Source organism: Pipistrellus kuhlii, unplaced genomic scaffold (genome assembly GCF_014108245.1).
Source record: "Pipistrellus kuhlii isolate mPipKuh1 unplaced genomic scaffold, mPipKuh1.p scaffold_m20_p_15, whole genome shotgun sequence".
NCBI classification, from domain to species: Eukaryota; Metazoa; Chordata; class Mammalia; order Chiroptera; family Vespertilionidae; genus Pipistrellus; species Pipistrellus kuhlii.
The window spans coordinates 38930017-39001189 of record NW_023425460.1 but is presented as its reverse complement, the minus strand read 5'-3'; the positions used below and the strand labels follow the sequence as shown (position 1 = coordinate 39001189).

The following is a 71173-nucleotide window of genomic DNA, read 5'->3' as shown; positions in this document are numbered from 1 at the left end:
TGAAGCAGCACTTGGCTTGGCTTAGATTCAGCACCTCAACCCCCCAAGAGGAAGCTTCCCCCAGCGGAGAGCCCAGGACAGCAGAATGGGTGTGGAGTCGTGGCCATTCAAATGCTGTGGGCTGTTCCCTGGGTGCTGTCTCCTTTTACCAACCAGATGAAGAGCTCAGAGCCAGGAAGAGACTAGCCTCTCTTTATTTCTAATTGTTTCCTCCAGAACCAAATGCTCAAGTTCAGAACACTCTGGGTCATTTTAAAGGTCTAGCTGACTTGCATTCCTAAGCAGTCCTCTGTGCACATGAGTGACAGCCCCGAGATTTGAGAGAGCAACAGAAGGTTTGGCAATCCATGTGAATTCCCCATCATGCAACAGCCTGTAGCAACACTGGTTGTGACTCAAACCCTTGCCTCGCCACAGAATCTCAGCTGTGTAGCCCAGGCCAGGCTGTTCAAGCTCAGAGGCACATGATTTGTTTATGAAATGCGATACCAACCACCTCCCAATGAGGTATTGCCTGTCCTGCACTTAGCAGAGACCCCGGCATCTGACAGAGTGTCCACTAAGGTCTCTCTTCTCCTTCTTTCTTCCAAATGGGAACGCTGCCATCAATAGCTGATGAATGAATGCCCTTTCTAACCATATTGACACAGAAATTTCTGAATGGAAGATGAATGAGACCCACATCCTGGCTTCCTCTATAATCCTCAGAGGTTTGAAATCTGTTTTGATTGTGTTTAGTGAAATTAACAACTTTCTCTTCCAAGTCTCTCTCCTGCCAGCATTCAGCTCGATCCAATGTCTCCACCCGGTTTTGATTGATTTCGTTTCTTGTGCCTCCCACATAAGTCAGCTAAGATCACTACTCAATGAAGTGTAACTTCATGTTGAAAGTGCCTTAGGCTGAGAATGGACTCATGTCCCACTTTCCTCCCCTCAACCACTCCCATCCCTGCTCTCCCACAGACACCTAAACTATAGAGCAGGCAGAGTTACCGCAGCTTACCTGTAAGGATCCGTTCACTTCCTGAGTACAGGGAATGCGCCCCTCACCGCTGGCTGTAGGGGACTCAGCGCCGCCGGCAGGCACCTCTGCCTTTGCCACAGCTCTGGAGACTGGCCACACCTGAAGCCAATGCGTTCTGTCCTGAGAGTGGCCAACACGCTCCTCTGGAAACTTTGAACCTGTTGCAACACAAGTTCAAAGGTAGACGTTACCTGTTCAAACACTCGTAGTAACCTCAGACAGTGAGAAGTGTAGAATTTGGCAAAAGGTTAAAACAGCAGATTGTTATGCAATGGGCTTAAGAGGAAGGAGAGAGAGAGAGAAAAAAAAAAAGCCCTCAGCTAAGAAAGCTAAGGTTTAACAAACAAAATCCTTTGCAGAGCCCATACCTCTGTAGAAGAAAAGAGGGTTGGTAGGGCTTTGCATCTGCTTTTGGAGAAGAATCCTTGAGATTGCGATGGGAAAAGGAAGATCTAGAGAAAAATAGGAATTAAAGCATTCCCTGAATCGGGAGTGAGAGAAGAATGACAAGCCACTCTAATTGTTACACAAGCTCTAACTTTAAGTTTGGAATAAGCAGAGGCCAGTGACCCCTCCAGAATTAGAACATCGCTAAAAAAACAAATAAGGCAAATGACTCTAGAGTCTAGACTGAGGCACAAGCCTAGCTAAGTTGAATTTAAAATGCAGAATCCTGGCCCTGGCCTGGTAGCTCTGTGTGTCCCAATAGGCCAAGGTTGTGGGTTTGAACTCCTGTCAGGGCATACACAAGAAGCAACCAATGTGTGCATAATTAAGTGGAACAACAAATCGATGTCTCTCTCTTTCTCTCTCTCTCTCTCCCTCCCTCCCCGCCATCCTCTCCCCCAAATCAATCAGTCAACACAAAATTAGAATGTAGACTCCACGCTCCAACTACCCACAGCTTAGCAAGGCTCTGGAAGGCGCAGGATTGCTATTGCACCACTGTTCAGCCTATATAGTAAGTGTCCACTCTCTCTTTCCATTTGGAAGTCCCTAGCCCTCATTCTTGATTCCAAAATCTTGAAGACTACAGGGCACCATTACTGAATAAAAATGGTGAGTGGCGGTAAGAGAGGCCCTAGAGATTGTGTTTAATATTCATTTTACAGGTGAGGAAAATGGAGGCCTTTTCAGAGTGTCTACTTTCAGAGAAATCACTCCGAACCAGTTATCAAGGTAAGACCTGTGCTAGGGACACAGACACCCACCGCGCTGCCTCTGCCTCGATAATGCTGTGTCATGGCTAAGTGTTCATTTAACCACCAGTAGACCTTAGGCACTCAAAGGCTTTCTGTGGACCGGGCCTTCAGAAATTCGTGGAAATGCAGCATTAGATTTCTTCTAACCACTTGGTCAGGTGGCCAATATAAAAATTAGAAGCCAATACCACTTCCTGCTGGTAGCCACTCCTGTGGGGAGGGGTGGTTCCCACACTAACAAAGAGGTCTTATTAGGCCAGATTCTCCAGGTCTGACGTGCATTAACTCTTCAAGATCACTTCTCGTCACAGAGCCCTAGTACCTGAGGTGGAAAAAATGGCTTCTAAGAAGTGGCTAAAGAACTGGAGCATGAATCCCACTTGATTGGACAAATGCCAAGTTGTGTTGGACCACCTTCTGATGCAGCGGTTTCTAGAGCAAGGTGCTTCAAGGCAGTGGTTCCTAAATTTGAGCAAGCCTCACAATCCCCTGGAGAGCTTGTTGCAGCCCAGATGACTGAGCCAGTGCCAGAGTTTCTGGTTCAGTCTGCCTTGGTGCTGGCCTGAGAATCTGAATTCCTAACAATTCTGGGTGATGTGAATGCTGCTGCTTTGGGGACTGCACTAGCAGCTTACTAACAGCATCACTGCTCCAAGCAGCCTCCTGACCTTCAGTGGGCTCAACTACTGAAAGGTTAAAGGGGACTGTGTTTGGGGTAGTCGTGGCTATGCTGACCCTACAGTTGGGAGGACAACTTGACACAGTGTGTAGAAGAGAGGTGTTACTCAAGATCGCTGGCAGGCCAAGTCCAAGAATAAAGCTTTGGCAACAGTGGGAGGAATTGCTACTCACTGTCCCACTTCTCCTTTACGTAAATGTAAATCAAAGCCGCATGGCATCACAGCCAGACAACCTGTGTGGGTAAGAGTGTGGGAGTGTAGGGGGCATTACCTGACCCAACAGCCTTAAGTTTATTCTTGAAGATGCCTGAGACCCCAAAAGGTGAAGCTAGGGTAAGCCATTGATTCAGTAAGGGAGGGATGTCCTGAACCCAGGTCTGAGCACCCTAGCATGACACATCATCTCTTGATAAACCATTGTTTTCCATAGCATCGCTCTTAAACAATAAAAGTGTTAGTTATTAAAAAAAAATAAGTGTTAGATAGGCTTTTTAGAAACACCCTTCTGTCCTACTGTTCTCCCCCCAGCCACAAGCAGTAAGAATTTAATAAAAGAGCCGAGACCGGTTTGGCTCAATGGATAGAGCATCGGCTTGGGGACTGAAGGGCCCGGGTTCGATTCCGGTCAAGGGCATGTACCTTGGTTGTGGGCATATCCCCAGTAGGGGGTGTGCAAGAGGCAGCTGATCGATGACTCTTATCGATGTTTCTAACTCTCTATCTCTCTCCCTTCCTCTCTGTACAAAATCAATAAAATATATTTTTTAAAAAAGAATTTAATAAAAGAGAAAATTATTTTGAGATCAGGCATTCTGTGGCCCCTAAAAAGTGCCAACCTTTATTTCTCCAGGTCATTCACAGGTAAGGTGCTCGAGGTGTGGAAAAGTCTGACCCAATAGCCGCAGCTCTGATAGACTTACACACGCTGCTCTGGTTGGTTTGTATACATTCCTTCTCCTCTCCTAGGGACAGCGGAACCATGCATTTCATAGGCAACAGTTCTAGAACATCAGAGGCCAACGTCCCAGGGTTTTCTAACAGAGCCTGGAGACAGTTGAGATACTTTTGATGATGGGGCCTGACAATTCTTCAAAAGCAAAACCAGAGTTTCTCCATTTTTGAAAGCAGGAAAAGACAGACCTTGGAAGTGAGCCAACTTTACATAATACCACTGTGTGTTTATATAGCTCCTCCCAGTTTATCAAGCACTTCCAGAAGATCTCTTAACAGATCTGTGAGGTGTCAGCAAGGGCAAAAACCTTCAGTGGCTGTTGGGAGCCAGGCCCCTTGACAAGGACTTCAGGTGGCTCTTCCAGGAAACCTGCCATGGAGTTAGAGTTGCACAGATGAGAAAATGGAATCTCAGAAAATGTTCCTCACTCTCCCAAGACCCTACAGCTAGGTCATGGGACCATCATGGGGGTAATGGAGCCAAATATTATTATTATTTTTTTTAAAACAATTTCAGGCTATTTTGTAAAGCCAGGCAATTTGTGGCTTGTCTATGAAAAAAAGTCCTTCTTTAAAGAATATGGTTGGTTGCAATGCAGATTTTAGAGCAGGGTGTGTGTGTGTGTGTGTGTGTGTGTGTGTGTGTGTCTTGGGGAGAGGGGGAAGAGAGGGCAGGGGAATGAATCAATCAAGACATCAAATATTATTTCAAGGACTTATGGGGAGTGTTTGCAGATTCCAGACAGCATGAAGCTAATGAAGTCCTTCTAAGGAAAAGTGGAATTTCTCCTTTTAATCCCCAGAATCCAGAGATTCCTCTTAAACCTCAGCCCTCTGCTTTGGAATATTTCCTCAGATTTAGATGAGGGAATAGTTATTCAACAGTGCTCATTGTAAGCATCCCAGGTGACGCAAAAAAGAAGTATGGTGAGGAGAAAAAAGGCAGAAAGCACAGGGTGTCTGGAGGAGCTGGGGCACCTGGGGCACAGGGAACACTTATTTATAAGGACCTTCAGCTGCTTTGACAGCTAAGCCAAGTCTTTAGAGTCAGGCAACACGTCCCAGGAAGAAAGATAAGCAGAGTCTGAGAGTGATGGGCTGAGTCAGTTCATGTGAACTTAGTAACGATAGATCAGAAGGAAAGGAAGTGAGATGTCCCTCCCTACACTTAGCTGTAGAGCAGGGCAGAGGTTGTGATGGCACCAAGAGAGCAAAAGGAAAGCCGTGGTGGACCGACCTTTAGCTTCCCACATGGCAGAGCTGACGTTTTACTCTTCTTCTGAGACGTGAAAGGAAGGGGCGAAGTTCTTTAAACTCTTAACCAGGGTGCCACAATTGACCATTCTAATTATCGGAATTCCATACCCACCCTTTCCTTAGTTATCTGATGTGTCAAAGGGCTAATGGCACTCAAAGTACATCGTACAGGGTAGAAATCTTGGGTTCTCATGCCAGCTTCTTTCCGAAGGTCTTGAAGATGATCATGATCATGGACATTATGGCAATAGTGCGCCAAGAGCTCTGTCCACAATCATTTACCCTCACGGCGACCCCGTGGAAAATTGTTATTATCATTTTGCAGAAGAGGAAAGGTTGAGAGAGGCCATGTTGTGGCTTACAGTTGGCTCAGTCTCAGAGTCAGATTTTGAGTCCAGGCAGTCTTGAGTCCAGAGCCCAAGCACGCATGTATGATTGAGTATGACCCATTCCACAGACCCCTTGCAATCTTGTGTGTTTATGTATGTGTTTCTCTCTGGGACTTTCATTGGTCACTCAAAGGAAATTTAGAACCATCGCTTCTAGAGGAAGCAGCACCCAATGCCAGCTACATAGACCTGATTCCAAGGCTGGAACAAGAGCTATCTTTTCCCTTCTCAGAAGGGCGTCCCATCTGCTTGGACATCCTTCCTGCCACTGAGCTCATTTCCCACACAGAACCTTTCTTCACTCAACTAGAGGGGGCAATGCACCATACATTCAGCTGTGTGTGTGTGTGTGTGTGTGTGTGTGTGTGTATACCACCTCTCATCAACCCCCCAGCTTTTTCTGCTTAGTTGTCTGCTGTTCTGTGAGTGCCCATAGCCCTGGGCAGGGCTCTGCAGTCAGCCCTGCACCATGCAGCTTTACAGTGCACATAAGAGAAGCTGGACCTATAGCTTGGTGTCAGTAGCAGCTCATCTTGCTCAACTGGAGTCACTGACAGCAGCAGCTTGGGCATCCAAGCTCTTAAGGCCACTTGTTCATGCATTATGGAAAGGAAGTGTTACTTAGGCATGAGCACTTGCTTGACAAGAATGGTGTTTGCACAGGTTGCAAGAAAACTTCCCTCCCACCCCAAAAATGTGCCCTCCTCAACCCCAACAACATGCACACAGAGCAAATTGCCTTGCAAACTTAGCTTCCCACCTGACAAGCCATGGCTCACTGATGGGCTAAGAAATACTGACACCCCCCCACCCCCCCCCACGTCTCAGCCCTTGGAGTGGCCAGGTGTGCTCATAGATGGCCTCACCTTGGGGTCCCAGTGTGCCAGATAAATACTAATCTTCTCAGGGTCATGATGTCAGCAAGATTGGAACACAGTAACACAAACAACCTACTTCTTTATCAGCAAAATCATCTCAAGAGCATTTAAGAATCAGATGGAAAGTATAAAGGCCCCTGAGACAGGTGTCTGCTCTAAATTCCCAGAACCTTCCACAATCCCAAGGAAACGTCACTACCTCCCAGCAGGTTAGAAGGGGAGCTCAGAGTGAAGGTGCAGATCTGCACTATTTAGTACTGTAACCAGGAGCCAGGTGTGGCTGCTGAGAACTGGAAATGAGGCCAGTCTGCATTGAGATATGTTTAAATATAAAACACACATCAGCCGAAACCGGTTTGGCTCAGCAGTAGAGCGTCCGTCTGCGGACTGAAAGGTCCCGGGTTTGATTCCGGTCAAGGGTATGTACGTTGGTTGTGGGCACATCCCGGTTGGGGTGGGGAGGATGCAGGAGGCGGCTGGCCGATGTTTCTCTTTCATCGACGTTTCTGGCTCTCTATCTCTCTCCCTTCCTCTCTGTAAAAAATCAATAAAATATATTTTTAAAAAATAAATAAATAAAACACACATCACATTTTGGACACTTAGTATGAAGAAAATAACAAAATCCCAACTTAAAAATATTGATGTTGACCCTGGACAGGAATCTCAATTGGTTAGATATATCAAGGTTGTGGATTTGATCCCTGGTCAGGGCACATACAAACATCAATGAATGTATAAGTAAGTAAAACAATAAATCAGTGTTACTCTTTCTCTCCCTCTATTTCTCCCCCTCCCTTCCTCCCTCCCTCCTTTCCTGTCTCTAAATCTCTAAAATCAACCAATCATCAAGAAATAAGTAAATAATTTAAAATTTTTGATTCCATGTTGAAATAAGAATGTGAGATATAGTAGGTAAATCATCTTACCTGTTCCTTTTATTCTTTTAAATGTGTCTCCTGGAAATTACTGAAGAGAGTGTGGTGCACACTCTTTTTCTCTTGGATGACATTGATTGAAGCCAAAGGTTCTCTGCCTTAATGCCATTGAATATAAGCTAAAGGTGGTGTTACCGGTGGCAGCAAGCAAGCATGTTATAACTGCTCCAGGTGAACTTGAAGAGGGCCCTGTCTTTAACCTGTTCCTCTGGTCTCTGTAGTAGCAATGGTTTGTTCTGCCAGATTTACGTCATCCATCCAATGGAGTGTCTGATCTTGACTGAAGCAATAGTCCCTTGATAAAACTGCTACTCCTCTCTCACTGTTATTCAATGCCAAGCACCATGGCATGTGCTCTACCGCTATGACTTCATCTAAACCTCACTTGAGCTCGTCAGAGTAATGACAAATGAGGAAATTGAGATTCAGACAGTCTACAACTTGTCCGAGACAACTTAAAGTCTCATTTCAAACCTGCACTCTCAACCATCCTGCTACACAGCTTCCTACAGGGCGGTGCGGGAGAAACCTTCGACAGGAGCATTGCTACTTGGGGATGCATGTCAAGCCCTTCCCTCTAGCCAAGCATTTAAGGATATCGTCCTCTGTGTTGCAGCCTAGGTTGGGTTCCTCAGGCTCACAGCGTGGAGAGCAACTGGCTACGGTGCCTGGCTAGGGAGCTATTTGGAAAGTTTAGCATGCGCAGAGCGGAAACGACAGGAAATGGGAGGGGTTCTGGTCTCTCTGGACAAAAAGTTCAAGAGGGTGGAGATTCAAAAGGGACATCCTGCCTCCCTTTAGAAAAGTCACCCAGACACCAAGTGGCAGGCAGGTCCCTGATTGGCTCAGATGGAAGAGCATATGATTCTCATGGGTTAAAGGCATGTAATTAGCAGAGAAAGATGTATTAAGGCAAAGATACAGTCTTTATTCACTCAGTGTTTAAGATACTGTGACAACAAAGGCGCTTTTGGAAAACTTAAAGTTTTCTAAAAAGTGACTTTGGAACTAATTATATCACTTCTAATCATTTACTATTTTTGATTACTTAGTGGCAGGAGTAGGCAGCTGCCCACCTCTCCAGTACTTTCTGGAAGTTTTTGCTCTTCTGGCTAAGGCTTTTTGGGGGGGAGGCAGGATCAAAGACCAGAAAATAAATATTCAGATCCAAAATCTGGCATTTAGAGCAGCCCAACCTGCTAAACTTCGGATTATATTTGTAGTCAGAAGGAAATTGGAAAATATTGATTGGAAACCCTATATTGTCAAAAACAACTGTTCGGATGTCAAAGACACTTTCCTGGTGGAAACAGATGAGAGGAAGAACAAACATCACAGGCCAGAGGAAGAGTGTCCTGCAGTAGCCCCGGATAATAAGTACAGGTGGTTGGAGTACCTAAGAGATAAGTGGAGTCCTCAAGAGGGAGAACCGCTTCCTCTCACACAAGCCTCTTCAGTGCCCCATCCCAGCCTTCTTGTGTGTGTGTTCACCTAAAGGAGTGGCTTTTGTTTCCAAGGAATTTGCTTGTTACAGGTCCAGAAACTATGATCTCCTGTTTTATACAAGTTCAACCTTTGCTCCACTTTCTCCTGGCTTCTCAAACATTTACTCACTAGGAGCTTCATATTCAGTGAAGTTAACTCAGTATTTGCAAAAGCTGAGATCACCAACTGTGAAGTTTGCTGTTCACACCCTGACAGGTAATAGCCAACTTTGACTTCTGGAGTGGTGTGTACAAGGTGTGTTAAGTCTTCAGTAATCTTCCCTTTAGGAACCTGTCAGCGAGACCTGGAAAAAAAATTGCTGCCACCCCTGAGTGGAGTACTTGGTTAGTTATGAAGCCACCAGAGTCCTGAGATTTTAGGGCAGGAAGCTGGTAATGTCAGAGGTTTCAGCCCCTGCCATGTCCCCATTTCATAGGAAATGAAACAGAGGCTCAACTACAGTCTTAGTCCTTCAGGAGGCCTGAGGTTGATGCTTTTCTAGGAAGATGCAGGAGAGTGGGAGGGCAGGAGTGACAGCTGCCTCTCCCTTTGTCTTTCCCTCTAGGACATGGCAGCCTCATCGCCCCCTTCCAGTGGGTCACACACCTTTCCCATCTCTTATCTTCTGGAGAAGTTTGAACCCACTCAACCTAAACCGTCATTGTTCTCTAAACATGGTCAGACCTCTGACTTACAAATTGAAGGGATGGAAGTGGAAAGCAGGGTGGAGGCAGCTAGAAAAATGCTGGAGGTTTTATGCAAACCCCACCTCCCTGGACACAGCCAATCTTACCTGACCTTGGATGCTGAACAGCTGGGCCCGTATCTGGTCTATGGTCCAGGCTGGCCAGCATCAAGGAAACTGTGGCTTAGACAGAAGGAACCTTCCCTCTGTAATAGTCTCTTCAGGAAGCAGGGATGAGATAAAGTAGCTAAGAATCAAAGCACCATCCCGACCAACATAGGGGACAGCTCCTGCATGTCTGCTGGACATACTTTTGTCCTAAAGCATTGTTGGATGGAACAACATGGCCTCTCTCAACCACCATGCTCCTAGTAACTTACAGGCATAAGAATCTCTTAGGGCAGTGGTCGGCAAACTCATTAGTCAACAGAGCCCAATATCAACAGTACAACAATTGAAATTTTTTTTGAGAGCCAAATTTTTTTAAACTTAAACTTCTTCTAACGCCACTTCTTCAAAATAAAATGGCCCAGACCATGGTATTTTGTGGAAGAGCCACACTCAAGGGGCCAAAGAGCCGCATGAGGCTCAAAAGCTGCAGAATGCCAACCACAGTCCTAGGAGGAGGGAGGACTAGAAAAGAAAGTGGAGAATATCATGCTGTCTCCAGCAGCCACAGTCCCTGCAAATCCCACTGAATTGATTTTAATCTCAGGCATTTACACTCTAAGGACTTGGTACAAAGTGGGTGGGCCTGTTACTATGGTAATGGTTTCCAAGTGATGGTCATTACCTGGACCATAACATCACTGTTTCTCTCCATCTCTGAGGGTGATGGTAAAATGGAAGTGTACTGAACCCACGGATAATAAACAGAGCCTACAGAGGTAAGCTAAATGCCTCCCAGAGTGACCTTGCCAGCGTGAGCAGCTCCTGACCCGAGAATCCAGACTGCGTGAGTTTAACCCCCATGTTTTCTCTCCACACATGCTAGTCTGTATGATCAGGGTTTGTTTCTAATAAAACTTACTTTTCTTCCTTATTGCAGACATTGAGACAAAAAGTATGAAGACTAAGATAAGCAAAGAGGATAAAACATACTTATAGTTACCATCATAGAGCTTAGTGTATGTCATCTTTGCTATGCAACTTTGTGTGCTTTTAAAAATTACAATAAAAATGGAAAACTATACATGTCATTGTATAGTGTCCTTTCTCAATTAATATATAATGGCTTAAGTGTATAAATTCACTCATTTTAAAAAATATATTTTTATTGATTTCAGAGAGGAAGGGAAAGGGAGAGAGAGATCAATGATGAGAAAGAGTCATTGATCAACTGCCTCCTCCCCCCGCCCCCTCACTGGGAATCAAGCCCACAATCCAGGCATGTGCTTTTGACCAGAATCAAACCCAGGACCTTTGAGTCCAAAGGCTGACACTCTATCCACTGAGCCAAACCAGCTAGGGCTATATTCATTCATTTTTAGTGACTGCCTGGTCCTCATTCATATAGATTAATTATAAGTTATTTATTCAGGCCCCTGATGTTAGACATAAAAGTTGTGCCTACTTTTGGACTGTTAAAAAAAAAAAAAAAGCCAGAGTAGTAAAATTTTATCATACAATCTTACTTGTTCTGGATAAATCTCCAAAATTGGGATTTCTGAGCCAAAGACCCATACATTTTAAGGCTTTTGGGTGCATATTGAAAAAACCAGCTAGCGACTCCCACCATCAGTGTATGTCCGTTTCTTAAAGGCTCACCAATGCTGAGCACCAGCAGCATTTTGACCATGTTCACTCGTAAGCACTTAGGAATACAAAAAACAAACAAACAAACTTATACTTATCATGATTAATATTAATTTGCATATATAAAGGCCCCCAACTATGCTACATCTGAGGATCCAAAGAGGGACACACATAGTCACTTGACCTCAAAGATCCTCAGAGAAAGAAAACATGTAAACAGAGCATGAGTACACATTTTAAGATGTTTATATATAGGAAGGGAGAGGGGATACAGAATGTATAATAACATATTGTTCCCAGTATCCTAGTTTTGAGATCATGACTTATGCAATGACATACCCATTGGGAGTGCTCCTTTGCTGAATTCCTTCCAAATGTGAGGTGCTGTGCTAGGTAATTACATAATTGCATTGTTAAACTAATTCTGAAGTTGAGAAAACTAAGGCATGGGCTAAACTGACTTGCTTAAGGTAACATATATCTGGTAAGCATCTGAGCCAAAAGAAAATAAAAAAAAGGGCCATGGAATTCTGCCTCAGATTAGATCAAGGATATCTTTAGACTCGGGAGACTTTGCCAACAGATGCCAAACTGTCCTAGTAGAGGAGAGCAAGAATCTGAAGCCTTATGAAGAAGCAGTTATGGTGAATTTGGTTGGGAGAAAAGCAATTCCTGGAATCCAGAGGGTTATAAACGGCCCCTAAAATGAGCCTAAGGCTCAGTAATCCCACTATGGGGCTTGTTACTGAAGGAAGATGCATAGAGAATAGTTATCAGTTCTTCTTTTCCTCTTCTTACTTCAGATTATATCAGAGTTTCTCCAACTTTAATGTAGGTAGGTAGGGGTAATGAGTTTGTTAATTGCAGATTTTCAGAGTAAATCTAAGACTGGTTCAGAGGGTCTGGAGTAGGGCCCTGGAATCTGTATTTTTAACCATCAGGAGAGACTGTTGTAGGTGGTCCTTAGATTAAGCTTTGAGTGTTAGTGTTCATTTATTAGAAGCTTCTCCCTAGTGTCCTAGGCCAGGGTGAGTAAACCCTCTCATAGCCATTAGCTCACTTATTCTAGAAAAATTGTAAGATTAATGTAGTGAGTCATAATTATCAGTATTATAAAGTTAACATCATCAATCATTGTCACCATCATTATCACCATTTTCTACTATGGAGGAGTGGCTCTCTTTGCCCAGGCATTGTGCTGAATGCTTGACTTATATGATCTCATTTAACCTTTACCATATAGGGGAAGAACTCATTATAGTTTTACTCCCATTTTATCTATCAGGAGATGAAGGCATAGGGGAGGAAGTAACATGTCCTAGGCCACACAAGTAATATATGGTAGAGTTGGAATTTCAGTCTAGGCCACACTTGAGTGGTTCCCATAATTCTTAGTTAAGTAGCAGAGAGGCATCCTGGGGCTGAGGGTGAGTAGGGTTCTATGCTTTGCCCAGGACCATAACATTTGTCAGTGGTGTCACTGGGCCAATGACCAGGACCTCGTCAATGCCCTGCCCAAGCCTCTTTCTGCAAGACTGCTGCTTCTAGATGTGTTAGGACAGATTCTGAAAAGAAAAGGTTTCGGCTAATTAATGGCACTGAATAGAAACCAAGCTGTGGTCCTCAGGGAACTCTGCACTATCATTTAAGCTCCTGGCATGAGTGGTCAGGAGGCTGAGCCTCTCTGAGATTTGCAGTGATTCTGATGTTAGGCACTATCCATGGCTCTCTGGGCAAGTGCTGAGGCTCCACTTCAATCTGGGCTCTGTTTGGGGGTTGCGTGCCATGATTCCCACCCAATATTAGTTCTAGCACTCTTTGCCAGTGTGTTGGTGACTTGGCTTGAGGCTGCTAAACTCACTGTGGGTTTCCAGGCTCCCTGGAACATCTCCCATCCATTCAGTGTGCAAAGGCTGGGCGCAGGCCTCCAGATTGCCATGGACAAGGTCAACTCAGAGCCCATGGACCCTGGAAACTTCAGCTGGGAGTTCACTTACGCCAACTCAACCTGCAGTGTCAAGGAATTTCTTGCTGTTTTCACCAACCAGGTCCAGAGAGAACAGATTTCTGCCCTGTTTGCACCAGTATGCCCAGAAGCAGCAGAGGTATACAACCGTCTAGAAACTCTGGCTGAGTTTCCATTAGAAGGGGTGGTCTTTAAAGATGATGGGACAGATTTGAATAAGCTCTTGACAAAGAGGCATTATTAAAATAATAATATGTAAGTCTTGGGTACCATTTTTTTGAGATGTAATTAAACCATGTAATTAAAACAGGCAATATTCTCTTTCAAGAAAGTCTTTCAAATCAATAATTGTAAGTTGTTGATGTTCACTATCAAACTTGTTGACCATTTGTGCTTGATATTGTTGTACATAGACTTATTTTTTATTTTAATGCTGCCAGGCACATGGCTCAGAAAAATTAAGAAGAAAATTAATGCTTAATTTTTAATTGAAAAAGATCTTTGTCTAAGTTTTTCCTTGGTGTGTGTAGGAAATTATTCAGTGACAGTAAAAGTAAGTGAGAAAGAAGAGAATAGGGCCTATTCTAATAAGCTGGGCAAGCAACTGAGAGATACCAGTGACTTGTATCTGTTTAGCTAATGGGATTAATTTTTGTGGAAGTCCTTGGGAAGCTTATGCTTAGGTATTGATGCAAAGCCTAAATAAGAAGGAGCATCACAGTTCTTACTCTCAAAAATACTGTGGAACTATCATTCGTGGATGATGTAGAATTAAGTTCATGTTTTAATTAGAATTTTGTTTTCTTCTGAAATTCCCCGTTTGGCACACACTGTCCAAAGCCTACCTATCCATTTTTCAGTCAAGCTCAAATGCCATAGAACCTTTTTTCACCTCTCCATCCTCACCTCTACATCCCTAATTCCCAAATCAAAAGTAATTTCTTACTTTTCTAAACTCTTATAAACCTATTGTCTATAGTGAATGATCTATTGAAATCTAGTAGCTATTTTTGTATGTCTTAGATCTTGTAATAAACCATACACTTCTTTAAGAGCAAGGTCTGTAAAATGAATAAGAAATGAATAAGAAACAAATTAAGAAAGAAACACTAAAATAATGAATAGTAGCTATGACTATGGGCTCTGGGTCCATACTGTCTATATTGCAATCCTGCTCTACTATTTGTTAGCTTTGTAACTTATATCTCTGTGTTTCTATGTTTGTCATCTATAAAATAGGGTAATGATAACACCTACCTCATAGAAATGTTGTAAGAATTGAAATGATATGTGTAAGCTCTTAGCAAAGTGCTTGGCACATACACTGAGTGGCCAGATTATTATGATCTCTGAATGAATAATAATCTGGCCACTCAGTGTATATCTTATACAATAAAAGGCTAATATGAATATTGTTCCCTTGACTAGAAGTCTGACCAGCAGGCAGGCTGGCCAACCGACCATGTCCCCTCGTCCTGGCCAAACTGCCTGGACCTCACCCATGAACAAATTCATGCACAGGGCCTCTAGTTTATATATACTGGGTGGCCAGATTATTATACATTCAGATATCATAATAATCTGGCCATTTAGTGTATGTCATCATTATTCTTGTCCTCTGAGGTCTTGCATCCTCACATTGGCTACAAAGCATTATCATCAATATTCCAAAAGACAGGCTCCAGCATGACCCATAGAGTCACTGAATTAAAAATTTATGCAGATATCTCACAATGGAGTTTGAGTGCAGGATAAATTCAATTATGAAAAGTCATCCTTTTGGTTACTTTCAAGGTTATTGGTTTTCTGGCTTCTGAGTGGAATATCCCCGTGTTTGACTTTGTTGGTCAAATAGCAACATTGAAGAATGACTTCTTGTATAATACCTATGTGAAGCTTGTGCCACCCATGCATAAACTTGGTGATGTGCTCCAGAAAACTCTCCAATATCTGGGCTGGAAATACATCGGGATGCTTGGAGGACATTCTGGGACTTCCTCCTGGGATAGAGTGGATGAGCTGTGGAGGGTTGTAGAGAATGAACTCAAATCCCATTTCACCATCACTGCCAAGATCAGATACACCAACAATGATCCAGCCCTCTTGCAAGAGAATCTTAGGAACATATCAGCAACTGCCAGGGGTAAGTAGAAAATAATCTTCTATTGCTTATATTTGAAGAGACAAATAGGAAGAGCAGATATAAACCCTTTATTTTTTTTCTTTGGGTGTAAAAAAGCAGATAGAAACAGGGTACAAAGTTAATGATACATAAAAACAATTTTCCTTTTAGGTCAATATCACCATCACCAACTATTTTTAATCTAAAGCAAAATCCTGTATGCTACAGTGTTATGATTCAGCTAGAGGCCTGATGCATGAAAATCCATGCAAGAGTAGGCCTTTCTTTCCTGGCTGCTGGCACCCAGGACCCAGGCTTCCCTCCTCCGACTGCCTGCAGGCACTTGGAGCATAGGATCTGGAGAAAGACAGCCTAGGTCTCTAATACTTTCTAGCTGTGTGATCCTGGGAAAATACCTTTACCTCTTTAGACCTCAGATACCTTATCTGGAAAATGAAGATAGTCATCAACTGCCTACCTCATAGAAAAGTGAGGATTGCATAAAGCCATGCCTGTAAATTCCTTAGCACTGGGTCTGGACATAGTAACTGGGTAACATATTATATCAATTACTCTTTTTTTTGTGTGTGTGTGTGTGTTTATAAGGCTCTTTTCTTTTTTAAAAAATGTGTTTTTAAAACACATTTGCAGAGAGGAAGATGGAAGGAGAGAGAGATAGAAACATCAATGATGAGCGAGTATCATCAATAAGCTGCCTCCCGCATGCCCCTTACTGGGAATTGAGCCCACAACGGGGCATGTCTCCTGACTGGGAATCAAACTGTGGGTCAATGCTCAACCACTGTGCCACAATGACCAGGCCTAAGACTCTATTTTCTTTCTTTTTTCTTTCTTTTTTTTCTTTTATATATTTTATTGATTTTTTACAGAGAGGAAGGGAGAGAGATAGAGAACTAGAAACATTGATGAGAGAGAAACATCGACCAGCTGCCTCTTGCACACCCCCCACTGGGGATGTGCCCGCAACCAAGGTACATGCCCTTGACCGGAATTGAACCCAGGACCTTTCAGTCCGCAGGCCAACGCTCTACCACTGAACCAAACAGGTTTCGGCCTAAGACTCTATTTTCTAGCTGCATTAGGATGTGACTCCTGTCTGTTCTTTAATAAACTAAGCCTTTCTAGCTTTGGCATTTTGGGACTTGCTGATCTTGGCCTGCAGTGCCACCCACATCCCCAATACCCATCCCTTTCCCCATGATTCACTGGTATACTGTTTACCTGACTGTCAGCTCTCTGGGGTAGGGGCCTTCTGCCTTGCTCATTGCTGTATCCTGCCCTTAGTTAACACAGTGCTTGGCACATGGTTGGAGCTCAAATAAATACATTATAATTTACCTCCATTTATTACATTTGTCTATCCTCAAAATGCATGCTGATTTGTTTGAATGGAAGAAAAGTACCATAGCCTCCTCTTCCCCCCACCTCCCACCCCTGCCATTCCACCTAGATAGTCTGGGTTCAGATTTTAGGTACTCCTTCAATTCCTCCTGTGTGGCTGGTGATTAACAAGCCAGATCTATTGTTCAGAGCTAATGAAACAGAGAAATGGGAGCTCAGAAGTGGTCTTAACCTTTTTGACTTGCATTTTGGGAGAGAGCTTCAGCTAAGACTTCAATTCATAGGGTAAATCTGCCAGTGGGTGCGCTGCTGGTGCTATACTCAGGATAGTTCCAACATTCCTCTTTCCAGAAGCATGCTCAGGAAAAGAAAAAGTTCATGTCTCATTGGGAGCAGTTTCAAGCTAGACTTTAAAAAGCATACGATTATGTGCAATTGGCTGACTCTGTGTTTTTCCCCTCTTGCAGTTATTATCTTAATCTGCAGCTCAGAGGATGTGAAAATCACTCTGCTAACTGCAGAGAACCTGGGACTCCACACAGGAGAATTTGTCTTTGTCGTTTTGCAGCAGTTGGAGGTGGGTGCCAATGAACCCCCACATGGTTCCTGCAAGAGGTAACGAGTATGGAGCACTGGCTATGTTTCCCAGGATTAGGATGTGGAAGTTCAATTTCAACCATGACTTGACACATTTCTGTGCTCAGAGTATATCCTTCAGAATGACTACACTGATTTCATTATATTGCAGGACAGTTTTTGGAAGGAGGTATTAACAAATCAGAATGGGACACATTTCCCCACCATCTACGAGTCTGTGCTTGTCATCACCCCCAGCTCCTCTGGAGAAGGTCCTGGAGAGGAAGGCTTCCGACACGAAGTCTACCAAAGGCTGAGGGGGCCACCTTTCCACAGCTCCATCTCTGCAGAGGAGCAGGTCTGAGATAGGGTCTCACTGCACAGGTCCCTGCCTTCCCTTTTCTGAGGATATTTGGTTTTGGCTTTAATATTCTCCCTCTTACTTCTCCTCTTCTTTACCCCTTCCCCCAACACACACATACTTCCTCATCCTCCACAGCTGAACATAATCAGTGGTCTGCTGCTGTCTGATGAAGTCTGCAGAGGAGGACAGAGATTATTGGGTTACTGAATGGCTTTTGGAGTCAGAGATCTGGGCTCCATCCTAATACTACTATTTTTTTTAATATATTGATTTTTTTTACAGACAGGAAGAGAGAGGAATAGAAAATTTAAAACATCTATGAGAGAGAAACATCAATCAGCTGCCTCCTGCACAACCCCTTCTGGAGATGTGCCTCCAACCAAGGTACATGCCCTTGACCGGAATCAAACCTGGGACCTTTCAGTCCGCAGGCTCACGCTCTATCCACTGAGCCAAACCAGTTCTGGCTTAATGCTACTATTTACTATCTGTGAGACCTTGGGGTGAATTCCTTAACTGCCCTACACCTCAGTATCTTCATGTCTGATAATGACATCTGCCTCTAGCCTGTGGTTTTGAGTACCTTATAACATAGTACATAGAAGCAGTAGAATAGAAACCAGTGGTACTCAGACCGTGACAATGTCCTTTCCTTTCCCAGAATTGAGAACCTGAATGGAGCAGTCAGAAATGTGGAGCTAGAACAGGTCAAGGCAATCAGATGGTCTGGAACAGGGAGAAGTCAGGAGAGAGAGGATCAGCCAATGCGTAGCCCCAGTGTGTATGGGCTGATGGGTCAATGTCTGATACCCACAAAGAATTTGTTAAGAAGGACTGTGGGCCAGAGCTGGAGCTACTTCCTGCGACAGGCCACTTATGACAGGGGTTCCATCAGGAACAAGGTGGCCGATTGTGGATCCCAGCACACAAGGAAAGATGATCAATCAATAGATATTTGGGAAATTGTCTATTAAGTGTCAGCTTTGTACAGGGTCCTATGTGGGCACTTGCATGTTTGTTGGCTAAATGAACAGACAAAAACATGTATTAAAGACCTACTATGTGCCAGGTAGCATAAGAAGTAGAATATCTATCCTACCTCATTAAACTGTGCTTCTACTCACCAGGACAGTAGCTTTATCCCCATTTTATAAATGAGAGATGAGATTCAGAGAGGAACTTATGGAACTTACCCCAAATTTCATAGCCAGTAAGTTGAAAAACCAGTTTAGCTCCAAAATCTACTTGCTTTCAATTAAACCATATGCCCACCCGCCTATGGCCTAAAGAACTATTCCCAACCTAAAAGATCATGTGATCTAGTAGGGAAAAGTGAAGATTGTGATGCCCAGATTCAATAGCCCATGTTTGGGCATGCAGAGGGCCCTCCCCTTGCAGTGGAATGGATGGAGAACATGTTATACCGTTAAGACGATGGAGAGAAATTCCTCCAAACTGAGCCATGGGCTGTGACTTGGGAGGCTGAGGGCCTATTTACACCCAGTATTTCCTTCCCTCCTTGAAGGTGAGCCCTTACTCTGCCTACCTTCATGACTCGGTCCTGCTCTATGCTCAGACTGTGAAATTCATGATCAAGGCCGGAAGGGATTTCCGGGATGGACGGCAGCTGGTCAGCACTCTGAAAGGTTTTAATCAGACCACATTACAGGGTAAGTGGCTTGATCGCAGGGGTGAAGGGTAGGAAGGTCAGAACTCAAGCCTGCCCCCCCTGTTAGTTGGCCTCTGAGCGGTTGAACATGTGATTTAAGGCCTCATTTAGGACCCACCTCACACTGAGTTATAGATTTCCTTTCTCATGGAGATTCCAGTCTTCCAGAAGGGCGAGGGAGGGGGAGAGGCACATGGGGGGGGGGGACAGGGAGGGGGGGTAAACCTCCCAGTGGCCACAGTCCATTCTTCCCGAGTTATACAAAAGGCTGCCCAGCCCAGCTGAAGGGGCCTCTGGGGTATCTTATCCCTCCCTCCTTCCCAGAGAGTTCCCTCCCACAGCTGCTTTCAAACTGGACCACCAAGAATAAAACTCAAGAGAGTGGGACCTGCCTCTTGGGGTTACTTCCATGCTCCTTCCCATGCCATCCCTCCCTGATGGGGCCCTGGCTTCATTCATGACTCTCCATCTCTAAAGATGGGGCCAATCCCATTTGACTTTCCTTGTCAGGGTGAGGATAGGCTTGGACTTGGACGCGAACTGTTTTGAAATCACCCTGGGAGCTGATCAACTATGTCATCTTTCTGTACTCCAGTTTTCTCATTTTGTAAGACACAGATAATACCTCCTGCCACGTGGAATAATAATAGCTAGCATTTACTGAGGGCTTACCGTAAAGCAAGCTGGGTGCCAAGAGCTTCTGCATGCTATCTCACTTAATCCTCATACACGCCACCAGCTAGTAGTACTGTTACTACCTGTATTATAGTACACAGGTGAGTAAACCCAGGGTAGAAAGGCTATGTACTTGTCCAAGATCACACATTTCCTTCAGGATGTGCTCATTCAATGGTGGCTGCTTATCTAGGGGTCTTGCCTCCAGCCCTGCTTGTTAGGAGTGGATGATGGCCCCTGCTCTGCAGGGTCCCCTGGGATGAGGTGTGTGAAATCACTGCGACCCCCATATGCCGGGCACATATTAGGTGCTTAATAGATGATAATTGTGTGCTCTGTCCCCAGGGGCAATAAATCAGCAGTAAATCCTGTGTCAGACCACGGGCTCTAGTTTGGGGTGTGGAAGACATGAACTTGACTCCTCCAGGATCTCGGATGTGTGCTTTATGCATAAGGTTGACCACATCCTACATGAGAACAAAGGATACCCGGACCAGGACTGAGCGCCAGGCCAATGCCTGGGCACAAACCACACCCTGGGGGAAAGGGGAGAACAAAGCTTGAAAACTCAGCCCTCAGGGCCTGCAGGTGGGGTGGAGGAGGATTGTTGCACTGGAGGGGGCAGCTTCCCCAGTCCCAGCAGCTGCCTCCATGTTATTTGGCCTTTTTTGATCCCATCTGATTGTTCTTAAGAAGCATAAGTCTTGGGTTTCAGTTGGAAACTTTTTTTTAAAAAGCATAGGCCTAACAGAACACATCTGCCTGTCCCAAGCGGCTCTTCAGCTTCACCAAACTGAACTTTCCCCCCCTCTCTCTTCCTTGACTCTCTCTCAGATTCCCTGAAACGGAAAAAAAAAACAAAAAACTCACACTGTTTTTGGTGACTGCTGGGAAGGGGCTTTGGCTGGTCTGAGTTTGAGTCACGAGTCCCTCTTTTTCTCTCCTTAATCACTTGCAGTCTCCTCTCTTTTCAGGAGTCACTGGCCCAGTGTTTGTGGACTCTCAGGGAGAAAGGTGTGTGGATTACTCAGTCTATGCCCTACAGAAATCCAGCAATGGGTCCTTCTTTCTGCCTGTTCTTCGCTACGACAGCTATCAGAAAGAAATCAGGTACTGGGGGGATGTTTCTTAAACTTTAGAACATGCTACAGGAAGAGATCTGGAAGGCGAGAGGGGCTGGGGGCTTCTCTGGATGACCAGTTTGGGATCCAGCTCCCAGAATCCACTGCCCATTGCCTGGTGCGCTCTGAATGATTGACTTTGAGTCTTTAAGGGGATCTTGCCCTTGATTGTGAGATTAGCTCAGCCACTTCCGATTCCTTACACTTTCGGCTAACTGCACCTCCACAGGGGCCCAGGCTTCCTCTGCTCACTAGCAGGGAACATCACCTGGCCCATAGTCTCAGAGACAGGCCCTGGACCAGGGTGGTGTGGAGCACAGCGCCCCCTAGAGGGATGAGAGCTCAGTCAGGGAAACAGACTCCTCCAGTCAGCCTGCCTCCAAAACAGAGAGCCCTATGGACAGCAGGACCTGGTACCCAGGAAGCTCTGGAAAGTCTATTTTCATCACTCAGCTATAATTGAGAAAACTGAAGGGAAACTAAAGCTTAATTCCATTTCTACCTGCCTCTACCGTCACCACCCTGATCTGACACTTTTCCCTCTCCTACTCTTAAGGAATTTTATTGTGTCAAAATGGGTTGGCCCAGGAAATAAACTAACCATGGAGGACTAGGTCTTCAGGATTGTGGAAATGGGCATTCTCCACGCAGGGGGAGATGTTTTTCCTCTGTGAAATGTCAAGGTGCTGTACAACAAGATTTTTTTCTAACAAACACGGGAGCAAGTTCCAGCAACACTGGAGAATTGGCACACCATCTTTTAAATTGGAAATGACATGGTTCACATCAAAAGATTGAATCAGTGGTTCTATTCTGCAAAAAGATATTGCTTTTCCATGAATTAGATTACCTGGAGGCTGGATTCCAAGAGCCTAGGTGAGGTGGGAAAATTGGATGGATCAGTGGACATTTGAATTAAGAGACCAAGGCCTACTTTTTTGCAAATGACATGTGTATTTCATTTGCCCTTGCTATACCTGAGGTAGAGACAAATAGAATAAATCAAATGGGCATTGACCTTTCTCCTCCCCCTCCTCTTCTCTCCTCTTCCTCCTCCTCCCTCTTCTCCTCCTCCTTCTTCTCCTCCTCCTCCTTTGTTTTTGAAGACCCATGAGGAATTTCTCCACTATTACTTGGCCCCATGGCTCCCTTGCTGCAGACAGACCTGGCTGTGGATTTGACGATGAGTTCTGTGAAAGTGAGCTTGCTTTCACAGGTCAGTATGTGCTCCTGGAGAAGGTAGCAGGAAAGGATTCTCCATAGCAGAGCTTTTCAATAGTGACAGCACTATAACATGTTGGGTGAGATAATCTTTGTTGTTGGGGGAAGTGGGGACTGTGCTTTGGAGGCTGCTTATCAGCATCCTTGCCTCCACCCATAGATGCCAGTGGTAGCTTCTAGTTGGAACCACCCACGTATCTCCAGATATTACCAATACCCCCTAGGGAGGCAGCGTCACCCGCCTACCCTGTTAGGAACCTCTGTTCTAAGGAAACCCAGCTCATGAGATTCAAAGCTCAGGAACTTCATTTCTAAGGAGGTAGAAAGTCTGGATAGGGAAATGTTGCCTGATGGTTAGGGGTCCCACCCTGGAATTAGATGGATCATTCCTGAGAAACAACCATGAGGAGAGGACATAGTAAATGCTTAATAATAAAATGTGGTGGTGTTATTAGAAGTCCTGACAATTATTTCTGTACAATGAAAGTGTCTATTCAGAGGAAGAAGTGAGTGCAGTTGCCATGGGAACCAGAGGAAGGTCAGAAAGCATTCCTGGAAAAGTCATGCGTAGGTGGCCTTGGAGGCTTCTGCTCGGCAGGGCCAGGATGGACAGAGATATTCTCATTTCTGCTCTTAGGCAGCCTGAGTAATGATATGTCTGTGTCCTCCAGGTGTGACTGTTATGATTCTTCTGATGACCTTCCTGGCCACTGTCTTGGGAACTGCCATCATAGGTCTGACTTTAAGGATGCAGAAGGGAAAACTACAGAGGCAAAATAGAGACATTTGGTGGCAGATTGATTATAATGCCATCACTATTCTGCCCCAGGACAAGGTAAGGCCACACTTGGCACAGACTTCTGGTGACTTGTGGCAGGGTCCTTTTCCAGGAGCTTATGAGAACAGAGACCAACTCATGTATAAAGTGAGCAGTTAACAGAGAGGCTCAGGCCCTGAGTTCTGGCTCTAGGCCTACTGTTTCCTTGCTAAATATCTGGGAACATCATGTCTGGCCTGTTACTGAATACTTAGAATGATCAGGTGGTCCCTAAAGTTCCCTTCAGATCTGTTACCCTGTGGTGTAAGTTCAAATATTAAAGATGTTTTATAGAAAGCATCTAGTTATCTTCAATACCACATTAAGTCCTTTAATCTGCTGATGAAGGCATTAGGAGGTGAGTTAATTAAACGTTTTGACCAACTATAGCAGGTTCATTTTTAAGTTGATAATTTATAATTTTATATGGCCTGAGAATGCTGTTACATAAACTGTGCGACCTTGATACTTATTTTCCTCATCTACAAAAGTGCACAGTCTCTCCATTACTTGCTCCTGCTGCTGGATGTGTCCTGTCTTTCAGCCACCCCAGAGGGGCACACCTGTGTCGAGAGAGAACAACAGCCACAAGTCTAGTGTGAAGATTTCCGGAGACATCTCCTTTGTCCAGAGTCAACAGGGGGAAGCACTCTTTCATGCCCCAGTAGGGCTTTATGAGGTACTTCTGAGAGCAAGGCGGCCGCGTGAAAGGTGTGTCTCTGTCCCATTCTCTGCATGTCCCTTCTGCCAGGGCATTCCGAATAGGAGGGAGTCTCCAGGTAAATGCCAGGTAGCCTTCTGACTCCAAACTCATGTTTCTCAACCTTTATGTGCCTATGCATCATTGGAGGCTCTTGTTAAAATGCGGGTTTTGGCCCTCGCTGGTTTTGCTCAGTAGATAGAGCTTTGGCCCTCAGACGGTAGGACCCCAGGTTCAATTCCAGTAAAGGGCATGTACCTAGGTTGCAGGTTTGATCCCAGGCCCTGGTTGGGGCACGTGTGTATCCATGTTTCTTTCTCTCTCTCTGTCTTTCCCCGTCTCTTCCACTCTCTCTAAAAATCAATTGAACAGCCGAGACCGGTTTGGCTCAGTGGATAGAGCGTCGGCTTGGGGACTGAAGGGACCCGGGTTCGATTCCAGTCAAGGGCATGTACCTTGGTTGCGGGCATATCCCCAGTAGGGGGTGTGCAAGAGGCAGCTGATCGATGACTCTCTCATCGATGTTTCTAGCTCTCTATCTCTCTCCCTTCCTCTCTGTACAAAATCAATAAAATATATTTAAAAAAATAAATAAATAAAAATAAAAATAAAAAATAAAAATCAATTGAACAAATATCCTCGGGTGAGAATTAACAACAACAACAACAAAATTGCAGCATCTGGTTCAGTAGGTCTGGGGCAGGGCCCGAGACTCTGCATTTCCTCTAACAAACTCCCAGGTGGTCCCTATGCTGGCATCTATGTTAGATTCATTTTTTTCAAATAGAACTTTCTATGAATATAGTAATAGTCAAAACTGCCTCAGTCCAGCATGGTAGCCCTTACCATCATGTGACTCAAACATTAGTGTGACTAGGACACTGAATTTCAAATTTTATGTAACTTTTACATAATTGGCATTATAGAGATAGTGGCCATATTGTTGGACAGTCCTAGAGCAGGGCTTTTTTCATTTTTGGTACTTTAGCACTGATGGATCAGTCATGGGTATGGATGCTTCTACATATAAACCAGCAGCTACCAAAGCTGGCAGCATAGCTCCCGCCTGCCCCTTCTCACCCTCTCTACCACATCACTGTGGCTGTCTGTGCCAGGCACTGAGTTAACAGTGTTCACATTTTTAAGATTTAATCCTCACAACAGCCCCATGAGATAGGTCTTATTTTTAATCTTCATTGTACAGATGAGGACATAAAGGCTTGGAGAGGTTAAATCCCTTACTTGAAGTTATGTTGATAGTCAGTGTTAGAAATGGTCTTTGAACCATTTCCAGTATTAACTCTTATGACCTCTACTCACTATTTCTCTGAATGATAAAGAGACATTGCTGTACAATAGAGAAAGTGTAGTGTGAAATCAGATGTTTCCATTCTGGCTGAACTCCCCACAAATGTGACCTTGACTGGTTACCTAACGTCAGGGATCCCATCGGGGAGCAGGCTAATCATCCCCACGTTGCAGGACTGTCTGTTCAATGAGTTCTTGTGTTGAGCAGCTGGCTCAGTGCCTGGACTTAGCACAGTGCCACTCTAGGGCTGTTTTGGGCAGTGAGGAGTTTCATGATCCTTTTCATAGGCTGACTTCTTCCCAGTCTTCCTGCAACCCCCCTCTCTCCCCTCCCCAGCTCTTTCCGAGTAGAGCTTTTTCTGGATCACCTTGAGTTAGAACATTCTGCTTTGTCTCTGGTTCCAGGGAAACTATGTGGCCATCTGCTATGTTGGTGACCAAGCAGAAGCCAGGATCAGGAAGCCATCTGTGCTGCAGGAAATCCGGCTGGTGAGGTCCCCACCCTGGGAGGAGACAAAGCTGCGCTGTTTTCAGACCCTCCTTGCCAGCTTCCTGTTCCCACCTGGAGTGGGCATGGCCCAGTCCAAAGGAGCATGGGTGGAAAGCAGCTTTCCCTAACTTGGCCCACCACCCTCATGACAGCCCAAATTTTAGACCTAAGATTTTTTGCCTGACTCAGGCACCCCCAGCCTGGGATCCTTCCTAGCCTTGCTCATTTCCCTTAATTCTCCCTGGCCTTCATTCTGCATCTTCATTCTCTGTATCTTTGTAATGGCTGCTCACCTCCCTTGAACCTGGTCTTTGGAGGAAGTCAAGTTCATGGGGACTTCTTACTCCAAATCTGGCCCACACACTGGCATTGACAGCCATCAACACCAGGAAGCAGAGCTAGGTCTATTTACTGTGACGTGATTTCATTTAATGCCCAGACTAAGGTTCAACTTTGATCATTCCTCTTGTTTATATGCTGGAGGCAGACTGCCTGGATTTGCCTCCCAACTCTGTCACTAGCAAGTGGTATGATCTTCAACATGTTACTTAACCTTTTGAGCACTAGTTTCCTCATCTGTAAAGTGGGAGCAGTTATATAGTTCTCACCTCCCAGGGTCTTTGTGAGAATTAACTGAAAGTATATAAAGCACTTAGCATAGTCCCTAACACAGAGGACACACTATATCATAAGCTATTATTACCATTATTATTTTCAGGTGTATGAATTAAGACACGAAAACATTGTTCCCTTCTTCGGTGTCTGCACAGAACCACCCAACATCTGCATTATCACTCAGTATTGCAAAAAGGGAAGTCTTAAGGTGAGTACAATAGGAAATCTTACCTTAGGTTTATTAGCAGCTGCTATTGAAGAACTTTTCAGTGCTTTTGCTCCTTTATCCAAGAACAGTTCTTCTCTAGTCTCATTATAAGACCTGAATTATCCTGTTGTGCTGCCTGCAGGGGATCAGCTTAGCAGTGGAGTTGCCAAGTATCTGGTTTCCTTTGTTCTGGATGGAAAATGGCTGGGCTTCGTTTTGTCTCCTTAGCTGTCACAGCTTCTCCTAAATTGCATTCCTGGGCCCATACTACCTATGGGATGTGACCATCTGCTTTATGAATAAGGAAGTGTTTATAAGACTCAAGACTGCATAACTTTCTCACTATTGAGTCAGGTGATGATATTTCCGGGGACATTTTTGGCTCTGTCTCAGGTTGTATGAGTTCTGGTCAAAACCATCCAATGTAGACCTCACTGGTTTGTCAGCCTGTGGACCAAAAGGTTTCAGGTTCGATTCTGGTCAAGGGCATATACTTTTGTTGTAGGCTCCTTCCCAGCCCGGGGCCTGGTGGGGGCAACCAATTGATGTGTTTCTTTCACATTGATAATTCTGTCTTTCCCTCTCTCCCTAAAAATCAACAGGATTAACAATAACAACAACAAAAGCCATCCAATGTAATAGAACCAAACCCATTTAAGAAGCTCACTGTGCTTCAGGTTGAATCCCTGGTGCTATTTTAAATAACTGTTTTTCAGGATGTTTTGAGAAATTCAAATAATGAAATGGATTGGATATTCAAGCTTTCATTTGCATATGACATAGTCAATGTAAGTATAACATAAGCCTATGTAAAGAACAAATACCATAGTATTTTTGAATTGTTCTGTGTCTTGGATTAAATCCAACTGTAATCTTTCCCCAAAATTCAGGTCTTTTTCAGATCTCCTCTTCAAAGAAAGTGATTCCACTTCTAAAATCTACCACTTCAATCAGATTTCCCATTCTTTTCTCTCTCCCTGACTTCAAGCAAATATCAAGAGAGTAAAAAATATTTTATACTAAAGTCAGAAGGGATGCTATGTTTACCCAACCAGGAAAGAGCAGGGCCCTTACATTTTGGGACAGAACTTTTTGCCCAAAGAAAATCTAATTACTACATCATAAAGCAAGCTGAAGAATTCCTAATGCTACTTCCTTTTCCCTAGTCCCTGATTCCTTTCCCCAGAAAATGGGGATCAGTGGCATAATAGCCACAAAGCTGTTATACAGGGGATGCAAATCTGTGAATTTATATATACAGGCAGAATCTTTACTTTGGGCAAAGGGGGCTGAGGTGTCTGTAAAAAGGGGGATAATAATAATAATAATAATAATAATAGTAATAATAATAATAATGGCTAAAATATATTTAGAGCTATCTTTGGCCCCAATACTTTCTAGCACTCTGTATATATTAACTTACTTAATTTTCACAACAAAATATAAGGTAGACCTATTATTAGCCTCATTTCATAAATGAGAGATAAGTCAGATAGGCTATGTCAATTAGGTACCCGAGGATGACATTCTCAACCTGAGCTAAGATATAGCTGTTCTTTCTAACCTCACTGCATCTGTTTTATCATAAGAGAGGACCAAGTCAATGACCTGGGGTTGGGTTCTGGTGAGGGAGACCCTCAGTTCGACAATCAGCAAAGCTGGGCATCATCTCTCATTCAACAGCCCATCCATCCACCAATAGATTCCTGTGGGCAAGACCCAGCCTGGTGTTGTGAGGGATACAAAGGTATAGCAAAAACTCTGTCCTTCTGGAGTATAAGGCTGTGATTCCTTGAGTGACTTTGACTTTTGGTCCCCTCTCTGGACCTCAGCCTCCAGGTGGATTAATGGATGAGGTTGGTCCATTGACAGTCCCAACTCTTTTATTGCTCATGGATTTAATTGCTCTTTGTTTAAGGAGCTGAGTCTTAATGGTCTGTGAGACTTCGATTTCCTGGGCCTTAATGGAAAGCAAGTTAGACAAATAGAAACCTTGCTGGTTTCCTTGTGATTGGGTCTCTATGGAAAAACACTGGGCGAACACTGTTATTTCAGTAAACTTTATTGAGCATCTGTTAATGATTTATCTCACTCTGGGCACTTTTGCAAGAAAAAAATGACTTGTTTCTAATTTGAAATGGTTTAAAATCTAGATAGAGGGGGGAAAAACACATGAAATGCACATATACAATTACTGATATTGGTGGTGGTGGTACAGTTATAAATTATTGAAGTGGTGGTGGTATAGTTATAAAATATTAATAGAAGAATATGGCATGGCATCCTCTCCTACTCTGGCTCCTCACCCCTTCCCTTCACCCACATTCTCTTCCTGCAGCAAACCCAGGGAAGTATGCTAGACTTCCAATGATCTGGTTCCTGTCCCCTTTCAAAATAGCCAATATCATTTATATTGGAGGTGAAGAATTCACTCACCAAAGTCTGAATGCCCAATAGATTTAGCCTTTCCAGTGTCACCAGTTGGTTTTCAAGAAGCATTAAGCCCAATGTTTCTCTGGAGAAATGCTGGAGTGGGTGAGAATGATAATTAAAGGGGGAAATCTCCCAGGTGGCATCATCTACCTTAGGTTACTGAGTCTATCCCCTACTCTGAGCCAGAAGGACAACTTGGCACCTTGTTCTGAAAGGATTGCTTTCCTTAGAAATAGAGTGTGCACAGGATGGGACTGGTTAAGGAGGTTACAGTGACCTAGATCAGGGCACTTTGAGGCCAATTACACTGCCAGCATTCTTTGAAAGGGGACTAAAAGTAACACAATTACTGTAGCCACTTAGAGCTTGCCATGGGTGACCTGACATGAATCCAGGCACTGGGCCAACCTCTGTGGGTCAGATTGTGTTTCTGGCCACCACATATTAATCATAAAAATAATTCCTCCCTAGATTTCAAGCCCAGATCTGGCCAGTTGGAGCCTTCCTGGAGAAATTTCAGAGGCAGCTCCAGCCAGGCCCCTCAGCCAGGGTTAGTTGAGCAAGTTGTACTTCCAACATGCGATTCAACTCTACTATCTCAGAACACAAACAGGCCACAACGATAAAGGCATATGTCTTCCTAACTTTCGGGGGTCAGGGGACAAGGGTGGGATATTCACTGTCCTGCAAATTTCTTTAATGCTTTCTGTATCAGTCTGTATTGCTAATGCAGTATTGGCTTAGGGCTCTTGCTGAAGTGGGACAGTGACTCAGCCTGTCATCACTGCTGGAAGCAGAGGTGAGTCCCTGAGCTGGTGCCCAGGAGGTCCAAGGACCCTGTCTCTCGGGTAGTAGTCCATTCAGGAGCCCCTCCTGGAACTTTGATGGTCAGTGCCTCCTTGTGGCCACGCCCATGGGTGATGTCACTTCCTTCTCAGCTGGGCTTAAGATTCACTTGAACCTGGCTGTCCTGTGTAAGGGTGTTAAGAGAATTCCTCCACAATCATTTAGGGTGCTGGGAACAGTAAAATCTAGTGGTTTAGAAGTAGTTGGGCTTTGTAGGTAACACAGCTTGGTTTCTATCCTAGCTCTGCATCAACTTTTTGGGAACAGTTTAAAACCCCGAGTTTCCTTGTTGTGAAACAGAAGGAGAATATTACCTATCCCAGCAAAAGGCTAAACATGATAGATAACATGTATTAGGTCCCTTGTTCCAAGTACTTCAATGCATAGTGCAAAGTAAGTCTCAAAAAAAGGGTTTATGATTGCTTATTTGTTCATCACGAATCCACATTACAGTATGGATGTCCCTGGAACCTCATGTCCTTGCAACTATCAGAGAAATGCCAACATCTGCCTCTCTAACCATGTTTCAAATATGACAATTCCATTTCCCAAATTGATCTCCTTTCCCTGTCCTTCCCAAATAACTTTCTCTCCTCAATTCTAGGCCTTTCTTTAAACCCCTCTCTGCCCATGGAAAGACACACCCCTACCCTCCCTCATCTCCTTGCTGGATGAGAAAAATCACTGCTTTTCTTTAAAAAAAAAAATCAAATTAGTCTTCTTCTTTTCCTCCCATATATTTGACCCCCTTTACCCTCTTTGTCTTTCTCCAGCTGGCTTCCCTTCTGGTAACCATCATGCTGTTTGTTGGTTTTATTTGTTCATTTGTTGGTTTCTATTTTGTATCCCACACATGAGTGTAATCGTGTAGTTCTTGTCCTTTTCTGGCTTATTTCACTTAAAATGATTCTCTCAAGAACCATTTATGTTGCTCCAAATTTCAATATTTCATTTTTCACTGTTGATTAGTATTCCTTTTATATATATACACCACATCTTTTTAAAATATATTTTATTGAATTTTTACAGAGAGGAAGAGAGAAGGATAGAGAATTAGAAACATCAATGAGAGAGAAGCATCGATCAGCTGCCTCCTGCACACCCCCTACTGGGGATGTGCCCTCAACCAAGGTATTAATACATGCCCTTTGCCCTTGACCGGAATCGAACCTGGGACCTCTCAGTCCCCAGGCCAATGCTCTATCCAGTGAGCAAAACAGCTAGGGCTGTACCATATCTTCTTTATCCAATCATCATTCATCAAGGGATACTTAGGTTGTTTCCAGGTTTTGGCTATTATATCCCTGCTTTTCTTACTCATTTCCCTTAGCAAGCTTTTTTTTTTTTTTTTTTTTTGATTCGGTAAATATTTTTTATCACACTTTTTCATTAAATTTAACTAGATATTTACTTTGTGTCATGCATCATGTCTGATGTCTCGCATGTGTGACCACATACAATTTCCATGGCCACCCTATAAGGTAGGGTTTATTGTCATCTCCATTTGGATGAGAAGAAAGATGCTGGTAGTGGTAAGGTAGCTTGCCCTCTTCTAAGTGGTAGAGCTGGGATTTGAACTCAGGACTATGATCACTAAGCTGGCCTGCCTTCAGGGACCAGAAATTGTTTTCTCCTTCCTTGGTGTCTGTGCCCATCTTGACTCCTTGGGTGAAGGGCCATGTCAGTGGCTCTTGAACAAATGAACTGAGATAGCTACGTCCCCTACTCTGAGTCTGCACATCTGTGTTCCCATCTGTCTCTTTTGCCATTGGTGTCCCTTGGCACCCGCTCTAATTCATTTGCTCATTTGCTCGCAGGGCATGCTGTTTCTTCATAGGAGCCCACTGAGGTCCCATGGAAACCTGAAGCTTTCCAATTGCCTGGTGGATGGTCGGATGCAGGTGAAGCTGTCAGGATTTGGGCTGTGGGAACTCAAGTATGGCCAGACATACAGAACCTACAATGAGAACTCCAAAGACCACTCAGGTAGGTCTTGGACCTACTAGCTTTTGGTTGAGTGGTAAAGAGGTTCATTCCTTATCCCATTTCTGCTTCCTGACACTCATGTGCACAGTACCTGTGGGTGGTGGGCTTTCCTCTGGAGCCAGCGGTATGTGGCTGCTTTGTTCACCCAAGGTGATAGGAACAGGTGGCCGGAGTCCATGGTGTGATGTCTGAGTGAGAGGAACTGGTTTTCATCCCATCTTAGCTAGGAGACCTGAAACAAGTCACCGTCCTTCTCTGTAGCCCTCTGTGTCTCATCACATCTTCCTACCTTCTAGAATGATGATCTGCCAGACGCTTTAAGGATGAAGGGTTTGGCAGTTCTGTTCTATCTGGGTTTCAGTATCACTTGAGTAACTTTTAACATTTTATAGGTGGCTGGGTCCCGTCCCGCAGCCACTGAATCAGAATATCTGAAAATGGGGCCTGGGCATTGCATTGTTTCTAAATCTCCTAAGTGATTCTGGTGGGTGTTAAAGGCAAGATCTACCATTGGCACTCAATCTCCTTCTCATGGGAGCAGTGGAAGCAGCTGATGCTCTTGCATCACACCTCCTACGTCTCTGGGTCCTGTTGAGCCCAGTGTCCTCAGCCCTGACCACTTCTCTCTGGAGCAGCACGTGGCAGCAGTTTTGCTGAGTGCATGTGGGGAGGTCCTGTAACTGGAGGTAGAATGTGTGTTACAGAGAAAGACAAAGAGGGCAACTTAGAAAGCTGTTCGTAGTCATTCCTATTTCTCTATCCTCCAATACATTTTTTTTTTAATGATCGTACCTCTAATAACACAAGGCTATACACCTCACTAGAAAACAAAAATGTAAGTATATAAAATATCCAGAATAGATAATTCTAGAGAGAAAAGGCAGACTGATGGTTTTCTGGGGCTGGGGATAGAGAGGGACAGGGAGAAACTGTTTAAGGAGTATGGGGTTTTATTTGGGGGTGTTGGAAATAGTTGGGAACTGGATAGATAGAGGTGGTGGTTGTAGAACATTGTGAGTGTACTAAATGCCACTGAATTCTCACTTTAAAATGATTAATCTTATGTTATGTAGGCAATTCAGAAAGGGAGAAGGAAAAGGAATGCCACCTGTTACTGCACAGCCACGAGTTAGTGCTGTTAACATGTTAGTGTCCATGCTCTGTATTCACACACAGGGACCCTGATTGCTCTGTAAGCTGGGCACCATGGGAGCTGACTTCTTGGGGGCTGGATGCTCTCAGTTCTCCTGAGCTTCCTAAGCTAGAAAGGGCAGCTTTCTGGTCCTGCCTGGAAACTCTCACTCCAGGCCCACATCTCCTTGCTTTGCAGAGCTCTACTGGACTGCCCCAGAGCTGTTGCGGCTCCCAGAGGCGCCCTGGTCAGGCACCACAAAAGGAGATGCTTACAGCTTCGCCATTGTGATGAGAGAGTTGATCCACCCGCATGCACTTGGGCCTTTTGAGGACCTCAATGAGACACCAGACGGTAACACTGGCAGCAGCTCCTTGGCAGGCTTTGGTGATCTGGATTGGCTTGTAAATGCTTGTATTTGTGATTGTTTTGGCTAAATGTTTCTTAATTTACAATTTATTTAATCCTTATTTTTTCTTTTAAAAATGTATATATTTTTAAAGAATTAGAAAACTATTACAGTTTGATTTTAAAAATCAAGGAACTCAGAATCACATAGTTTATTCTGTAACAGCAGCCAGATCCTATTAGACAATGAATAAGATTGTGTTGCTTCTCTACACAATAGCCTCCCCTGGCTTCCCATTTTGGGAGTGAAGACTAAGTCCTTACAATGTCCTGCAAGACCATCAAAGGCCTCTAAACCGGCCTCAGTGATCTTGTAAGTTAGTGTGCTAGGGCCGCCATAGTAAGTTGCCACAAACCTACCTGCTGGCTTGAAACATCAGAAATTTACTCTCTCGTAGTTCCAGAGGCTAAAAAGTCCAAAATCAGTATTCAACAAAGCTGCACTTCCTAGAGGCTCAAGAGTAGATCCACTCCAGCTTTTGGTGGTGGCCCAGCCTTCATGGGCTGGTGGCCACAGGGCTCTAGTCTCTGCCTCTATCTCCACTTTGACTCCTCCTCGAAATTTCTTCTGTCTGTAAGGACACTTGGCATTGGATGAGGGCCCACCTGGATAATCCAAGATGCTCTCCTCAACCCAAGACACTTAATTATATTTGCAAGACTTTTTCTTTCAGATAAGGTCATAGTCACTGGTTCTGGGGACAAGGACATGGACATATGTCTTTGAGGATCACCAGTCAGCCCACTACACCTTCCTGGTTCCATCTCTCATGGCTTTTTCCTTTCAGTCACACAGGCCACCAACATGCCAGAATATTCCCACCCCAGAGACTTTGCACACGCTGCTCCCCCTGCCTGAGTATCTTTCACCTTATATTTGCATATACAAATTTGCCCCATTCTTTTTTAGGGACTACACAGTTTTTCATTATAAATATATGCCTTATATTATTGATTAATACACATTTGGATAGTTTGCCATGTTTTTGTGATTACAAATTGCTGCAGTGAGCAGCCTTGCATCTTTGTGGACATATGTGAATGTTTCTTCAGGATAGAATTCTGCTCATGAAAATTAAGAGATAAAGACATTTTAAATATATTTATATATTTTTTATAAATGCTGCCCAATTGTACACTTACAAAGTATATATTCAGATCCGCCTCCATGAGGAGCATCCTGACCAACTAGAATATAGTAACTATGAACAGCTCCTTTGTCTTCAGTCTTATAGTCTCCAGTCATTTCAAAAGTTTCCTAAGTTGGAACTCCCGCTACCTCCACCCCCTTCAGTGAGGTCACATCATACATTTGTCACTCAGTTAGATTGTTTTGCCACAAATCTGCATTCTGTGTTGGGGTCATCCAATCCCCCAACTGATATTTTTTTTTAAATCAGCAGTCTTCAAGGTTCACTCGTTGGGCTGGAAGGGTCTATGGGTTTTGGCAAATAGGTAGTGTCATGTATCCACCATTACAGTGTCATACAGAATAGTTTCATCATCCTAAAAAAAAATTCAGGTCAACATTCTCTCCTCCCCAAACTCCTGGCAGACTCTGATCTGTGTTCTTTCTCTATAATTTTGCCTTTTCCAGAATGTCACACAAACAGAATCATGCAGAATGCAGCCTTTAAAGATTTGTTTCTTATATTTAGTAATATACATTTAAGATTCATCCATATTGTTGCACCTACAGTAATTTTATGGTAGAAACCATTGAAAAAAGAAAGTAAGTAGGTTTACAAAATTGGATTCAGAGCCAGGACTGAGTATATGTTACATAAAAAATCTTTTATGTAACATATACTCAGTGCCTACCACATGCAAAGCATTATGCTATATGCTGATGAAGGTGGACTGATAAAGCACACTGGGGATTTTTACTACAAAATGTGTATATACTTCTGAAGTCATATAGAGATATGCTTTACTTTAAGAAAAAGTTCTATTAGAAAAAGTTAATCTAAAAAACAGATAAATCAGGGGGTACTTGGAGGATTCAGAATATTTCTTATAACAAATTCAGATGTCTCTGAAATTCTAATCTGTTCCGTATACTTGAAACTTAATACACAAATTTAAGAGCACATCTGTTTAAAGAGAAGCATACTAAATGGCACAAAGTTCCAACATTTAGATATCTAAACCCAAAATGGATTTCAGAAATCCTCAGCCGAATCCGAGACCCCCAGGCATCGGTTCCACTGCGACCTTCCCTGCGAGAGGACAAGGTCAATGAGAAGATTGTGGTCCTGGTGAGGGCATGTTGGGATGAGTCGCCTGAGAAAAGACCCACATTCCTTTCCATTAAAAAAATTCTACGAGATGCTAGCCCCAAAGGGTGAGTTTGGTGTGCAACAGATTTTCTCCTCCTCACTGAGCCATTAGAATTTTGAAATTATGTGGCTGTCGTTGGTCCTCCCTCCCTCCCTCCTTCCCTCCTTCCCTCCTTTTTTTTCTTTCTTTCTTCCTTCCTTCCTCATATACTCAGTGCCTACCACATGCAAAGCACTATGCTATATGCTAATAAAGGTGGACTGATAAATTCTCCCTTTAGTTCACAAATGTTCCAAAAATGGGTCATACTTCCATTGCCCTCCTTTGTCCATTCCAGACATCACTAATCCATCTAATCTGTCAAGGTCCCAGGGAGATCAGTGATAGGGCCTCAGACTCTATTCAAACCAGCATTCCAAGGATCATGACTACTCAACTAGGATTGTGCTTATGCAATAAAGAATTATGCACCAACTTTAACATGGGTTATTGAGTTAAATTAGTCACTCCTCTCAAAGAATGCTCTCAATGGTAACTGGCTTTAAACCAGGATAATTACATCATCTACCACATTGAACATATGAAGGCACAGCCACATTAGAAGTAGCTGGGTTAGTAGGGGAAGCCCTGTGCTAGGAGTTAGAGGAGTCTACTCCTGATGTTGTCATTTCACTGTGCACCTTTAACATGAACAGCCCTATTATGTATTTTCCACATCAAAAATAGTTTAAAAAGGTATGTGTCAGGTAAGTTGATATGTCCTGACTTTTTACCCAGAAAATGTGGTTCCCAATGTTAAAGCAAGTATATTTCCATGTGAGCTTCAGAATTTAAATTTCTCTGAAGAGCCTTCTAAAACAAGAACCTATACGATCTAAAAATGCCCCTTATATCTGAAAAGAATACAAAGAATGACCTGTCCTAAAACTCTACATTTTTTATTGGTTGTGACAATAGTATGAAGGATGTTGGGCCAGTGAATGCCACCACTTACTGAGTGTCCACTGGGTTCCAGACTCTCAACATTGTCTCCCTGAATCTGTAGAACAACCCTGCAAAGTATGTATTATTATTTTAAAACTAGGGACCCAGTGCACAAATTTGTGCACCTTGAAAGGTACTTTGGGCCTCAAGGCTGTGGTGGGCACAGGAGTGGGTCTCAGCCCATCCTCCATGCCCCTGCCCAGCCCTTCTCACCTCGGCCTCCAGTCTCCTACCTGCCAGCAGCCCCATTCCCACCACCACGGCCAGTGCTGGGTGCTGGCAGTGGGTGCAAGTGGTGGCTCCAGTGCCGGCAATAGGTGCAAGCTGTGGCTCCAGCACTGGCTGCAGGTGCAAGCAGGATTGGTGCAGGTAGCAGGTGCAAACGCCGGGGAGGACCACAGTGTGTGGGAGCAAAGAATTTTCAGTAACCACCAGAGGCTTACCCTGATGACAGTGACCAGTGCCCCACCTTAGTCTGGCACCTGCGCTCACCTATTTTACCATCCCACTGTGGCCAATGCCCACCATGTTTCACACATGCCCCTGGTTGTCACCACACATCATGGCAATTGGTTGGTTGGTTGTCCCACATTTTGGTCCATTTGCATATTAAGGATATATATATATATATATATATATATATATATATATATATATATCCAGATGCAAAAACTGAGGTCAGAGGAATAAAGGATACAGATTGAGATCTCAGAGCCAATAAAGGTCAGGCTCTGTCCTACCAAATGGCCTCTTTGCCATTGTCACTTCACTGCTGCCCATTGGCAACCTGAAGTCAGAAACCTCAAGGGTGAGACATGTTTTCTTGGAATGTAAAGTTGGAGGTTGTGCTCAATTATGATCCTGAAGTTCTTAGCAAAAGACACTAACGTTTGGGTTCTTTTAAAGCCACGTGAGCATACTAGACAGTATGGTGAGCAAGCTGGAGGTATATGCCAATCACCTGGAGGAGGTGGTGGAAGAGAGGACCAACCAGATGGTGGCAGAGAAGAGGAAGGTGGACAAGCTTCTGTCCACAATACTGCCCAGGTATTCCAGAGTGTTGGGAGCCTTCACAAAGAGACCCAGGGGCAACAGCATCGTGCCAACTAAGTGGCCTCAAATTAAGAGAATATTTTCTTTGTCCTTTTTCTAAAAGGACACCTGGTTCATCTAAAATGGAACAAGCATTTCGCATGTAATTTGGTACACCTTCTAAAGAGAGATGGAGGCAAAAGACCTAGAATCCATAGGAATAGAGAGTGTAGGTCTTTTATTTATTTTTTAAATCTAAAATGTTTTCTATAACTTATTTTATTTATTTTTGAATTTAGGTGTTTATGGATGTACTTGACCAGCTTTGCTCATTTTGCTCTCAATCTTTAAAATACATTTTACATAAAAATTCCCCAAATGAAATAGTTTACTCTCAGATCATTTATTCATATATGTCAAATGACTACAAAATCCAGGCACTTGGTGTCTCAGTTACGAATGAGTTTTTTTACACAATTTATTTTTTTAATAGTCATCTGTATATTGTACTGTGTGTTCACCACTCAAAGGAAGAGGGTAAAGGAGGGATAAATGGTGATGGAAGGAGATTTGACTTGGGGTGATGAGACCTTAGGTTTTTTACGTGGAAAATGGTGGATGCACCAACAGGAGAGTGACCACTAGATGGCGCGCCAGATCCACGAGTCTAGTAAATTGCTACCTTCCCAGTGTTTCAGATTGTATATCCAAAACCTTTGCACAATACAATACAGTATATACCTAAGACTTTAGATTTAAAACTTGCTTTCTTTTTTTGTCTCTATTTTCACCTGTGCACTCTCTAAAACCTTGACAGAAGCCTCTTCTGTTAAAATTCCTGCACCCTTCTAAAAATCTGGAGCAAAGAAATGGGGTTGAGGTTTTGAATGTATTAATGAGAAATTGGTAGATTGAAGTAAAAATATTGACTTATAGATCAGTGAATGCTTACATTTGCTCCCACATCTGCATACCAAGTCTTTACAATCAAACTCTCTAACCATAGGGGGAAATAGAGTGCCCTGAGGGAAAAAATCATTTTGTGACCAGCATTTACGTGATCGGTTCCTCTCCTTCCCCATTAAAATACTTGTTTATACAAAATGCAGGTGGAGAAGCAGGTATTAGAAGAATCCTTCTAAATGATGGATTTTGTTGATATTAATCATTTTTAAAAAAAACCACACCTATGCCAATGAAACAAAAGGATCTACCAGGGTGACTTTGTAGGGAGGGGTCTGTAGGAGACAACATGACTATGACACTGCTAAGTAACTGTTCTTTTCTCTGGTTTCAGCTTCATTGGAGAACAGCTCATAGCTGGAAGGTCCGTGGAACCAGAACATTTTGAGTCCGTGACCATCTTTTTCTCTGACATCGTTGGATTCACAAAACTCTGTTCTCTCAGTTCTCCTTTGCAAGTTGTGAAGCTCCTCAATGACCTCTACAGTTTATTCGATCACATCATTGAAACGTACGACGTGTATAAAGTGAGATGCCTTGTTCCTGGGTTGAATGAGGGTGAACCGGCCCTAGACAGCAACCAGGAGGAGGGCGCAGTTCATGCTGATAGTCAATCTCAATTCATGGCAGAAACTCAATATTTTATTCCCATTTGTTCTCTGGAAAAGGGCAAGCCTTTAATCAGAGATGTTTGTACTTGCCAAGTAGTATGTGTTGTCCCCTCTGTTTTATCCCATTATTTTATCTCCCAGAAAACTCATTTCTGAAAGAGGCATTGACCTGCTGCTGGCTAATTCCTCTTCTTCCCTCCTGAATATATCCTTCAGAGCCGGAGAGATTTAGCAGATTCACTCTTCTTTAAAAGTTGTCTTTGGCTCTGTTACTGTGATCCTTAGCAATGAAAAGAAGAGAGCTTAGACGAGCAGTCTGAGAGCTAAAGGTGAGACACCAAGCTGCTGCCCACTGCTACCGTGGGGATGGATGAACAGGGTCGCCTAGAATGAAAATGGCTGTGGGAGAGGATAACAAAAATGTGCATGGCCTTCTGTCAGCGGGTGATGATGATGGCCAGCTGTATTTTCTGACTTTTCAGCTGAGGCCAGATCATGACTGCAGAGTGCCCATGTCCACTCATGCTTGGTGGGTAACTACAGTGTAGCAGTCTGACCATGATTTTAGGGGTGTTCTATGGCCCCGGAGCCAGGGAGGTTTGGAGGACAGCATAGTCATGTTCCTCAGTGACATATCCTCAATTATTATCCCCCAGTTATTGTTGCCTCTGTTCGGGACAAAGGAAAGGATGGCATGGATAATTGCAAAGAGCAGATCACTTAGGCTCAACAGAACCTACCTGACTCAGGGGGCCTCCTCTGGCATTTCCTCTTAGTGCTATCTGTGCAGTTAGATTTTGTATGAGCCAATCTAGAATCAATTTGTATTTCTAAATGTGCCTGTGGTGGGAAGAGAGAGCATAGAAGTAATTAGACTTGTGGGCTAGCTAACTCTGCAAGTTCATGGTAACCAGGAGACAGAGGTGTTAGTACCACCTGCTAATCTGAAATTCCACATTTGACCACATCATCATTGGAGTCTGTTAAAATGCAAATGTATCTGGAAAGCTCTCTATGTAACTTTAAATGTAGACGTGTCATTTATTCTTTGTATTGAAGGAGGAATCTGAAAGTTGATTTTATTAGGAGGATGGGGAGAGAGGAGGACTGATCAGGCAGGTACATGGATCCACTTGAACCTTCAAGATCTACCCCATCAGTACACTGCTGCTTGTTTAACTGGTTTTGAACCTGGGTTGGCAATAAGGGTCACCACCACTATCAGATTTCAGAGAAGAAAGCAGTGATTGTGGCGAGGAAGGCTTGGGGCAGGAAAGCTTTGAACCTGGAGAAGGGCAAATTTGATAAAATGCTGGGACTTTGATAGAGTGGAGGTAAGAGAGTATGATCCTTCAAAGTCTGGGGCCTTGACCTGCTGCAGGGGTCCATAATGGGGAATCTTGCCCACCCCACCCCCATGGAGAACACAATGCCATGTCATTGTTTTGTTTCCAGGTTGAAACTATTGGAGATGCATACATGGTGGCTAGTGGGCTTCCCATCCGCAATGGAGCTCGGCACGTGGAGGAGATTGCCACCATGGCCTTGCACTTCCTCAGTGCCACCGTCCACTTCCAGATTGGGCACATGCCTCAGGAGAAGCTCAAGCTCCGCATTGGCCTCCACACAGGTAGACAGCACTGGTGGCAGGTGGCCTCATGGTCCAGGTGTGGTGGCAGGTAATTCCGGTTTCACGTCCTAGGTGCATGGCTTTTAGGAAACCCTGAAGCTCAATGGTAACACATTAAGGAAATAAAAGGTTGAATTATATTCACATGTATATTTCCAGTTAGCTAGATTGCTTGGTAACAAGGACACAAAAGCTCCAAGGTGAACCAAAAATGAGGAGGAGATGGGAAACCAGGAGATTCCATTGGGCAGCTTTCCCTCCATGCCTCTGTATTTAATGCCCTTTGATCTGCTCTGTTTCTGACAAACTCATGGGCATGTGACTCGTGCAGAGGTTCAATGCTCTTCTGTCCCTCTTCAGAAAGTCTTAATCAGTTTTGAATAAAGAGGTCTCTTATTTTCCCTTTTTGACCAGTACCTGCAAATTGTATAGCTATACTTGCCCCTACCTATTCTTATGCCTTTACTAAGGTAAAACCTGGCCCCAATCAGAATGAATTAGCCCCAAGTTTGTGCTGCTGTTGCTTTGCTTACATTTTCAGTGCATGAATAATATTATCATTAATTTCTGTCTTAGTTAGCCTGGTTGTTATAACAAAATACCATAGTCTGGATGGCTAAACAGCAGGTATTTTTTCTCACAATTCCAGATGCTGGGAAGTTCAAGATCAGGATTCCAACATGGAATCTCTGTGGGAGCACTTCCTGGCTTGCAGATGGCGGCCTCTGTCTGTGTGCTCACTGGTGGAGAGAGAGAACTGGGGTGTCTCTCCCTCTTTATATAAGGGCACTAATCCCAGCCTAAGAGCTCTACTTTTAGGACCTCATCTGAACCTAATAACCTCCAAAGGCCTCACCTCCGAATACTATCCTATCGGGGATTAGGGCTTCAACATGCGAACATGGGACAGACACGAGCATTCAGTCCATAACAACTGGTTATGTTATTTTCTACCAGAAGTGTGCAGGTTCTGCAGTTTACCTCTTTGTAATCCCTGAAATCTGCTAGTATTGCCAAGCTTTGCCCTTCAACATTGATTGAATTGTATTTGTTGGTTCGATGGGTCCCGTGGAGTCCAGTCCTTGGGAATGGCCATCGGGTCTTCCCTCTGCAGGTCCTGTGGTGGCTGGTGTGGTGGGAACCACTATGCCCAGATACTGTCTGTTTGGAGACACTGTGAACATGGCCTCCAGAATGGAAAGCAGCAGCCTGCGTGGGTATCACTTTCAGCGTGTGGTAAACACAGTGTCACTGTCCTTCCAGGCCCCTGTCTTTAACCGTAGGGTATTTTTAGAATACCTATTTGCATTTTGTCTGCTGGTTTCCATTTCCAGGGGAAGAACATTATCCCCTTCAAGGCAACACCGGTTGCAAGCTTTGTAGGTGGAGTTTCACACTGTCCTCTCTATAGAGCCATGTAAACAACCTGTCCCCTTCCAGAACTCTCCATTCTAGCCAGCCAGGCACATATACAATCAGGTCATTTAAATGAAGAGTAGGAGGCAGCAGACTTTTTCTGTACAGTGCTAGACAGCAAATATTTTAGTTTTTATTGGCCAGAGACTCTGTTGCAATTACTTAACCACTATTGTGTGTGAAAGCAGCCATTGAAAATATCTAACTGATGGGTATGGCCATGTTCCAATAAAACTTTATTTGTAGGTACAGGTGGTGGGCTGAATTTGGCCTGTAGGTGGTAACTGGCCCATCTCTAATGTATAGTTTTGTTGTTGCTGAACAGACCTGTGGCCAGAAGTTCCAGGGGACAGCAAATTGTTTTATTTTACAGTAGTTTTGTTGCATTGATAAAACCTCTTTTAGCTTCTAAGTAGAAATTTTTAGGATACATTTTGAAAGTGGAGCCCAGCCCTATGGAGTTCCCACTTGCATATGGAGGCAGTTCTGTGTTCTGGTCATAGACTGAACGTATCAAAGTGTGAGCAGTTTCCAATAGAGCCTGAGCAATGCCTGGATGGTGGTGGTGGTGGTATGGGGGATGTCCCAGCCCAAGTGCCCCAGACTTCAGAGAGGTTGCCTACAATTTGCTGGCAGTCCAAGAATTTGGGCAGGGTAGCGCTCTCTCGCCACAGCAGTGCTTACCCCACTGAACCTGTACAAGGTCACAACCAAGACTAACTAGACAATCACTGGTTTTTGGAAGCTCTCCGGATTCACGTCTCTCAGAGCACCGCAGGCATCCTGATGGAATTGGGAGGGTACAATTTGCAAAAGAGAGGAACCATTTCAGTCAAGGTAAGACCAACTGTATCCACCTGCTCCTTTGGGTCTCTAATAGAGATGTTGAGGACTTGACAGGATGAGGGAATCTCTTTGTTGAGGGGTGTGGAGACACCTAAGGTCCATATGGAGGCCCCTATGACTACCAGGTCTTCCTTCAGAGAAGACTGTACCATTCTCTCAAATGGTCAAATATGGAGTTCAGGACAGGAGACATCTTATCTCCCACCTAGACCAACCCCAGTGGAATGTCCCCTTTCTCTTGCCAGAGATCAGCCCCTGGTTTCTGCTTGAATTCCCTAGCCTAGTCTTAAGGCAACAGCAAAGACAAGCCCAAGCATTATAGCACCCATAGCTCTTCTATGCCCCTTCTCTTGAGCCTAACATGCCCGGGCAGAGGGGATAGAAACCCATTGGCTTGGGGGTAGTAAGCCCCCATCTCTGTACATTTAAATATCCCTTCCCTTTCTCTCTGCCTTCTGCTGGCACCCATGACACAGGTTCTACTTTGTGATAAACATTGCCTGTCGGGGTGGGAAGGGGGTTCTCCTCTTGGAGATGTTCACAGTGGGAGTGGTGGGTGCTGACTGTGGCATTGGGTGTTTGGGTGGGTGTGAGGGTCCAGAAAAAGAAGTAAAAGGGAAGAGGGTGCCTCAGCTTCTCAGTTTGCTGAGTCTAGCCCTGGTAGTTGTATTTGATCAACTGACTTCAGAAAAGAAGAAGAATTTTCTAGAAAGCAGCAGTGTAGACCTAGCTTTGAATCCTGTACCACTACTAGTAATAGCTGTATGATTGGGGAGATTGGTTTTATCATCTATAAAATGGGAATGGTGATAATACTTCCCTCAAAGGGTGAATATAATGATTCAATGTCTATGAGATGCATTACCTGAGATCTTTCTCATAGTAAGACCTCAATGTATTTGTTATTATTTTTTAAAGGTGTTCTTTGCAACAAACTTTAGCTTCCACTCACCCTTATCCCCTAGACCACCAATGACTGTCCATCTAAGCTCATCAGCAAAGCTCAAGGAAATGATCAACATTTCATCTATAATTAGACCTTTCCCTCATTGAGGCAGTTACTGACTAGTTTCAATTCTGGCTACAAACAATGTTTTCAGCAAACAAGCAAGGAGACTAGGCTTGTCTGCTCAGAGGCCACACTTCTCTGGCAGCCTTTCCTTCCTGTGAGTTACTAACTGTCTGCCCTGCCTCCCACAGGGCAAAGGAGAACAAACAACTTTCTGGTTGAAAGGCAAAGAAGGCTTCTCTATCCCACTCCCCGAATTTACTGAGGAAGAGGCTGAAGTCCCAGAGCTCTTCTGAGGCGAGTATTTTCTTTAAAGTTGTCTGTGGGGCCCCATGGAAGTCCACGGGGTGCATTAAATATACCTTTTCTGGGGTGTAGTTCCTGGGTATTGAGTCAGCCTTTCTATAAGGGGCGCCATCTAGCTGGCCTCTTCATCCCACCCCAGGGTTCCGTGGCCTGGAGCAGATGTGGAGTTGGATGAGCTGGATGTAGTGAGCTCATTTCCTGGGGGGCCAGGGCTGAGCTGTTGCTCTCAGCCCTGCCAGGGAGCCTGTCATAGGTGCCAAATATTTTCGGCTCATTAGCTTGTGAATTTGCAGTGAACCCAGTTTCATTCTGGAGGAGGGGCCACCCACAGGTCTGGCCCTGTCTGCTTCCTTGACAAGGTGGCTGCTCCCTAACCTTTGGCGCTTATTTTCTTTATCAGCTGCTCAGCCTGCAAGGAGAGGGAGCTCATATCAGAAGGCATCTGAGTAATGTTTGCGGGGGATAAAGTCCTACCTAAGGTGTGAGGCGATCACAGAAATCCAAGAGGGCCAGGACACTCCAAGCAGACAGGACACTTGCAGTCAGTGGCCAGAAGGCCTGGTCTGCAGCCCTGACCTCTGGGAACATGGCAACTTCCAAATGGATCATGTCCCATCCTCAATGCATTGCTTAATGTCTTTCCTATCCCCTGGGCAAAGCATGCAATCATGGCTTGGCTTTTAAGTAGATGTTTTCATTCATTTAGGATGTGTTTAATTGTTTGGGTAATCCCCCCACAGACAATGATGAATGAGCCCACCTGTCCTGCTGTGCATATTTCCCCCTTTGCACAGAGAAGAGGATTCCATGTGGTTTTATTCCGTTGTTCTGTAATAGATGTGCTGAACCACGAATGCATTTGCAGTCCTTCTTTTTCTCCCCCTTCCAACTCCTCACATCCAGATGATCTTCCTCGGGGCTGCCCCCTGAACATGGCAGAGCAATTCCAATGATGTCTCATGTCCGTGTCCGAGACCTCTTCCTGTTGAATTTCCCATGTTTGAAGAGGGGAAGAAAGCCAAAGGGGATGGGGAGGTTTTGCTTTGTTTTGTTTTTAGGATGGCTTTGTGGAGGTATTTTTGAGCTCTGCATAGGTAAATAAAGTACCTTTGGGGGGATTGAGAGTGTTTAAAACCAAACTGACTAGTGGACAAGGGAAGTGCTTTACAAATGGTCCTGCCTCCATCAAGCTCCTGAGCGTTTCCATCCGAGAACTTTTCTTCAGCCCAGAAGTGGGTGACTGAACCCTGGGCCTGCACAGACTCCGCTTTCTGCAGCACGATTCCATTTTCATTGTAGTAGGTTCAGCTGCTCTCCAAAGGCCTCCAGCATCAAAGGGGAAAGCTTTTGACTGATGCTTAGAGAGGAGGAGGGCAGAGGTATTTATACATAGGAACAGAGCGCTTCCCCTGCTACCCTAGCATAGCGACAGTGTGCCTACATGTATTTCTTCGTGCCTCTTAACTTCTTCCCTTGTTTGGGATCGGGCCTTCTAGATCCCAGACACCATGCTCCACCATGAAAGGGAATAAGGCAAGTTCTGCTCTGAAGTCACTTAGAGAGATGGACCAGTCCCCATCCATCCATCCTCCATCCTTCCGTCCATCCATCCTTCCATCCATCCTTCCATCCTTTCATCCATCCACCTGAACAATTAATTAATTCAAGGAGAATTATTGAGCACTTACTCTGTGCCAGGTATCACATTGGGGGTCACAAGAAAATAATGAAACTTTCTTTGGTCTTTAGCTCTGTTCAGTTGGAGAAAGAGGGCATAAATAATAGTAATGCGATCTATTAAGGACTAAGAAAGGTATGCACAAACGTGTAGAAGTAACTAAGCAATTGGATAATGTTACTATTAAAAGAGCTTTAGGTGATGATACACAGATGTAGGAATGGGAAGGGGTATGGAGTTGTCTATTATTATCCCATCTTTGAATTTAGGGAATGCGTTTCCTCCCAGCCCTAGCCCACATGCTTACTTAAGTCATATTCATATAATAAAAGTGTTGCTACTTGTGCCTTTTTCACTGAACATTTTAACATAAATATTGGGCATACATACACACACACACAAAACATACACACATGCATGTGCATATACATACACAGATATCATATACATAAACATGTGTATATATACATATATACATGAAAATATACCCATACATATATATATTGAATACACAAATAAACATATCTCCATCTCTATCTCTAATCTAATCTCTATCTGCCAATTAATAGAGATTTATCTGATGTGTTCTCAGTATATATGTATGTGTAAAGATATATGTCTAAATATATACACATGAATGCTATAATATATATTCAAGTTTTGAGAGAGAGAGAGAGAGAGTCTTTAGGGGTAATAATCAGGAATCTTGATAAGAGCAATTTTCTAAAATCTGAGGGAGAATGTGCTCTTTCCTCCTCTCTAAATACTCTTTTATGTTTAGCACTAATGGCAACTTGCAAGAGAGACTGTTGAGGAATGCTTTCTCTTAACACCTTACTTACTAGAGAAGCTATGAGATGTGAAGGGTAACCAGCCATCATAGGGCTGTTAGTTAACTTGAAGACAAAACACATCAGTCGCTGATGATACACATTAGGGCTTTAGAGATGGGTAACCAAAAAGAATTTCCCCTAAAATATTAATCATACGAAATGGCTTTACCTTCTTGCCTTGGAAACCCAACACTAGAAATTTTGAAATGTAAACGAGGTCTGTGAGGATATATGTGGGTCTTAAAGCTCTAGTTGTAGAAAACACGGGGTGTGTTGGAATTACCTACCAACATAATATATTAACACTGTAAGCTTAGTCACATGTTGTTTGTTTTAAGGCATTTTATTTATTCCATAGCACCAGGTAGAGAACAAGATCATTAAACTTTAGGATAAAGTAAAGCAAAACAAATATGACATTATTTTACTCTGACAACCAAGGATGTTGATTATGGTTCTGAGTATGCTATTTGAGAGTTTTCGCTAGAACCAATACAATATGTCTCCTGTTCTTCCTGACTACACAAATTCTTAATGTACAGGTTAGACTACAATGAGCCATTTTAATCTAGCCTGTTGCTAAACAAACATGTACTCTGTCTTCAGAGATTGGAGGACTAGCTTCATTTCTGAATTCATTAACATAATTGTAAAAGAACCATCAAACTATCTATCAAAACTTCTCAAATATATAAAAGCCCACTAACTAAGTCTGTACAAGGCTAAGAAAAGAACTTGGACCTCTGACCTTCCCTGTCTCACTCAGCTTCCAGCCTCAAACTGGAGTCAACAGTGCATTCTCAGGGATCTGCCAATTCCCTACCAGGATTGCTTTATTCAGTTTTTGTTTTGTTGACAATGAAAATGACTAATATAGATATATTCTGGGTCACTGGTGGGGAGTGGGGTGGCAGAGTGTAATGTTATTAGTGTACCATGAGGATTCATTGGCCAAATTTGTATTTGTGTTTCTGAATTTCTTTGTTGGTTCCATTCTATTGATCATACATTATTGAGACAAAACAGATGTTTGAATGTTGAAGTACAGGGTAAATGAGGTCAGACCAATCTGTACAAACAAGGATTTCTTAGTAGAGCAAACAGAAAAAAAGAGAGCAGTGACCGTCACAAGGCCTATGGTAGGACGGGGTTAAAGAGCTCCAGAGAACCTGTCGTGGCTGCCACTCTGTAGTCATGCCGTAAGCAACAGCTCCATGTAGTCAATGCCACATTATGTGAAATTAATGTTCACATGAGCTTTATTCTTTTTGTAGCTGTATTCCTATTTTTAATTTGTATTTTTCTTTTGATTTTAGAAATGTGTATCAGCAATCAAAATGAGTTTACCTATGTCATGTTTACACATTTAAGAAATCCTATAACAAGATTAGTTGGGTTAGCACTGGAGGAGCTCAAGAATTATTTCTCTTTATATTGTGCAGATTTGAGCAAAAATTATTCTATTCCACCCTGAACCCCACACCTTTGTTTGAAAGATTGGAACCCCTGAGGCTCAGCTCTGATCCTCAGATTAGAATCGGCAGCATCAATGGCAAAGGCCTCTTCATCAAAGTTGGCTCTTCCTGTGCCTTCTGTGCTTAGCACTGACTTGGTTGTGCCCTGTATTCCCCTCAACATGTTCAGCTGCACTTGGCTGGGTGTGCTGGTCTTTTACAATCAGGAAAACTTGCAAAGGAGTCCACCACAGCCCTGCCTGGAGTTTAGGGAGAGAAGGCTCCCCCACCTGTTGCCGGGGAGGGGAGTGTGTGTGAGTGGGGTGAGGGGGGAGACACTCCAGGAGCTCAGAGCCACAGGAAGTAATAAGAGGAAGTGGGGCACCAAAGGAAAACAATCACTGAAATTCACACAAATCCTTGGAACACGTACTTGGCAAAACACTATTGCCTGTTCCCCAACAACGCAGTCTTCTGTGTATGCTTCCTGGCAGCACAGATGTTGAGTGTGTCATCCACGGAGATGACCTTGGACGGAGAAGCTGCAGCTGCCTGCCTGGCTGGCTCCTATAACACGGCACAGATCCCCAGCATCACCACGAGGTGGTAGAGAATATCTGTGGACCAAAGGAGGCAGCACATTCAGAAACAGCTCTGCAAGGACCCAGGACTACTCAGCAGGAGAGTTAACAAAGGCGTCTACCCAGGGCTGTGGTCGGCAAACTGTGGCTCTTTGGCCCCTTGAGTGTGGCTCTCCCACAAAACAGCTGGCCTGAGTGAGTCTATTTTGAAGAAGTGGTGTTAGAAGTTTAAGTTTTAAAAAGTTGGCTCTCAAAAGAAATTTCAGTCGTTGTACTGTTGATATTTGGTTCTGTTGACTAATGAGTTTGCCGACCACTGACCTAGGGGTTGTCAAGTCTGTTTTCATAAGTTTTACACATTTTACACAAAGTCTGCTTTGTCTATCCTTTGGGGGGGGGGGGGTGTTGCTCACTCTCATCAGTACAAAGAAACCAACAGATAAACTTGGGATATGCACCTCTGGCAGATGGAAATCTGACTTTAGATAAGACAGAGATGGTGTATTTCTCTTCAGGGCTTTAGCTGTACAACTTCTTTTGCATGTGGGATTAGAATCTTAAAAAATCAGTTTACATGATGTCCTGTCATTGCAAGAGCAAACTCTATATCTGTGAGTTTGTGAATAAATAGAACTATCTTGCCCCAGCTCCTTGCGTAGTTGCCTTCTTCTCATCATTCGGGTGAGATCTGGGCCTGGGCTGAAATGTCTCTTCCTCTGAGAGGCTTCCCTGACTGCTAAATCCTGCCAAGCTCAACCCCCACCCCAACACTTCACAGGTATTAGGAAGGGCAGGAGCCTCACTATGGTAACTATATGGCCTAGAATAGCACCTGATGCGGTGTTATAGTCATTATGGCTAATCATTACTGATGTTTGCTGTGAGCTGGGCATTGTTTGGTGCCCTTATCCTTAATATTTAATCCAAACAATGGCTATGTGTGATAGGGGTCATTACTAGCCCAATTTCATAGAGGAAAATGTGGAATAGAAGGGTGAGGTCATTGCTCAAGGACCTTGGGCCAAGGTGAATGGGGCAGAGTCACAGCAGGAAGTCAAATATTTGTTAAATGAACAGATCATTGAAAGTCACTGATCTGTTCTCTACATGCAGGAAACAAGCAAAGCCATCTGGTGGTGTCTTTGCTGAGATTTGGGGAGTGGGATTTGGTTCTGCTCCATCCAGTTTAACCCTGGCCCCTCTCTCTCTGCTCTACCTCCATCCACTCTGCCCCACTCAGATACGCTTCAAGCAGCGGTCGCCAACTTGTGGTCAATGAACCACTGGTGGTCTGTGAGGACTGAAAGGTTGGCAACCGCTACTTTAAAGAATTATTATTTTTTAAACTATTATAAGCTTTGCTGGGGCCAAAGGTAAGCTTGTTTTGACACACATATCTCCCTGTTCAAAGCTTTGCCCATGACATTTCCCAGAGGCGCCTCTTCTCCTTACCTGAGAAGCTATAGAGACTCGAGAATCCCCTGCCTGTAGTGAGTAAAGAGAGACAATGCTGAAGGTTTAAGGTCAGAGCTATGTTTCCACAACACAAACTTGTCTCCTCCCCTCATTAAACCACTGGGCTCCCTGGAGGCCTTTGGGACAAAGTTTCTAGTGGGGTCTACACGGCTTCCTCTCACATTGTTTTCTCCTCCACTCTCTAAGGCAGGGGTTGGTCAACTTTCTGGAAAGGGCCAGGTAGTCAACATTCTCCACCTTGTGGGCCAGGTGCTCTCTATTGCGACCACTTGCCACTGTGGATGAAGCATGAAAGCAGCTCTACAAGTGTGGCTTGGCCCAAAAAAATCTTTCTTTATAGACACTGAAATTTGAGCTTCCTATAATTCTAATGTGTCATGAAATATGAGTCTTCTGATTGTTTTTTCCAACCACATAGAAAGATTCTTGGCTTGCAGGCCATAAAAACATCTGGTGGCAGCCTGGATTACTGTCCCTCACCTCCAACCCCAGCCATAGGTGGGTAATCTTCAGAGGTCTTCCATAAGCCCTGGACTAGGTTGAATCCCTTGTCATGTACCCTATAGCCCTCTTCCCCAATGCCATTGATAGCATCTCCCTTTCCTTAGCATTTAAAGTCGCTCTCCTCCCGAGATACTAAGTTCTTTAGGACAAAGCCCATGTGGGGTTCTTCTATTTCTGAAACCCCAGCACCCGCCCAGACCAGGCAGACTTCTGGCCTCCCAATAAAAGTGTGTTGACTCGCACTGCATGTTCCCAGCACACTTCATTTTCTATTATTATTGTTGACGGCAGGCATGCGCTGTCTGCAAGCTTTGCACATCCTAATTCCTCCTGGGCAGTGGAATTCAGGCCACAGGGCAGCCGGCTAATCTTAACTCCTTGGGTTGGCATGCACTATCCATCCCCCAATTAAGAAGCCACGAGTTGCAGGTGCAGGTTGTGTCTACAGGCACAACTGGTTTGGCAATTCAGTTAAAATGCTCCAACCACCTGTGCCTGTGGACGCAGCCCAGAGCGGGGGCAACAACGTGGGCCACAGGGACGCTTACTGAGGAGGGAGAGCTCCACCACCAGGACGCCCCCTGTCTGGTCCCGGAGGAGGCGCTTCCGCTTGTCGCAAGTCTGAGGACCCAGGAGGAGCGCAGGTGACACAGGAGAGAAAGGTGAGAGGTTAAAAGAACAGCCACAAACTTGATGGAGTCCAGATTCCCCAGCTAACAGATACTAATTACCTTCTCTTTAAAAACAGCTTAGACATCTGCAGCCCTTCCTTCACTGGGGGAGAGGAGGGATGCTCTACTGTACTGATTCTTCACGCTGGCGTGGGAGGGAAGGGCAATTTGGGGGAGGGGTAAGAATTAAGGCTTTTCCATGCTGACCGGTTTGGCTCAGTGGATAGAGCATCGCCCGGGTCCCGGGTTTGATTCCAGTGAAGGGTACATGCCCAAGTTGCAGGCTCAATCCCCAGTAAGGGATGTGCAGGAGGCAGCCGATCAATGATTCTCTCTCATGATGTTTCTCTTTCTCCCTCTCTCTTCCTCTCTGAAATCAATAAAAACATTAAAAAAGAAAGAGAGAAGGCTTTTCCTACAGTCACTCTCAGCAGAGTGATTGGAGAGGTGGACACTTTCATTCAAAGTGTGTTCTGATTCATTTTCTTTTTTAAATGTCATGACAATAATTATCCCATTATCAGCTGTTGCATGTCTCTTGCTCCCTTCTCTTTCTCTGTGCTCACACGTGACCATTTTCTGGCCAAGTGAATCAGAGGATGATCGTATGTCTGTTATGTACCACAGGCCAGTGAGCAGTGCCCCCTTCAGAAATGCCGTGTCCTCCTCACCAAGCTTTTTAGATCTGAGAAGTAACCATTTGGGATGTAACCCTTTAGGTCTCTACACAGAGGTTCTCACTTCAGGGTGACCCAGAACCACCAGAAGAGCTTGGGAAAGCACAGATGGGGGGCCCACCCAGAGTTTCTGCATCAGGTGGTCTGGGGGCAGGGCTGAGGATTTGCATCCCTCGCAGGTTCTGGGGTGATACTGAGCTGCCCTGGTTCACTCTTTAGAACCACTGCCCAGAGGAGCAGGGTCACATCAGGTCGAAATGAAACTCTCTCCAAATCTGCTACACCTGTTGATAGATGCTGTTGAAACGTCTCAGTGTGGGGAGGGGCTAAGGAGGGGAAACTATTCAGTCAAGAGCTAAAAATACCTGCCTTTTGACTTCCATCCAGAAGCTATTGCTACCACTGAGATTTCACATTTCCCTGTGCTTTTACCTTTTTCAAAGCATTTCCATGTCTGGAATCACTTTTATCTTACCTACCCTTGGCTCTCTGAAAAGGAAAGGGTCACTGTGACTGGTCACCATTCTGCTTTAGAGAAGAGAGAGCCAAGCTCCAGAGGTTAAGTGACATGTGCCAGACTGTGCAGCCTGGTGGCAGGGTGGACAGGGCCCAGAATGTCTGCCCCACACTCAGTGTCCTTTCCTCCAGAATGTCCTCAGCACTCACCTGCCCTGGTCTGGTTACAGTTACCCAGCTAAAAATACAGCCTCTGCAATGCCAGCCCTCCCCCCTCCCCCACCCTGTGGGGAGGGGTGGCTCACCACTGGGCAGGAAAGCTTCTCGCTGTCGCAAATGAACGTCTCACAGTGTAACCACACCTTGGAGAGCTTGGGGATGTTCTGGAACCGGAAGGCATTGAATTGGAAGGTCGCCCTGTGATCTTTCCCGTTCTCATGCACCAGGACCGTTTCATCCGTGGGGCAGCTGAAGCACATGGGGACGGGCAGGGAGAGGGGGAGGGAGGAGAGAAGATGTTACCCTGTGAAAGAGCAAGAGCCTCTGGGGCACATTCATGCACAGCAACACCACTCTCGGGGCTCCTACACAGCACGTTATCCTTCAGGAGCCCTGTGACTGGCAGCATCTCACTCATCCCCAGGACTCTGGGGTCAAGGTGAGGAGCTCTCAGATGGGTGTGGTCCTCCTCCCCACTCTACAGCCAGGCTACATCCAGTGTGGGTACTTATGAGCAGTCCCCCACCTGCTAGGGCACCTCATATCTGTCCCGAAGGAGTGCAGTCCCTGAGATGACATGTGAGTCATCTGAGTCACCACCACCACCACCACTACCTCCCCCCCCCCCTTCCAGAGGACCAGGTATGCACAGACTCCCTGCAGGTGTAAAGAGAGAAACAACGGTGCCGGGACAGCATTTCCCAAGGTGCTGCCTTCGCCACCTGCATCCAAGTCACACCCAGCTCATGTCGCTGAGTGCATCATGAGGCTTTGCCACTGGGCATTGGAATTTACTTTATGCTATTTAAATTCCCTACCTGCTTCATTATATAATTGTCTTTGTAAAACTGTGGTCATACTTTTAATATAAGAACAGAAAAAAATGACTGAAAGGATACCATCTAAATGCTCATCCTGGCTATTATGGAGTGGGGGAATTTTGGACAGCTTTTATATTGTTGTTTATGTATAAGTCCCAAATGTAACAGTTGACATAAAAGAGAAAAGTAATGACACAGATGGGCATTTGGTGAAGCCACTTGTTCTCACCTGGGAGCCGTTTAGCATTGAGGTCATCAGGACTTGGGGAAGGTGTTACTGGCATCTAGTTGGGCAGAGGCTGGGGATGCTGTCCAACATTGTGTAATGCTCATAGGCCCCTCCCTTACCCCCACCTTCAACACACACACACACACACACACACACACAAAAAAAAAAAAAAAAAGATGGCCCATCCCAACATGTCATGGTGTTGAGGTCCAGAAACCCTGGTTTAAGCAAAAACACTTTTCATTTACCAAACACATACTAATTCCCTATTCAAGTCCCAGACACTCAACCAGATGCTGAGAGCAGACAGTTAGTCATCCTTGGGAATGTACAAGCGAGGATCACGTGAGTGTGGGGTTCATTGTCTGCAGGTGATAGGAGCATTGGAATCTGTCCTCTGTGGAAAAGGGCTGTGGGTTCAAAAGCTCCAGACCACTGGCCAAAGCTACTCGGAGGAGCTTCGTGATGTACCTTCCCACCCCTTCCCACCAGAACCAGACATCAGGGGCTGAGTCAGCGACAGGGCTGAAGAAATGTTAACTCTGAGAATTGGTGAGTGGAGGAAGGCTTGAACGCTGCACCTTGTATTGGGCCCTCTGGTGGTGGTGGCCTCGGAGCAGTGAAAGAGCCAGGGACATTTTCTGAGCTGTGAAACAAGACTCTCAGAGGATCATTTGGTCAACAAACCTGAGATTCTCGTACAAACTCAAGATGTGAGTTCTTAAAATAGTTCCCTGTAGCCGAAGTGCCCAGGGCATGGTATCAGCTAGTGGAAAACAACGTAAGAGTGTCAGGGGGGTGGGGAGGTAGCAAGTCATGGGCAGGACTAGAGCCCCTGGCACTGCAGCGTCTTGGCAATGACGGTGGTACCTGCTCCTCTGGGACAGATCTCTCTGGATGGTGGAATGCCCATAGGTAAGTCTCCACACAATCACCACGGGAGTCTCTTTCCCTACATAGGATCAAACTTCCTGATGATGCATCTACTCTGATCTTGACAGGCATTCTTAAAAAGTGGGTTTTCCATCCTAGCTGGATAGAGCATCGACATGTGGCTGAAGAATCCTGGGTTCGATTCTGGTCAAGAGCATATGTCTGGGTTGCGGGCTTGATCTTCAGTGCAGGGGCGTGCAGGAGGCAGCTGATCAATGATTCTCTCTCATCATTGATATTTCTCTCTCCCTCTTCCTTCCTCTCTGAAATCAATAAAAATTTATTTTAAAAAAAGAAAAGAAAAGAAAAGTGGGTTTTCCTCCAAAAAGGCCTAATATGACCCCAAAGAATCTGGGAGGTTGTGGATGGACTTTCTTTTTCTCCCCACTGGCCTGGTCTTCATGCATGTCATATGTATCCCCAACCTTAAGGTCCACATCTACTAAGCAGGGCATGGAAATAGATCAGGGCTTCCTCCCTATGGGTGTGCTTAAATGCTGATTCCCCGGGCCTACCCCGGGACCCTCTTTTGTGTTAAGTTCACAGTGAGCCTGCATGTGTGACAGTCACACCCTCTCCCCTCGTAATTCTTGTGCACACATGAGTTTGAGGGATGCTTGCATAGACTACTCCAAAACCCAAGCATTCCTTTTCCTTTCACATTGCACATCTGTCAGGTGAGCAACAGCCCCAGCACTTTCTGTAGGTAGGCAATCCCATGATGTAGCAATGCCTGTGTGTGGCCATTGTCTGAGAGGTTCCCCATGCCCGGTGGTAATTTCAGGTCCGGTAGGCCAACGATTTATTTCAGAATTTCCCTGAGGTCTTTGATTGTGCCATTATCAACAGAACCGAAATGAATCACTCACTGACAGATGTGAAATACGCACCCACACTAAGCTCCCATCTCTGCAGGAGGCTTTGCCGGGTTGCTCAGAAGTGGGTCTACAGGTCTGTCCTATTCATGCCCCCAGGGAGATCATGCCTGAGCTTGGATTGTCTACCCTCTTACTAGTTCTGGACTTTGGACAAGTTTCTGACCCTGTCTGTGCCTCAGTTTTCTTAAAGTAGAGGTTATTATCCTGCTTATTTCACAGGGGTTTAATGAAATGTAAATAAATCAATATTTGCAAAGCACCTGGCTGGCGCAATGCCTGGTATGTTGTAAGTGCTTTACAGGTGCTTGTTAAATAAAAACAAAGAGTTAAAGGTCCAAAGTGGCTCGGCCTTTATTACCTAATCATTTGTGCCCCTGACCTCAGTGTTTACTGGCGCCCTGCTGGGTTCTGGAAATAACCAGAGCAAACTGGCCTGCTTTGGTCTGGGGTGGACTCTTCTGTGTTTACTAGAGATGACGCTTGAATCTCCAGTCTAGCTCCACTTCGCCTCTATTTTCCAAAGTTACAATTCTAAGTGTTTCTGAGCAATTGTCATCCCAAGCTTGACCTGTCATCCCTGTGCTCAAAGAGAATCCCAAGTCCCTTATCCAGAAAGCACCATCCCCAGCACCCACCAACAAATAATTCTTCCCCTTCACGATCGCAGACTCAATAACACAAAGCCATCTTTGTCATACATTCCTCCCTTCTCTGCACAGCATAGCCAATTGGATGCTAAGTTTTTACCATTCCTCCCTCCCTTGGATGATCATCCATTCACATGGCTGCACCTCGGTTCAGGTATTGTCACCTTTGGTTCAATAGCCACCACTGCACCTAAGTAACCTGGTCTTTCCACCTGCCAAGTACTATTTCTCAACCATCCTATGCATGACTTCCAGACTTGTCTTTCTGTTTTGCAATTCCAATACTTCAGTCCTCTGCTCAAAAATGTTGAGCTCTTCATTGTCTAATGAATTAATAATAAAAATGACGATACTATTTAAATCAGTTGCACACCGACTAGGTACTCCATGCTAAGCTTTCTACATGAATTATCTAATTTAGTCCTCATCAGGGTTCTGGTGTCAGACTCACTGGATTTGAACACATGCCCCCTCCCCACATACAAACTATGTGACATCACTTAACCCCTTTTGTGCCTTGGTTTCCTCATCTGAGAAATAGGGATGGTAGGAACAATACCTACTTGTTATAAGGCAAATGAGTGAATATATGTTAAAGAAATCAAAACAGCACCTCGTATCTGAAAGCACAATATAAATGTTTGCTAGTATCAGTACTCAGCTTGGAAGCAAGGAGGATGTCACTAATTAACTCAAGAGGTCCTATCTCTTCCGCCTGAGCTGTCCCAAGCCAGAGGAGCCCTGGATCTGCCTGGCCCCACCTCTGTGGCCTGGGCACCAGGGAGCTGTACCTACCCCTTGTTGATCAGCTGCCACTGCAAGGGATACATGAAATCGGCCGAGGGTGTGGCCCAGCAACTGTTCAAAACCACTTTAAACCTGGGAATGAAACAAAACGCATCACCTTGAGCCAGAGAGGTGTATGCCTTGAAACATCTGGTGATTGGAAAGTCTCTCGGCTAAAGTCTTTTTGATTTTCTCTGCTTTGTCTTTAAACATAAAATGGAGGACACATACTTACCTAACGCTTAACCCTTTGGCTTCTACTCCTGCGAACAGGTCTGAACCGATTTCGGAGGTCTCCAGCACAAAGGGGGCTTCCTTCTTAATGGAGAACTTGGCATTCTTTGGGAGGAAATTGACACTGGGCATTATGACCTCTCAGACTGGGCTTGGCAGGAGCAGATGAATTGGGATGGGGGCAGGGTGGGGATCAACCCAAAGGGCATAGGCACTGGAGACCACAGTGAGAAACCCCCAGGACCAGAAAAGCTCTCCCTGCCCGGATGCTGGCGCCCCTTGATGAGGACAGCACATGTCTGGATTGGCTGGTCACAGTGAGACACGCACTGTATGTCTCATCTGTGCCAAAGAGGAACGAGACAGGAATCCTGGACTAATCCTGGCTCCCACCACTAACCTGGGCCTCAAGTTCCCCATCTCCAAAATAGGAATAACCTTTGCCTTTTCCTACTTGCAGAAATTTTTTCTTTGATGGTGACATTGTTAATAGGAGCATAAAGCTTAAGCCAGGTTACTAGTTAAAATATCAAGGTGAGTGGACTTGGAGCTTTGCAGAACTGCAATAGGTAAACAGTGGCAGCAAGGATATCTAGTTAAAATAGACTTTACCCTCCCCCTTCCCATGGTTCAAATTCAGAGAATTTGCTGAGAGGCCTCAGAATCATCTCCTAGCAATTCCAACTTTATTTTACTGATTGCACGTCTTGCCAGGGCCCCTGGACTCAAGTCATCTAGAAATCAGATGTTTTCTTCCCATGTGTCAGTCCCTTCCACTTTATAAGTGGTTGCATAAATTAAACAAGAAAGTTCTTAATCACGGGTAATTTACTAGTTTAATATGTGCATCAAAGTGACAGATTAACAGTGGTGTTTAATGTTTTTTGCTATTTTCTGAGATTTGTCATATTTCAAGAGACTATTTCCAAATGTGGGACCTTACCTGGGGACCACACAATAGTCCCCAACCAAGTAAGAGCTGCTCCTCCCAGCTCCATCTCCTAGGATTCTGCCAGCAGAATATTGGGATAGTGCAGTCAGTGGTCAGCAAACTCATTAGTCAACAGAGCCAAGTATCAACAGTACTACAATTGAAATTTCTTTCGAGAGCCACATTTTTTAAACTTAAATTTATTCTAATGCCACTTCTTCAAAATAGACTTGCCCAGGTTGTGGTATTTTGTGAAAGAGCCACACTCAAGGGGCCAAAGAGCCGCATGTGACTCGAGAGCTACAGTTTGCTGATCACAGGGATAGTGGAATAATGCTTCTACTCCCAGAGGAACTTGCCTAATTTTGTTTCAAATCTACACTGTTGATTCAATTTCTAAAGCAAAACACTTTTAATGATCAGTTTCTTCACTGTTCATCATGATACCCCCCTGCTTTCTTTATAGCATGACAATTAGAGAACTATATCCAGATAGCTTCCCCTATAAAACCTGTAGAATTTGTTTTGGCATCCCAGGAAACAGACACACTACATAAACTACTCATTCAGTGAATAGGATGGGAGAGCAACTTGAAAAATCATGCCACCCAGGCCCTTCACCTGATCAAAAGATTAAGTCACCACTAGTGAAGATGGGCACATTTAGATGAACAGCAGTTCACGTGGGCAAATTCTGGGAGTTGCTTTTGCTCACAAGCTCAATGTGAGATAGCAGAGAAAGAAAACTACCCACAGATAAAATTGTCCTAGAACATGTTCCTAGAATTTTCCAGCATCTAGAAGATCTCTGACTCTCTGTGCCTTGCATTGGTCTGATAAGTTCTAGAATGTAACATTTCAGTTCTGGCTCTGCTTTTTCAACAGGGACATTGACCAAGTGGCCCATCCAGAGCAACTAGGATGATGAATGGACCAATAGTGGGAAGATGTTTAGCTTGGGAAAGATAGTCCTTCTCCATAGTTGAAGGACTATCAACAATATCATTACATAGCATGATTCCAGAAGCCAGAACCAACACCAATGGGCCAGAGTTTAGGATGTCATATAGCACTCACTGATCTAAAACAGAAAGGCCGGCTTGCCACTCTCCTTGGAAGAGGTAGGGAGCACACCTCTCAGCAATCTTGAGAAGGGTTTTAGACTTTGCATGGAAAATCAAGGTTGCTCACCTCTGAGGTTTGTTCTGAGTCTGGAAGTCTATGATTTTGACCTCTTGCTTATATTTGTTCCATCCCAAGCTTTTTCATTTGTCTCTATCTAAAAGGAGAGGTCAGTACTATTTTGATTAAATGTGTCACCCTAATCCCACACTGATATTGATGTTCAACCCTATAAATGTAACAATGCTTATTCTAGAAGCTCTCAGAGTCTCCACTTTAAATGGAGTCAAAGGCTAAAATCATAAGAATGGCTACTTTCATAAGCACTTACCTTGTGCTGGGCAGTCTGGTAAGTGCTACATAATGACATATTTAATTTAACCCTCACAGCAAACCCATGGGGTAAATACTATATTATCTCTATTTGACAAATACATTGGTGGAAGTCCAGAGAGGTTAACTAACTTGCTCAAGGTCACACAGTTAGAAATGGTAGAACCAGGTTTTCAAACCAATGGTGTGACACCAAAGCCTATTTCTTAACCACAGAGCTAGACTACTTCTGTAAGCTGACAACCTTCCTTTAATTTGGATTGGGAGTCAAAATAAGTTTTTGCCAAGAATACCAACCATGTGCCATTGGTAGAAGTGGGTGGGAGGGATAGGGTGAGAAGAGAGAAAGAATGCTGAGTAGAACCAGTGTTTTTGGAGCCCAACATTTGGAGTTCTCAGGATCCTAAGCAATTAGCAGAGCATTGATTTCATTGTGCAATCTAGGGCACAGCTCTATCACTGGTAATTTGATGAAAATATATGCAGAGAGCAGCTGTTGCTTCAGAAACACACAAGAATGCTCTCAAAGTGGAAAAAAGGAGAAGGAAAATACCAACTGCATGGTTCAGGCATAGGAAACAGCCCACAGTGGGACTATTAATCAGCATGAAAAAAATCTGTTGTGACATCAGATCCCCCTTGTTGCAGAGCCTGTTTGTCCTGTAAAGGTCTTGGTAGGCCCCAGAGGAGACCATAGGCTCATTTCTAGAACAGTTCAAGCAGGCAGCCTGTGAAGTCTATAGATCAGCCCAGAGGATGGCCTGAGCGATGCTGGGGATAAGCCTCTTAATTTTTTTCCCCCCTCTTAAAAAAGATTAGGCTTCTTCCAGTTCTAAATGTTGATATTTATGTCTGAAACTTAGCCCAACATGACTGATGGAAGGTGATAATTTTCAACAATCCTGTTACCTCTCCTTTTCCTAGTGTTGTAAAATCTTCATAGGCTGATATCTATAATTTCACCTGGTTAACATAACAATATGTACTTCCGGGCAGGGACTTGGTGGTAAAGACAGCCTGTCATTAGAACATCCCCTGAGACTGTTGTCAATGTGTGAAACCTGTTTTTCTCTCCAAACAACAATCATCGGTTATTGCTGTGGTTGGTGTATCCTTTCATCACCCTGGCTCTCATCACTCCATTTACCTTCCTGACAGGCCCAGGGGCTATCCGAGGTTAATGGGGTTCTTTTTATTCAGGACTTTACCATTAGTGTGCATGGCCAAGGACAGATTGAGTGAGGTTTTCTGGGACCTCGAAGCTTATTTAATTTGGAATGCCCTCATTAATTAAAAGACTCAAAAATTTCATTATAAAAATGAGACACAAGGCCTTGAAAAATGCCTGTGCAAGTGAGGGGTGGTAAAACTTCAGCTTCATTCCCTTTGTAGTCATTCTGTCTCAAAGAGCAGGGTTAGGAGAACCCGGTCCCAGACTGGGCACTGCTCTGAACTACCTCTGGGATCTGGGTCAGGTCCCTTCCTCCTTCTGGGCTTCAGATCCTCATCTATAAAATGGACCAGGTAATATTAGGGTATCTTCTAGCTCTCTCCTTCTGAGTTCAGCAAGGTTAATAGCTTCCTGGGAGTCAATCAAGCAAGTTCAAAGAGTTCAAGGTCAGGGGGGTTCCAGGTAATATAGTTGTTTTCTTTGTGAAATGAATGATTTGGGCATGATGGAGTCTAAGGATATCTTCTAGGTTTTTTAAAGATCTCTATTTCTGTTTGCGTCTTCCTCTAGCCTCCTGGGCTAGTGTCGCTATAGATCTGCCTCCTCCTTAAAAGCTGCAGGTTTAAAAAAAACAAAGCACCCCTTCATAACAGAAGTGCAGCTGGGCTATTGGCTGTGGTGTTTTTAGTTTCTCTGGAGCATTTATTTCAAGAGATCAAACTGTGCCTTTAACGTCAATGTCAACATAGGCAGCCTGCCCAAATTAGTCAATGAAGAAGCCCATGGAGTGAAGGGCTTTGTAGACCTAAGAACTAGGCAGCAGAGTCCAGTCCCACCTCTCTCCTTAGCCATGGCCCAGGCAAGAAGCTCCCTATTCTGTGCAAATGTTTTAACACAAATTAGATCCTAAATGCAAATCTCTAGAGTGGGCTGCAGTGGAAACTAACCTTGACTAAGAGTTAGACCTTGGCTGTTTTGCTGTCTATTGACCCTTGGCAACTCACAGAATTTCTCTTGCCTCAATTTTCTTATCTATGAAATAGGAAGGCTGACTTCTTTTCTCTGTAGTACCTTTCAGCTCTTCCATCCAGTCTATGAATCTGCCTTCCTGCTGCGTGTAATTTTTAAAGAGGTTTAAAACTAGTCCAAAGCTTACATCTCAGCTTGAATTTAAGAATGGAGTTCTGCATAGAGCTTAGGGAAGAGCGAATCCCAAGGAAGGATCCCATCATCTCCTCGAGAGGCCACAGGGCGGTCATGGGAACCTGGAGACCACTTACAGTGTAGAAGTTGAGAGACAATTGGCTTTCAAATGTGCCCATGCTCCCGTTCTTCACGTGAACAGTGGCCACTCTGAAAAGGGGAGAGAATTTTGCATAAGGACTGAAACATGCCTGATTGACAAGGACTGCAGAGCACATGCAAGGCAGCCAGCCCCTTACTCTCCAAGAAACTTACCTCTGGTCAAAGGCAGCCTGGTTCACCAAGTAGGTGGAGTGGTAGGTGCAGGAGAAGGAGTAGTTCACGGGCTGGTTCTTTATGATCACCGTGCTGTCATTGGAAACAATGTGGCTGTAGAAGTGGTAGATGGGGGGCTTGTACTGGAGGAAGGAAGAAAGCAGTTAAGGTGGACCTGTACCCATGAGGAGAAGGAGGATTCTGGGAAAAGTGATTGAAGTTGGCTCAGAAAAATATCCCATGGGCAGACATGAATGTCTGCCATTGAGAGAAGCACCCATTCTTTTTGTCTGGGTGGGTTGATCATTTTTATAAAGAGTTCTTGTGCCTGTTCAACTACGATTGTTTAAAATAATTTAAGTTGAATGCTGTATGCTGAATGTTGTATCCACTCCAACTAGTGACTTTATTGGGAGGTTGCAGATTTCTCCTCTGTCATTAAGGATATGCAAGAGGTTGTCTATGGTTCCTTTAAATTCTGATGACCTTTCCTGGGTAGTTCATAAGACCTAATTGTGAATTGTGTTGTAGTTTGGTTACTCCTTTACAATGCCCTTTACCTCCAGTTCAAAGTCTGGGGCAGAGGAGGTCCCACCCATCCAACCCAGGAAGAGTGGCAGCTTTTGAGCACAAGTTCAGAACTCAAAGCAAAGTAAAGGTGGAGAATGTATTGTTGCTCTATTCACAGAAGGTGGCCTAGCTGGCTCTGGCAACCAATTAAGAGAATAAAATTCAAATCCAAAGAGTCACCTAAACTAGTCAGAAGAGAAGAATTAAATGACATTGACATCTCAGAAAATGAGATTAATTCTTAAAAGGAAATGGGTCAATTCTAAATCTTTCTAAGGATGGACTGCAGACATCTTATTCGTGGGCCCAGCTCTCATCTTACTGACTCCTCATCTTGTGGCCTGAATTTACCTCTGACTGGGTTCCACAATAGGACTTGTTTTTAGGTGACAAATCCGGGATTACAAATTGGTAGTATCCTCCTTCGTGGACCCCATTGTAACACAGTCCGCCCAGGGCCAGCTGATGTACTTCCCATCCATAGGGACACTCAGGGATTTTGGTGATGATGGTTTTTGGGTAACAGAACACAAGAATGACATCTAGAAAGAGATACAGAGGGTTGGAAATCATATATCGCGATCATAGTAATCTACATAAGTATCAGTGGGTTCTAGCGATGCCTGAACATGCAAAACAATTGGTTAGAAACACTTTCCTTGTTATTCTTCATGGGCTGTGACAAAAGTTTTCCCAAACCCCAGTTATTCAAGTTCCAGTTTTTATAGTTTTTGCTACATCTGTGTGATATCTGTATGATACTTAATATGTGTTCAAAATTCCCCCACTTTTAAACTTTAATTATTTCAAGGAATGTTATCTGTGAAACAAGATTGGATTGATTAGATATATATAATCAATGGTATCCCCCAAAATGTACACACACTTTGAATAATTATTAATTCCAAATCTGAAAAGAAACTTCAATTGACCTATCAGAAAAAAAGTGGGTATATTTTTGGGGGGAAACCCTGTATATATATTTTAAATCTCATGAAAATAAGCACATAACTTAAAATAAAAAAATGTCCATTCATTTAAGAAATGTTCATTCATGTGAAACAATAATTCATGGCATAGGATAGAAATTTAAATCAAGTAGGAAATATAAAAAAGGTGGAGACTTTGTCTCTATTTATCCATCTACTCTCTGATTTCTAGAAAGTCTAATTTTATCTAGTACATTTTTTTACTTCTTATGAGAAAATTCTGATTGTCACTCGGGGGGGGAGGGGGGTGACTGTAGGAGAGGGCTTAAGTGCTTCTACTTGGCTATACGCACAGAGCTCTGAGCTTTGCAAAGGGAAGTTTCAGGGAACTTTCAGGGAAGACGGCCTAGCGCCAGAACATACCTGCTTTGTTCGGAGTGCAGGACTTTGCAGAGGCTCCCACAAAGATGGCCAGCAGAACGAAGGCCCTCATCACCATTGCTTCTCAGAACCTGGTCTTGGCCAGGTGGCCAAACCGAGCTGGCCAGCTGTTCACAGTCCTGCCAGGGCTTGAGCCTCGATCATTCTAGGTCAGAAACACGGGCGAGAAGTTTGCAGCAGCATGGATGGAACTGGAGAGCATTATGCTAAGCGAAATAAGCCAGTCAGAGAAAGATAAATATCACAGGATCTCACTCATTTGTGGAATATAATGAACAACATAATCTGATGAACAAAAACAGATCCAGAGACAGAGAAACATCAGCAGACTTTTAAAACTTAGAGGGAAGGTAGGGGAGGGTTGGGGTAAGGCGGAGAGATCAACCAAAGGACTTGTATGAATGCATATAAGCCTAAACCAATGGACACAGACAACAGGGGGGAGTGAGGGTTTGAGTGGGGGGGATGGAAGGGTAATGGGGGGGATAAGGCTGTAAAAAAATCAATAACATACATTTTAAAAGAATTAAAATAAAAGGAAGGGTGAGAACAAAGCAGCACACACAGTCTTGGGGGGAATTTCCAGGGAGATCCGTAGTGCCATCCGCTTCCTCTTTGTAATGGTTGTTGGTCTGCACTAAGAGGCAAAAAGTGGGGCTCATACCACAGGAAGCGTCAATAACACATGGAGTTACTCATGTTCCCGATGGTTTCATTCTCTCTGGACTGCGGTGCTGCCTCCCAGATGCCGCCCAATTCTCCCGCCCCAGTCCTAGCTGGACTTTATAAGGCTGAGGGTGTAAGAGAAACCGGCTCCAGATAAACCACAATGGACACACATTATCCACTGCGGGGGGAATAAAGGGGACCTTGCACAATAATCCAATGGGAAGCTCAGTTACGGCCACTTGAGTCTAATTTCTTTTGCTTCAGAGGGTTGAAAAAACTTTTTAACCACTTCCACCATGATTGGAATAAACAAAATTTCCCCCGCCTTGTATGAAATAATAACTGATTGGGGGCAACCTAATTTCTACAGTTTCAGGTGACTTTTTTTTTTTTTTTTTTTTTTTTTTTTTTTACATTTTGCTTTCTTTGCTGGCTTTCTTATTTTTATAGGTAAACTCTTTAAACTTTGTATTTAAAAGGACTCAAGTTCAGCACTGTGAAACCTGACAAACAGAAAACAGGCTGTTTGTGCAAATGAAAATACATTATAGTTTTTTCCCTCTAATATTTTTAATATCTCTGAACTTTAACAGTTTCATCCCGAAATTCCCCTAGATCAGTGGTCAGCATACTCATTAGTCAACAGAGCCCAATATCAACAGTACAACAATTAAAATTTCTTTTGAGAGCCAAATTTTTAAAACTCAAACTTCTAACGCCACTTCTTCAAAATAGACTCGCCCAGGCTGTGGTATTTTGTGGAAGAGCCACACTCAATGGGCCAAAGAGCCGCATGTGGCTCGCGAGCCACAGTTTGTCGACCACTGCACTAGATCCTCATCCTGAAATATAACTTTTGGTTGCAGATCTCTAGGCTTTCTCGAGTTTGGTCAGACTCCCAGAGCAATGACACAGAAGGAACTTTGAAAGGCAATCCTATGATCAATCCTTAGTCACCAAACAAGGTCCCACTGAAAAACAAGATAAAGTGCTGCTCCTGGGAAATTTCCAAATATGTCGCCTGGCAAACTTTAGCACCCAGAGATTTAAAAATGAAAAATCAGGGTTTGTTTTATTTTTAGAGAAAACAGCCCATTTTATCAATCCACTGAGAGCATATTGTACAGAAGCCACTACATTAAGCCTTTTGAGAGAAAGATGTAAAAAGTGTAGAGCCCTGGCTGATGTAGCTCAGTTCCTTGGGCACCATCCCATGTACCAAAAGGTTGCTGGTTCGATTCCCTGTCACAGCATATGCCCCATTTGTAGGCTCTATCTTGGTGCAGGAGGCAGCCAATGTATATATTACTCTCACATCAATGTTTGTTTTTCTCTCTCTCCTTCTTCCTTCCTCTCAATTAAAAAATCAATTAAAAAGCTTTTTTTAAAGTATAGGAAAATACCCTGCTTTGCAGGGCTTTATAATGTAGTCGAAAATCAAAATTATCTGTACACATGACTTAGTCAGAAGACTGGGTTAAGATATTGTTTTGCTACGTATATTTCCTTTATTTTAAGATTCACGTCCTTCCCTCCAAGTCAGCATAACTTAATGTCTCAGAAACTTTGGAATGTGTCTTATCCTATATAATAAAGAGATAATATGCAAATTAACCCTCATGCCCTCACAAGATGGCTGCCTACAACCAGGTCAGCAGAGGGGGTTAGTGAGGAACAACCAAATGACTGAACAAGCAGACTGTGTGGGGCCACCAAGCCAGCAGGGGGGTTAGTGAGGGACAACCAAATGACTGAACAGCAGACTGTGTGGAGTGACCAGGCCAGCAGGGGAGCCATGAGGGGTGACCAGGCAGGCAGGCAGGTGAGCAATTAGGAGCCAGCAGTCCAGGATTGTGAGAGGGATATCTGACTGCCTAAACTGGCAGTTGGACATGCCCTGAGGGGTTCTGGATTGAAAAGGGTGCAGGCTGGGCTAAGGGGGACCTGCAAACCCCTCTCCCCATGCATGAATTTTGTGCACCGAGCCTCTAGTAATTAATATGCATACAAATGAGGTAGAATTTTCTGATTTCCTCTAAACCTATTGATGGTATTTCCTGTAAACCTATTTCCTCTAAATTGATGGTATGTCTTACTATGATGGTATCTAAGGATTGAGGAAATGGCCACATGGCAAGCTACTAAAAATTTCTGTGACTCAGTTTCCTTCTCTGTAAATCGAAATTGTAACTTGGGGTTCACCTGACAGGGTGAGAGAGCAATAATGAGAGGATCCTGTAAACTGTAAAGTACTAGATAAATAAATAATTTACATAAAGACATCTAAAAATTTCTGACAACATGTATATTTGTTCATGAATTGTTTTTCTCTTCCTCAAGGAAAAGCACCACAAAATGTCCATTGCAGATTTATGTAACATGAGTTATATCTATAGTGTATAACATACACACAATTACTATATTTTATGGCTAAAGACCTACTAGTCTGTAGAGGGGAGGAGGAGGGAACATATTAATTTATCTGTTACCTAGGGTCAAATTTATTCTGGAAATATCAGAAATTTACACTGATCTCTACAGTTCATTAGGGACATTGCTTCCTGAGCAAAAAAGTATGTGTGAATTCCCTGAGTTTCTCTCTTCTAGGGCTTAGCACTATCTCTGAGCTTCTTCCTCCCTCCATTAAAAAACAAACAAACAAAAAAAACCCCACAAAATATTTATTGAGCCATTATAGTATAGCAGGCACTGGGCTAGGTTTTGGAAACATACAGGCAAGTCAGTGGACCTAGGAATTGGGTGGGTGGGTGGAGGGATGTACAGAGTGATGGAAGTCTGTGCTGAGAACATGGGATAGAGAGGAGGGAACAAGGGAAAATCACCATGATTGGCAGAGGAAGTAACCAGTAAGCCAAAGCACAGCAGCCTTCACAGCCTAGTTGCATAAGGTATGCCCTTCTGATTTGACATGAATGATTATTCATCACCGATAATTTTGTATTGCTCTTCTGTGTATGTTGGGATACATGTTTCTATTTCAAGAAGATTCTTTTCACACATCTTCAATATGTCCTTCTTTCCAGCCAGCCTTGGCCCAGGCAGATCAACAGGACCATCTTGTCTCTGACCTAGAAGGGCAGAATTCACTCATATAAAGGGTTGCATTGAGAATAAAGGTGTTTCCTGTCTTCCAGTGGAAATGTCTGATGAGCTCCCGCAAGATGCTATGAGGCAATAGAGGGTCAGACTGGGCAGATAGCCTCTGTAGTCAACTTGGGATCAAAATCCCAGCTCCCCTACTTCCTAGTGTGTGTTTTTGGGCAAATTACTAAGCCTCCCTGAGATTTAATTTTTCCCTTTCCTAAAAGGATACAATATTATCTATAACATCATGTTACTCAGAATATTAAATATACAGTGGTCTCCTCTTATCTGCAAGGGATATTTTTCTACATCTCAGTGAATTGCCCAAAACTATGGTTAGTACTGAACAATATGCAGTATTAGAAGCCTGGTGCATGAAATTTGTCCACCAGGGTGTGTGTCCCTCAGCCCAGCCTGCACCCTCTCCAATCTGGGACACCTTGCGGGATGTCCAACTTCCCGTTTAGGCCCTATCCCAGTAGGCCTGTTCCCTCCTAACTGCCCTACCCTGCTGGCCATCCTGTGGTGGCCATCTTGTGTCCACATTGAGGTGGGGGACATCTGTCTTTGACTACATGGGGGCAGCCATCTTGTGTGTTGGAGTGATGGTCAATTTGCATATTGCTCTTTTATTAGATAGAATATACAATTTTTTTCTCATCTTTTCATACCTTCCCACTTAAAGCAAGCACTTTACAGTTTCTCTTAAATATATCCAAATTGCCAGCATCACTGTGCCTGTACTTTGGGGCCATTATTAAGTAGAATAAAATAAGGGTGATTGAACACAAACATTGTAATATGAGGATAGTCAACCCAATAACCTAGATGGCTACTAAATGACTAATGGGTGGGGAGTGTATACATTGTGGATATGCTGGACAAAGGGATGATTCATGTCAATGGTGGGGTGGAATGGGATGGCATGAGATTTTATCATTCTGCTTAGAATGGTGTGAAAGTTAAAATTATGGATTGTTTGTTTCTGCAATTTTTTTCTTTAATATTTTTTAAATGTGGTTGACCATGGATAACTGGAACCTTGGGGAGCAAAACCATGGATAGGGGTGGGTGAGTAGTGTACTAGTAAATCAGTTTGCATAAACCTAGCTTATTTTTCTCTATGGGTCAGGCCATCAGGGAAAACTTTCATTTTATGCTTCATTTTGTTTGAGAAATCCAAAGAGGGGAGCGAATGAGGAATGGTATAATGTATATGAATGATATAATGACAATAATGTATACTACTAGATAGTATACATACATTACACATACATACAAATAATATACATTATCATCATTGGTGCTGAATTATGTCATATGAAACCCAAAGCAGAGATTCTGAAATTACGAAATCATGGCTCTGTCACAATTCTTAAGCTAGTAACTTGACCTTTCCTAGCCTTTAGTTTGCGAATCTGTAAAACAGGCTTCCTATCCCTTATGCTGTTGCGAGGACCTAATGGGATAATAGATGCAAATTGCTTAACACAGTACTGGGCACAAGTAAGTGCTTAATTCGAGTGCCTTTAAGTTGATTTGTTTGAGGTTGGTATTCTTGGGCTGGAGATGTTAATAGTGTTCCCGTATGAACTCTGGGTGTTTTCTAATGGGACCATTTCTCTCTTTAGAAGCCCACCTTAACAAAGAACAGGTGCTTTTGATTTCTAGAGAAGCCTGATAATGATAAAATCTCGCCTACAATTTCTTGGAGGGGGGACCCAGCTAACAATCAGGTACATGATACTCCTTTCAAGGGTAAGTTGAATGAAATCGGGAAGCAGAGTCAACTTTTGTGGCGAGTTGGTTTCTAGATGTTGCATTTGCATAAGAAACAGAATGGGACAAAATGTACTTGGGCCAAACAGTATTTGATACTTGCTCTGATAAAAGGTAGGAGGCTCCTATTGATATTTTTTTCCTGGTAATCACCCACCATTCCACTCTCTGACTCCATCCCCTCTCTGCTTGCCAACACTCCACCCTCTTCCTGAGATGAAGATGAAGGGGAAGGGGAGGCCCCACTGGGAGAGATCCCAAAGCAACATCTCCCCGGGAGGCCCATTGCTATTTCCCCATAAGACACAGGAACAAAACTGATGGGAAGGTTTTCACAGGATCTTGAAAGAGCCCTATAAAAGGGGTTTTATAGTAGACTCATCTGAAAGGTGAGCTTGTCTCTCTTGTATCTTTCTTTTTCGAACTGCCAGGCCATAGAAGCTACCTATGTTTCTATTTCAAGACCTGCTATTGGCAGGTCCTGTATGATTTGTGAAAGCTGGCCCAGACACAGGAAGGTTGTCATTTGCAAAATTCCAATCAGCATTTTCATTCACCGCTCAGAAATCATGTAGGTGAAAAATTATGATGACAAACAAACTAGTAAGCTCTTTCTGAGTGAACAGATGGTGCTTTCAAAAGAAAGCTAATAAGCCTGCATTAAAGCTCAAAACACTGCTCAATGGACTTATTTTTTGAAGCACAGTGTTTTGAGTTCATTAAATGTTGGCTTTGTTAAATGAACTTCATTGTTTCCTCTATGCCCTGAATCAAGCCTTCTTGTACTCTGTAGGAGACTCTGTTTGCCAATTTGCAAATGAGTGGGTGTTCCCATGCAGGCTTCAATGGTTTATTCCTCCAGGAATTAACAGTTCTCCAGAGAAAGCAGTATTCCCCTCATAGAAAATATGATTTAGAAGGGAGAACTGAGAAGAGAGAAAGACCCTCTGCTGACAGTGCATCAGGAATTCAGAGCAAGAAGGTCTGCCTCTTCCATTCCTTTCCAGAGCCTGTAGCCACCAATTTCAAAGAACCAGATTGCCTATGGCAGTCAATTGCCCTCCAGGAGATCCTGGGTTTTAACTGGCTAATCTCTAAGCAGGGATAAAGCCTTGCCCTCTTTCCCTAGAGTAGGAGCCATCAGCCACCCTTGCCTGTTTCCTCATCACTCTACTCACCTCCAATCAGAAGCTTGGAGAAAAAAAAAAAAAAAAAACAGCTCCTCATATCAAGTTCAGAGATCTCATT

At 44.0% G+C, this 71173-nt stretch overlaps 3 protein-coding genes across 3 annotated transcripts in view; 1 reads left to right on the top strand and 2 right to left on the bottom strand.

The window, feature by feature from the left end:
* The window catches only part of ACSL5 (acyl-CoA synthetase long chain family member 5), a 42813-nt gene extending 41652 nt beyond the window's left edge, over positions 1-1161 (bottom strand). Inside the window, exon 1 of the mRNA XM_045582084.1 lies at positions 1004-1161. The gene's annotated coding sequence lies outside the window, so the exon portion shown is untranslated. The remainder of the gene's footprint in view (positions 1-1003) is intronic.
* Positions 1162-12965: 11804 nt separating this feature from the next.
* Positions 12966-44336, top strand: LOC118719484 (guanylate cyclase 2G-like). The gene is made up of 21 exons (XM_045582218.1): positions 12966-13349; positions 15005-15353; positions 17162-17271; positions 17443-17628; positions 19160-19304; positions 20953-21088; positions 22206-22315; positions 22992-23155; positions 23682-23816; positions 25551-25634; positions 26354-26458; positions 27175-27246; positions 31555-31723; positions 33054-33209; positions 35430-35607; positions 37434-37574; positions 38857-39049; positions 40589-40763; positions 41878-41976; positions 42925-43016; positions 44226-44336. Exons 1-21 carry the CDS (start codon positions 12966-12968, stop codon positions 44328-44330), a joined length of 3288 nt encoding a protein of 1095 aa, XP_045438174.1. The 3' UTR covers positions 44331-44336.
* A 2735-nt stretch (positions 44337-47071) lies between these two features.
* Positions 47072-64512, bottom strand: TECTB (tectorin beta). The gene is made up of 10 exons (XM_036439070.2): positions 64355-64512; positions 63354-63544; positions 62433-62575; positions 62255-62327; positions 57419-57522; positions 57193-57276; positions 52976-53138; positions 51415-51487; positions 50339-50371; positions 47072-48922 (listed from the first exon to the last, which is right to left on the bottom strand). The coding sequence occupies exons 1-10, from the start codon at positions 64428-64430 to the stop codon at positions 48873-48875; spliced, it is 990 nt and encodes a 329-aa protein (XP_036294963.1). The 5' UTR covers positions 64431-64512; the 3' UTR covers positions 47072-48872.
* Between the last annotated feature and the right edge of the window lie 6661 nt (positions 64513-71173).

What these genes read in the sequence shown, in the direction of transcription:
- LOC118719484 (XM_045582218.1), top strand. Translation starts at nt 12,966, where the DNA reads ATGGCTCTCTGGGCAAGTGCTGAGGCTCCACTTCAATCTGGGCTCTGT. An exon ending in CCTCAATGAGACACCAGACG is followed by an intron (nt 33,210 to 35,429) that starts GTAACACTGGCA and finishes AATGGATTTCAG; the next exon opens with AAATCCTCAGCCGAATCCGA. An exon ending in CGAGATGCTAGCCCCAAAGG is followed by an intron (nt 35,608 to 37,433) that starts GTGAGTTTGGTG and finishes GTTCTTTTAAAG; the next exon opens with CCACGTGAGCATACTAGACA.
- TECTB (XM_036439070.2), bottom strand. Translation starts at nt 64,430, where the DNA reads ATGGTGATGAGGGCCTTCGTTCTGCTGGCCATCTTTGTGGGAGCCTCT. An exon ending in CAGGCTGCCTTTGACCAGAG is followed by an intron (nt 62,328 to 62,432) that starts GTAAGTTTCTTG and finishes TCCCCTTTTCAG; the next exon opens with AGTGGCCACTGTTCACGTGA. An exon ending in GAGTCTCTATAGCTTCTCAG is followed by an intron (nt 48,923 to 50,338) that starts GTAAGGAGAAGA and finishes TTTGGTCCACAG; the next exon opens with ATATTCTCTACCACCTCGTG.